This window comes from Amblyomma maculatum, chromosome 1 (genome assembly GCF_055883805.1).
Source record: "Amblyomma maculatum isolate TAMU_Amacu chromosome 1, ASM5588380v1, whole genome shotgun sequence".
NCBI classification, from domain to species: Eukaryota; Metazoa; Arthropoda; class Arachnida; order Ixodida; family Ixodidae; genus Amblyomma; species Amblyomma maculatum.
Window position 1 is genome coordinate 255,581,082 of NC_139344.1, and position 72,089 is coordinate 255,653,170.

General features: G+C 47.8%; 1 protein-coding gene across 1 annotated transcript; it reads left to right on the forward strand.

Annotated features, from left to right (window-relative positions):
* Positions 1-8,608: 8,608 nt before the first annotated feature.
* On the forward strand, positions 8,609-45,564 carry LOC146206271 (uncharacterized). Its single transcript, XM_084608686.1, has 9 exons — positions 8,609-8,836; positions 14,657-14,716; positions 16,025-16,119; positions 25,613-25,748; positions 32,044-32,233; positions 34,037-34,091; positions 38,172-38,266; positions 38,817-38,961; positions 45,424-45,564. Exons 2-9 carry the CDS (start codon positions 14,689-14,691, stop codon positions 45,562-45,564), a joined length of 885 nt encoding a protein of 294 aa, XP_084464812.1. The 5' UTR covers positions 8,609-8,836; positions 14,657-14,688.
* The last annotated feature ends 26,525 nt before the right edge of the window (positions 45,565-72,089 follow it).

The following is a 72,089-nucleotide window of genomic DNA, read 5'->3' on the forward strand; positions in this document are numbered from 1 at the left end:
TTGCGAAATGACGCCGGTGTTGTCGCAATGAAGAGTTATTTGAAATATCTCCCCTGCGTCTGTATTTTATTTTTCGTATGTTGTTTGATCCAGTCTTATGTATAGCCGTGATTAAAAAAGAAAAAAAAAACTTCAGCTGAAAGTCAGCGCTCGTCCTTGTGTTCTCCTTTTATCCCAGTCTAGTTTCGCGTTGTTTCTAAGCAATGTAGCTAGCTACTCACCAGCCAGGACCCCACATAGGCTGAAGTTGAGGGATCAAAGTGGTCTAGTTCCCAGTACCAACTGCACGGTCGGCTTCTCAAAAGTATAGTGCAGCATTCATATCGCACCTTAAGCAGTAAATTGCGAAAATTGCGATGGTTCAGGCGAGTATTTTTCTTCACATTTTGTAAGGTTCTGATCTCCTGGGAAGCCAAAACAATGCATGCAGCTTAATTACTTTCGATAAAGACTACATATAGTTTATCTCCTAGGAAAAATAGCGCGATATAGTTTGAAGTTTATTTTCATTTCAAGAAGAGATGAGGGACCCGAGACAAAAAGTGAACGTTAATTCACTTGACGGCGCTCGGGCCCCAATACATGGCAACAGCGAGGGGTTAGTAATTAAAATATCGGTGCATCCAAAATTCAGATTGTGGTTTCAAACAAGAGTTACAAACATCTTCCTTTTCCACATAATTCAGTCTGCGGAAAAGCTTAATATAACTGCACAACATGAAATATCGACAGGGCCAGTGAATACCATCAAAATGAATGCAGCGTGAAATCCAGAAAATACAAAAGAATGAAAGAAAACAGCAAAGCATATTTACATCTGTTACATAAAAAATAAATGTATTGTTCTCTTATTAACCTTTTCAATCTCAACTTTATTTTGGAGAAGATAATTTAAGAGAGAGGGCAGAAGATATGCCAGCATTTGCTGGCCAAATGTTGTTCTCGCAAAAGGCACAATCCAAGTATCTGTAGAACGTGAAGGGTATGTTCGTGTAAGTGTTCTTAAATTGGCGAAGGAAAGTACTGTAGATTCAGAGGTAGCAATGTGCTGTTTGTAGCGAACTGCTAAGTTGTATGAATAGAGATGGGCCACTGGCATTATTCTAAAATTCTTGAAAAGCGGCATGGTATAGTCTGCTGCAGCTAAATGGCGGACCGCCTTTTTCTGAAGTAGATATAATCGATTTAAATTTGTTTGTGTAGTTTTACCCCATACAAGGAAACAGTAGTTTAGTTGAGACAAGAACAATGAATTGTATATATGAAGCTTAATTTTGGCCGGTAGAACGAGTCTTATGTATAGCTGTGATTCAAACCAAAAAAAAAAAAACTTGAGCTGAAAGTCGGCGCTCGTCCTTGTGTTCTCCTTTCATCCCAGTCTAGTTTCGCGTTGTTTCTAAGCAATGTAGCTAGCTACTCACCAGCCAGGACCACACATGGGCTGAAGTTGAGGGATCAAAGTGGTCTAGTTACCAGAACCAAGCCGCACGGTCGGCTTCTCAAAAGTAAAGTGCAACATTCATATCGCACCTTAAGCAGTAAAGTTCGATGGTTCAGGCGAGTATTTTTCTTCACATTTTGTGAAGTTCTGATCTCCTGGGAAGCCAAAACAATGCATCCAGCTTAATTACTTTTGATAAAGACTACGTTGAATCCCGCCACAACGAATACCGCCACAACGAAATTTCCGCGACAACGAATAATTTTTTATTCCCCGCGAGTATCCTATAAGAATTAATGGCCTAAATTTCTCTGCACAACGAACCATTTTTGCAGAGCGTTTCCGCTTCAACGAAATTTTCGCGTTCAAAATCGAAACCGAAACTAGTTTTATTGGCGAGAAGTCCAAGTCAAATCCAAAGCCACATTAAGCATGAAATCACGTGATTGCAGTTCCGCCATTTTGGCTTTGTGTCGTGGTCGCGTTGTTCACTCGCTGCCTTTCTCTTCGACAACGACGAGTTTTCATCCGCAGGACACGATGGCAACGCAAGTGAAAAAACGCAAAACTCTTTCCCTTGAGCAAAAAGCTCAAATAATCGCCCAAGCAGAAAGCGGAAGGAAGAAAGCGGCAATTGCTGAAGACTTCGGAATTCCTGCAAGTTCGCTGTCAACGATTCTAGGCAATAAGGACAGCGTGAGAATGGCACTTGCTTCAGGCACATCCTCGAAGCACAAAAAGGTGACGCGGCCCCTCCATGAAGAGTTGGACAAAGCAGTGCATGCGTGGTTTGTGGAAGCACGAGCCAGCAACGTCCCCCTGTCCGGAAGCATCGTCCAGCAGAAAGCCTTGAACTATGCATGCCTACTTGGCATTGATGATTTTAAAGCCAGCATTGGCTGGCTAAACCGTTTCAAGGCCCGCCATAACATCGTTGGAAAAGTGTTGTGCGGCGAGTCAATGTCAGCAGACGTGGACGGAGCAGCTGCTTGGAAGGCGAGTAACATGGCCGGAATTTTAAGCAACTTCGCGCCTGCAGACATTTACAACGCCGACGAGACCGGGCTATTCTACGAGATGTTGCCGGCTAGGACGCTCGACTTCAAGGGGCAGCGCTGTCACGGCGGCAAACACAGCAAAAAACGCATCACAGTGCTGCTTTGCACAAACATGGATGGCTCGGACAAGCGTCCGCCGTTAGTCATAGGCAAAAGTGCCAAGCCGCGCTGTTTTAAGGGAACTCGTAGCCTACCTGTGCAGTACAAGGCGAACAACAAGTCATGGATGACCCGCGCTATTTTCACCGAGTGGATGATGGCATTCGACCGCGACATGAAGCGGCAGGGCCGTAAAGTTTGCTTGCTTTTGGACAATTGTTCAGCGCATCACTCCGACGAAGTCAAGCTCACTAACACGGAGCTGAGGTTTTTCCCTCCCAATTGCACGTCTGTCTTACAGCCTCTCGATCAGGGCGTGATTCTTAGCCTGAAGCGCGCTTACCGCGGGAGGTTAATTCAGCGGCTGCTTTTTAACACTGAAACCGGCCGAGACACGAAGGTGGACTTGTACGTGGCACTGCAGATTATGTCTGCTGCCTGGAGCACACTGGGGCGCTCAGTAATTGTGAACTGTTTCAGGCATGCCGGATTTGCCGAAGGTCGACCCGTACACTCTGCTGGCCTAACACCAGGCGTTACAGACGACGACGAAGAGGCGTCACCGGCTCCGGGGATCGCGGCCGCCTGGAAAACGCTGGGAGAAATAGGAACCGTGCCGCCTAATCTCGAGCTCGACGAATACATCGGCGCTGACGCTTGTGTTGTTGTTCACGAAGATGTGAGTGATGAGCAGATCATAAAAGCTGCCCGGAATGATAAGGACTCTTCCGATGAAGAAGACGACGACGTACAGGAAGCGCCGGCTGCGGCAACCGCCGTACAGGTGATGGACGCTTTTGATGTCATCAGGAATTTCGTTGCTGTCCGAGACGACGATGTTGCAATGGGTTTGCTGACCGAGTGCGAAAATCGCGTGACGGCGTTGCTCGCCGTGAAGCGTAAGCAAACCAAGCTTACAGATTTTTGGCATTAAACGCCTTTGCTGCTGCTTGGGCAATTCTTTCTGCGTTTCACGTCAAATTTTTGCGATAACGAAGTTCCGCGAGAACGAATTTTTTTTCGTGCACCGTGAATTTCGTTATAGCGGGATTCAACGTACATATAGTTTATCACCTAGGAAAAATAGCGCGATATAGTTTTTCCCATGCGCGAAGGTTTATGTGCACCAAGAGTTCCCGTCTCCATGCTGGTCATGCTGGTCACCAGGCGAAGAAAAGCCAGGGACGGCGGGAGGGATAAGGGTGTGAGAGAAAGAAGATGGGTGAAGAGTGAAAAAAATGTTTTCATTGCTATTTATTTCTGAGCCTGGAACTGGTGATCCTGTGGCCTGAAAAAGAAAATAAAAAGCGGCAGCAGCAGGAAAAGAAAAAAAAAAACTACAATGCGGGGTGGATGATGAGTCAGCACTTAAAACAAGTTCGATACTGACACGCCTTTCTGCCAAGGGGACAGGTGTTGCCTGTCCCTTTCAAGACACATGCAAAACTACAGATCGCCAGACAAGATGCGCTGGCGCGTGGCACTGTCTCGCTACACGCTGCCAAAGCTGCTCGGCAGTTCATTGCTTTTATGTTTTGCCGTCGCGACGCGGCACTTTGCTCGAACAAGCGGCGATGCTCTCCGCGGCAAGCAGCAGACCCTAGACGACGGCGCTATCGAAAGGCCAAAGGCTTGAAAGAACGAGTGCGCAGAGCAGCGCTGTGCCCACCCACATGCCGACCACCAAGTAGGGGGAAGGAATGTCGCCGCTTCCCGCGAAGGCACTCTTTGGCGAAGGTAGTGATGAAGCCTGCGAAGATGCTACCGTCCTTTGGCCAAACACCCGTGATTGGACACGACTGCGAGCAGGAGGAACTGGATAGTATTGATCACACAGGAACGGCCATGTTGGAGCCCGTCCGACGAGTAAGAGAATCGTGAACTACTCGACCAGTTCTTTTTTTTTTTTTTGACAGAGCCTTAATAAATTCGTGCTTTATCCTAAGGGCGAAACCGCGCAACAAAACATCTTTCATTTCTTCAGGATAAGTGTCAGCGCTCGTGTTGTGCATTTCGTACTGTCCTTGTTTTATAACGCTCCGGTTTTTAATCTTCCATTACCTCAGAAAGTTACCTCTCATAGACCAGCATAAAACGTATCGGCAGTGGTGTTATCTCAAACGCTCTACCTTCGGATGACCTCCGGATCAGTGTAGAAGAAGCCTACCACAAAGCATTTCTTAATGACAAGAACGCATTAGAGTGACTCACACTACTCCGCGGGAAAACCATCCAGAATGGTTTTGATCATTGATCTATCGAAATTAGCGAATTTACATATTGTGCCTTTCCAGAATACACAAACGTGTCTGGCACTTCATCACTCTTCAGAGCATCGCTGTAAATCAACTGCGAGTGTGAGCCGATGGGAGCGTTTTAGCTGAGCCAGACAGCAGCACGCTTCGCACGGAGGTAGTGAGAGAGAGAGAGAGAGATCTTCATTGAAAAAATGGAAACATTTAGCCCACGTTTATATATATGCTGACTTGCGGCTTCCTCTATACCGTGTTTCTATGACCCATGCTTTTCTTTCATCGCCCGTGATGCTGCGGGACGAAACATGAACGTTAATAGTTTCTTAAAGGTATGAGAGACCACCACGGGGACTGCACACAAGGGTAGGGGCACTTCTTCTTTGAGTACCACATCAGCCATACTCTCCCTATGGAAAGGATTCCGATAGAATAATTATAGGAGAGAGGCGCAGGAAATATCAAAGTCTGTAATAAATAAAATTATAGATAAACACAACTTCATATGAGCATGGAGTTTTAAACAAAAGCATCAGACTGGTACAGGAAAGCAATTGCAGAGATTTACCATGCGTAAATCTAGTAAAACTTAAGTAAGCGCGAGATTGGCGCAGTTTATCTAGGTAAGTGCAAGACGAAAATTGTCGACGATTACGTTACTTCTTAATGCGAAATCTCAGCGCAGCTCATCAGCTGTTTCAGCTTCTCGTTAAATTGAGGCATAGAATTCAAGCAACACGTGTAGATACAATTAGAGACAACTATTTATTTTTCACACTTATTCCATACCAACTAGTTCCTCTTCCGCGAGTGGCTGATACTGGGCCTTTCCTTTTCTGTAAACACTTAACTGCCTCTAATTCAGTTTCGATGGAGACGAAGCGAGAGGCATCAGTGTGCTGTGCGGTGTCAGTGCACGTTGAAGATCCCCAGGTGGCCGAAATTACTACGAAGCCCTCGACTACGGCACCCCTTTCACTCCCATTTTCCTCCCTTCCTTTACGTCGCGGTTAAGGTGTTCACAGAACCAGTGTGACAGACATTGCGCCTTTCCTTTTCTGTGAACCAGTTGCTCTATATAATTACCTAATTAAACCATATCAACCATTTTGTCACTTGCACACCTTTCCTTGACGCTCTATCCGATCGTATACTATTGCTTTTCCGATAGACCAAATAGTTCCTCTTTTGCAGCGCCGACCAAGTCATGTCCATGCGAAGTCCACCTCGGCTGCGAAGCCAGTTACGAGGGACAACGGCGACGCCGAGAAACGCACGAACGAGCGCCAAAGAGCGGCGCTCTAAAATTATGTTACCGATAACTTCCCCTCATCCCTGCCGGAGAGAAGCTTGTGAGGAGGAGAGTGATATATGTTGCCTAAGTTGCCGTGAGCTATCGACATAGATAACAAGCCCATCTTGTAACCGTGCACGCTGTACGAATGTGATTGCGTGGCCTATAGGCACAACGTGTCTAATTCTGGATCAAAGGTCCCTGGAAGCCCCAGTTGACAGCGCCTGCCACTTCAGCCATGAACCTTTCTCAGGGAAGTCGACGATGCAGGGATCGAATGGTGAGCCGCTGATACCTCGTAAGGTTTTGCGTTCGCACCTAAAATGATTAACTGCAATGCCCTACGAATGAATGAGCTCGAGCGTTGACTCAATGCCGTTACCACTGCTTCACCGCATAAGTGAAATTCGCGCGCTGTACAGGAGAACAGAACAGGACACAGCGTGAGGGCTCACGTTGTGTCCTATTCTGTGCGCGAATTTCACTCATGCTGAACAAGAACCAACTAGCCCAGCTTCCAGCTTTCCTCCTGTCAGAATCTGGCAATAGGAGCGCGGCTAGCCGATCGGTTTGTGACAGATTTGATACAGTTTTTGTGATGTTATTGGAGCGTAATTCGGTGCCAGGTATGCAAATGCGGAAATACGCTCTATCTGAGCCTGTGGATGAGTGAAATGATAAAACGGCAGTGAAGCTTCTGCTTTCCCAATACGCGTAGCAGGTGAGTGTAATTCGCACTGTGGCTCTTTCGCAACCTTAGTGCGCAATCTCTGCTTCCGCGATGAAATTACCTAGAGTAGTATGCCATTTCGATCCTTTGACGGTCGCTAGTTTTGTATGTTTGTATGCATTCTGCAATATGCCTGCGGTGATGCATCACTCCGCGCGTCGCATCTCTTCCGCTCAGCTGAAAGCTTTCTTTGTTTAACTCTTAGGCAGGAGACGTGGATAGCGCAATTAATATTTAATGCAGAATATTACAGGATTCACAGCCCCATGGATCTCCCAATCTCCCAACTACCCAAACAAAACGACGGCATCAATATTCTGGCGGACCGTAAAGGGAAAAACGGTTGCGTTCTTCCGTCGTTCTGAGCGTGGTAACCTTTTTTTTTTTTACCTTTTATTGATCCTCTGAGAAGATGACAAAAAAAAATGTTAACTAACGAGAGAGGGAGCCCGGTCTAGCAAAGCTTTGCCGGGCTTAAGCTAATTGAAGACAAAAGAAAAGGAGCTAGATGCTAAAAAAAAAAAAATCTATTTCGAGAAAAAAAAAGCAGTGACGTAAAAAAAATATAAACATACAATAGCATAAAAATGCAAAGGCAAACAAAGAACACAACTCCCTATTTGCAACGAACAGTGCTATGACATACAAAAAGGAGGAGAGAAAATGAGTCGTGACACTATAACCGATTGACTCCGTGCACACCGCCAGGCGCGCCACGGTGGGCACTGCGTTTAGCGACACTGGTGGCCACTTCTGCGTCCAGAGTGGGGTAGTGCCCCATAGTATTACATGTATATAAAAGCTCTAAAAGCATTTTTCTTATTTCACACCGCAAATACGATATCGGCCTGCATGAAGAAAAGCCCAGTATACCCAAAATATACCCAGAGGGCTATGGAACGAAAAATGCTAGGGGTAACATTAAGAGATAGAAAGCGTGCAGAGTGGGTCAGAGGAATAACTCAAGTTACCGACATTCTAGTGGAAATTAAGAAGAAGAAATGGACATGGGCAGGACATGTAGGGCGAAGAGAGGATAACCGATGGTCGCTGAGGGTAACAAACTGGATTCCAAGGGAAGGAAAGCGTAGCAGGGGGCGGCAGAAAGTTAGGTGGGCGGATGAGATTAAGAAGTTCGCAGGGGTCAAGTGGATGCAGCTAGCACAGAACCGGGTTAAGTGGAGAAATATGGGAGAGGCCTTCGCCCTGCAGTGGGTATAATCAGGCTGATGATGATGATGATGATGACCCAAAATATATTGAAAACTTATGAAGCCTCATTTCGAAGGCGTCGTTTTCTTAAAACACTGCGATGCATGCGAATAGGAGTCGCCCAGCTGGCACCGGGTAGGAGCGCAATGCACAGAGATGTTCAAAGAAAATTTTCTGAACTGTTCTGTCGGTTCATCGTGCACACATGTAGGCAGCCGTTCGTTCACAGTTCGCATGTGTTTTGAAGGTATGCAATGGCATTCAGAATCTATATTTTTATAAAGGAACGAAAAGTGTATGTGGCGCTCCACTGGTGCCTAGATGCTCAAAGTGAAAAGCAGCTCTCAAACAGCGTGAAAGGCGAAGACAAACGGCGCATTTTTGCGGAGGATGGCGCATACGATAGCTGGCCGATGCGGCGGCTCTCACCGTGCAGACGACGGCGTAGACGACACCCCGACCACTTCCGCCGACTGCGCGCGAACCTCAGCGGCCGGCCGCTTCCGCCCACTGTGCGCGAGCAGCCTCAGCGACAGGGTGTATTGCCTGCGTCGTCGCCTGCAACGGTGCGCAATTTGTTCTCGTTCGTCTGTCAAGCCGTTTGCGAGCTGCCTTTTGCGCAGAGCATCTAGGCTGCCCAATTTCAACGACCGTACCATTAACCAGTGGAGCGCAAGTAGCAGCGTATTGGACTCCTGGAGAAGCTCCTGCGATTCGGAGAAACACCAGCTCACAGAGCTCTTGTCAAGGGTAAGTCTGGCTCACAGCACACACTTATCGTGCGTTCTAAAACTACAGCTTCTAAATGTTGGGGCATATTTTGTCACCGTGTTCTTCAAAATATACACGGAACGGTGACCGAATGGCTGCCTATGCGGTGAATTACGAGAAAAACTGAATGTCCGGTCTCTTTGAGCTATACGCTTTCAGGCGGCGCCGGTGGCCAGCGGCGATCCCCACGAGCACGTATCTGGATGTTTTAAAACTACATCACCTTCGAAATGAGGTTTCATAATTGTGCAGCACGTCTTAGGGTGTAGTGGGATTTTTTTCACAAAGGGCCGTCATCGTACTTGCAGTGGACAATCATAAAAAAGGGTTCAAGCTTTCTGGGTACATGCATTCCTATGGGATGCGTTCCCGTGAACGGAGCCCATTGTAAGAAATATAACGCAACGCATTATTACCAAGCTCATAATCTCGTTCATACAGCGTGTTGCACAATTACCGGCGTGCTGTAGAAGGCTTCTCTCAGCTAAACCTCTGAATCCTCGCCGCTCAAATTTCGCACGGAAACGGCATTTTGTCGTTAGTATTTTTAATACCAAATTTGTTAGGAGTACTTGCCTGATTTGATCAGAAGAAGTCAAATGTTACCTTCGTATCCGCAGGCGGCGATGCAGGACGAGCCGCTGCGATTGCACCGGCATCGCCGCCGCCACATTAACATCCAATCCAACTTCTTCTTATCGAATCGGGCAAGCACTCCCAACAAATTTGGTATTAAAAAATACTAACGACAAAATGCCATTTCTCTGCAAAATTTGACCTGCGAGGATTCCGAGGTTGAGCTGGGAGGAGCATTCTACAGCGCACCGGTAATTGTGCAACGCTCTGAAGGAACGCCAGAACGAAATGCAAAAATTAATTGCTCTCTCCCATCATGACCACTTCGCAACTTGCCCTCTAAAGAGACACGGGTGTTACTAGTCATGTACGCTGCGCGCGCGCCAGCTACTGTGGAGAGGAGGAGTGGAGAAGGCATAGTCAAGGAAGCCTGCATACGAACGCCCTTCTGCTAGGGTGGTGCCCACTCAGATAGGAGTGGCGCGATCGCAGCCACATTGTCTCATCATCATCATCATCATCATCATCATCAGCCTGACTATACCCACTGCAGGGCGAAGGCCTCTCCCATATTTCTCCACTTAACCCGGTTCTGTGCTAGCTGCATCCACTTGACCCCTGCGAACTTCTTAATCTCATCCGCCCACCTAACTTTCTGCCGCCCCCTGCTGCGCTTTCCTTCCCTTGGAATCCAGTTTGTTACCCTAAGCGACCATCGGTTATCCTCTCTTCGCACTACATGTCCTGCCCATGTCCATTTCTTCTTCTTAATTTCCACTAGAATGTCGGTAACTTGAGTTATTTCTCTGACCCACTCTGCACGCTTCCTATCTCTTAATGTTACCCCTACCATTTTTCGTTCCATAGCCCTCTGGGTTGTCCTCAACTTAAGTAGAACTCTCTTGGTTAGCCTCCACGTTTCAGCGCCATAGGTGAGTACAGGTAAGATGCAACTGTTATATACTTTCCTCTTTAGCGATACCGGTAAGCTGCTAGACATAATCTGCGAGTGCCTGCCAAACATTGTCTCACAAAATGGAATATGATTTAAAAGAAAGTAAAGGCTCAGCATCTGTCGCACTTCTGAGTGCACACTGAACCACGCTGTAAGGGAAAGCATTAAGGCGGGAGTCTAAGAAAATAGATAAATAGGTGCCGTAGTGAAGGGTTGCTGAATCTTTAACGTTCACTGACATCGGAGCATCTTCAATGTTCACTGACATCGCACAGCATACGGGCGCCTTTCAGTTTCTTCATCGAAACGCGAACGCCTTCGTCTGGTTCGAACGCAGCTGTAGAGGATGTGATGTCAGTGCAGGTTAAAGATCCCCAGTTAGTCGAAATTGTCCCGGAGTCCTCAACTACGGCTCCTCTTCCTCTTTTTTTTTTCACTCCCTTCTTCCCTCGCTTCCTTACTGCGCAGTTCAGATGTCCACCCAGAAGTTTGAGAGGTACTGCGCTCTCCTTTCCTCTAGACCAATTTGCAATTTTACTACTGCGATGGGAATGGCACACGACGGCAGTACTAACTGCGCACACGGACGCACGTGTGTTGTCAATCTGATAATAAACATAGAAACCACGTTAGTTCACTACTTTCACAAGCGTAATATCGAAAACTGCGTTCTATGTTATATCAAAAGAGATATCGCTAGACATTTGACTCAGGAACGTTGAACCCTTTTAGCTTTTCCTTTCAGCCCTATATGCATCACTTCACTCACGATGCGGCTCTTAAAAAAAAAAAAGAAGACTACAATACTGTTTTTAACTGGAGCGTATTTGTGCGTAACGCTACTGCGCGAAAGTTTAGCCAACGCCTCCTACACTACTTAAGGCCTGCGCCCTGTCTGATGACGTCACCATCCGCCTGCGTACCGGTCTAGATACGCCGAACGTGCACTAGGATGCATCAAAATTCAAAAAGCGCCGTCTGAATGGCAGAGCTCCAGCGTCCCCCTAATTTTTCCTCTTTCTGCACGCTTTAAGTTCGTCGAGCCAGTCGGTTCTACATTCTGCTTTTCTCGCGCGCGCTCGGCATGCAGGCTTTGGCATGCGAAACAAGTGTTATGTGCCTATGTGTCCAAGGAACTACACGACACGGTTAAAGTGTTTTCATTCTCAAAGAATGAGGAGCTCTACAATAAGTGGCTTTGTGTGATTCCTCGAAAGGATTTAGCGCACATTGCCAAGAACAAGGAACGAATTAATTTTCTCTACTGGTGCCAAAAATGCACTGTGTGTAAGGAAGACATAACAAAAAAAAAATTATCTCTCCTACGATATTACTTAGTAGTGCGTTGATAATATTGCCGCGAACTATTTAAACATTTATTTGTTCTTATTCGACAGCCGCTGGCATGCGGCCTTATCTTTGTGATTCTAGCGCGCTTATCGATTCTGTATTCCGTATTGTTCATCCTCGTTGTCGCGAGACGACGCTTTATCTTTTTCTTTGTCGCGAATGATGCTTAGGGACGTATCTCGAAGATTCCAGCCGCTCGTTTTCTACAATGTTCCAAGTCATACTAGCACCGTATGCGGCTTTATCTAGATCTTTCCTCGCCGCCTTTAAATTCAGTGCTGTCAAGTGTAACGGGCATTCTTTGTTCGACGACCACCGAGCCGGATTGTTGCCATCGCCGCCGCCGAATCGCTTAGTTCTTTTGTGGGCGCAAGTCAGCCAAATAAAGTGTTTCTTCAGTACATTCACAGACTCTTCATTTGTGTCATCGACCTTGTCATCTCCAATATACATAGTGTGTGCGTAGCACTTTTGCTATTGTAATGCAGGAGCGCGCTTAACACTTCAATGTATCCTGTCTCGAGTATACTTCATCGTACACCAATCCTCGGACCGAAAGGTGCCCAAAGTCCCACTAAAAGCGCCGTGTCCATGCCTCAAATCAGTATCATACCAATTCCCTGGCTGCACCTCGGGTCTCTCGAAGCAATTTGCCCTGCCAGCGGCGAACTCCCCAGATGAGAAAAAAAAAATGCGTCGGGAGGCACGTCTTGCTCGTGCTATATACCTATATAAGCTTCTGCAGTCAGCTATCAAGATGAACAAATGCAGTGTAAATTTTCATAAACTGCATGAAATCATGGAATAATGGATGATGAAATGATAGAGCAGCTAAAATTGAAATGTGTTCCAGTTCAATGCACTGTTATTATTTACCCAGACTGTACCGTGTCTTTGAAAATTGTAAATGAAATCGTGCCGGTTTTACAGCCCTCTGATTGTTTTCTCAGAACTTCGTGTCACTGCGTGTTTCACGGCAACTCAGTGAAACGTTTAGGAGATTCGGTTGTGCCAAGTCGAGATCAGGGCTATCAATGTCCTTCTTGACATATTAAAAAGGTTGCGGTAAATTCGAGATGACAAAGGTCCATCTGATGGCTTTACTGACCTGATAGTAAACATCTGACAGACCGAGCAAGCCGTCTGCGAAAACAGAAAGGACGCTATTAAGTTTTTGAGCGAACAAGAGGGAACGCAACAACACGACTGATGTTGCAAATATCGACACAAAAAGAGCGCATATTGAAGACATTGACTTCAAAATAAAGTTATTTATCACCGTCACTGTTATTTATGTAGTGTCCAATTGCGCTACGCTTGTCTGAATGTGAATTATTTCATGTCACAAAATGTATGGGGCAGCGCATTAGCGGAATCAAAGCGTGTTTCCTCACAAACAGCGCTTACAACAAGCAGCAGTCTATAACTAAAAATTACGAGGGACTTTAGCGACTGAAGTAGTGAAAGGTGAAAGCCTGAGTGCCGCATTCTGCTACGCAACTGGCACTAATTAGTAATTAATAATTTATTAGTTCTTTAGCAGGCAAATAATAAATAATAATTCCTTAGTTAACAACGAATTGCTTAATAGTACTGATTTTAATTAGTAATCAATTAGTAATTGACCATTGATTGGCATTTCGCCATATAAAGCACGCATGCGCGCATACTGTGGTGGTGCTCTGCGATTGTCGAGACCTCTATGACGTCATCTCGTCTCGGCCAATCAGAGCCGCCGCAAAAGTGGGACACATTTTGTCCACGACAGCATGAGCCATTAAAGGCTTTCGCCTTAATAATTATTCCTTGGAAGATTTCATCAAGAGACTGGCAAGCTTTCGACACAGCATGCAGAAGACTTGCTCAGTAGAAGCGTTCGAAGCAGCGCGGCGGCCTTGGCCGGCCAGTGATGACGTGGCTGACGTCATAACACATGAGGCGCAGGCCTTATGTTTAGGAGGCGTTGGTTTAAAGCATGCAAGCTGCCTCATAGCGAATATGGTTTATAGCTTACGGCGCTAACGTTAAGCAACTATCTGTAAGGGACGCAGTAGTAGTGGGTTCGAAAAAAGTCGACCATCTGTGGTTCTTTAACATGCACTCACATCGCGCAGTACACGGGCGCCTTGAGTTCCACCTCCGTCGAAATGCGGCAGCTGCGGTCGCGTTTGAGCCGGAGTCCGCCGGCACAGAAGCGACCGTCCTAATCTCTGAACCACAGAGATGGAGCTGCACAGTGAGGAGAGACGGTAATTGTCACAATGCATGTTTCTCTTGCCCGCATCTGCAAAACCAAGCAAAGTTTAGTTTTGCAGACGACAACCTCGTTCCACTTCTCTTCGCCGAGCAAAGGAAAGCTGGGCGTCGTGTTCAAAGGCACGCGAAGCAAACAATTTAAAACGACCGCGGGCAAGAGAGAGAGGTAGAAGACGCACACACTGCATTAGTACCGCTGAACCCGCAGCCGATATAAGAAGTCTTGAGACGCGAGTTCCACCGCAGTAGACGTGCGTTCCAGGACAGCAGCTGGACACGCTGACAATTCTTAAAAAGGAGCGGAGACTCACCGCAGCAGACTGCAGCACGGATGCAGGTAGCGCGCCGGTTGTCGGCCTTACTCCTTGTCTGTAAGTGTTCCTCTATCGTCTCCTCAGTCCCTGCTGCTATTAATTAATGATAGTTTATGAACGGTTAAATTTCCGTTTGCTCTCTATGCGTCTCGGTTTTCTCAGACAACGTTTACCATCTGCAAGCTTATTAATCCTTTTGTGGTCACATCCAAGACTGTACTCACTGCTTCGTGTATTTCCATTTTATCATTACATCGCATCTGGAGTTGGAACTCATTGGCCCGTCCCAGGTTCGTTTCCTGTTTGCGCCCCCACTTGCGATTGGGATATTAATGCTCAATTTTGCAGCTTCGCCGAGCGGGCCGACCTGTCTGAACGAGATGCCCAGAAATGTGAACCCAGAATACGGTAAGTGGCGCCCAATGATATTTTGCTATCTTATATAGGTTGTCCTCTCTGGGCCAAGAAGTTCACGGGGCTTTGCACCTTAACCGAACAGTGCCAGGCATTTTATCTGGGATCGGCCATCTGGTACTCTTTGTTCGCATAGTGTTTTCATAGGCTTGTCGCTAAGGCCCAGTTCCTCAGGCGTCGGCCTATATTTATTCAATTGGTGGGCTAAGTTCCTTTCGAACATATCAGTCACATTCTATAGACTGCGTAAAGAAATGGTCTGGTGTGGAATGTCGCGTACATAGCCACTGTTCTTTCAGAAAATTCTATACACATTGCTTACCAGGCGTCGCAACTAACGCTAGCTAAAGACTAAAAATGCCCCGAGGCGCATAAGTGGCAGCAAGTGGATGTGACGGGCGAAAGCTGTGAAATGGGCACTGAAGGCAGCATTGAAAGTAATTCCTGTAACGTGGCCGCGTTCACCGCGGAAAACTGCGGCCGCGCTGGTTCCCGGGAGTTATACGCAAGCAAGAACTGCCTCCCTAGTGGGCGGACGGCGTGTCGCGTACGTCGTCTCACATGTGGCGTCTCATTGCTTTGCTTCTGAAGCTAGCGATTTAACTGCGAAATCGTTAGAAGCCTCATCGGTGCGAAACAGCCTCCGTCTCTATTGCGTAATATTCGTTGAATTAGAGGGCTGTGTCCTCATTAAATCACATCATATGACCGAGATGTCAGATGCGCTGGCCGATAGCAAGCTGTAGTTGACAGTTGGAAGGAGCGTTGGTCACGTGGCATCGCTGAGCTTAGTGCGGGTTCGGCGGCAGTTGGCAGCGGCGCTGGCTCTAGTAATCTTCCTTGGTGGTGCGCGGACCATGTCTAGAAAGCTCCGCGTATCAGATTGCAATGGGGCAAGCATCGACGCCGTCCATGCCTGTGCCATAGTGAAAAATATCCGAAAGCAGAGAGGTTGACCACGAATGTCCCTGAAGGTTGAGAATAGGCGACCGCACAGGGCTGAGCTTGTGTAGCGAGGAATGCACCAGGCTCTCCCCTGATAATTGAAATTAAGAGGCGGGGGGGGGAAGGGTGTGTTAAGGTTAGAAAAGGGCAGTCATGAATGCCAAAAAAAAAAAAAGCTTCTTTACAATTTTTATACAGAGGTGCCTTCAAGGAAATAAAAAGAGTGCATACCACTCCCTTTCCCCTTCACCCCCTCTGACTTGGGTGTGCATGCAAGGTAATTCACTGGTCGCCTAAACGAACTCGTGATCGTCTGTAGTAAGAAGTTTTTCACAAGGAAACATGGCACCCTCGCAGGCTCTAGGGCAGGACCGAAACGAAAAGACCGCAAGAAAAGATACTGCAGACGAGGATGCCCCCAGGCTAGAGTGTGCGAGGACACTGTGGAAGAGGTGAGCGGCTGCAACGCTGGAATAGTCGCCACAGAACACAATTTGAAGTCGGCCGAAGTGGCTCCGCGAGGAGCTTCCGCCACTGGCTAGTAATTTTTTTTTAATCGTTTACAGAGCTGCATTACGAAAGGTGCATCAGCGCGGTCTGTGTAGGTGGGTTTTCAGCTAGGCAGACGCCATGTACTACATGTACGGGATTGGGCTTGATTGTTAAATCATTAACTGGAGCCACCTATCAACTTCCCTACTTATATTTTAGGGTGCAATGTTAAATTTTAAAATTAAAGAGTGTCAACATCAAAGGTGAGACCAGTGCTTAAATTTCTTAATATATCGTACTTCAAAATGCGCATTTGAAAGCTCGTTAAATTGGCTACACAGCTCTTTATACTTTTATACTGACATTTTTATTCCTATTACAACGCCGCTAAAATCAAGTTAACTTCGTCAACATTGCATGAGATACACAAACGGAGTCTGTATGTGTTGAGTAAAAAGTGAAATAGACTGCATTGTATGAATCTTCGGTGCGTGAAAGCCAACTCACCGAGCTTTCAAAAGTGTCTTGTTGATGTTCAATAATTAGGGCCACATTGTCTGAAATTTCAAAACGGGAGCATCTTTGATGTTGACGGTCTTATATCTCGCAATATTCGCCCTTAAAATCATAAATGAAAACGTTTACGTAATATTATTTAATTAATCAAATCAAGCACTGTTACGTACATGACCTCCATCCTACTTTAATATCCACCTGCATAGAGTGCAAAGACTCAACTCTCGTATCAGTTTTTAAAACAGAAGCTTGTAAACATTCAAAAAGAAATCTTCCCCGTACTGCTTAACGCGGAGGCACCAACTACTAAAGCACGGCTCTAAGAAAGCATCCTCAGTAGCCGTATGGCTGCGCTTAGGTGGATGCCAGTGAGTAATCACTCGCTGATTACAAACGCCCACATATTCCAATGCTGCAACCCTAACATTGCCAAGAATACTGGACGCCTTGACGGTCGTCGATGCTAAACCTAGTGGTCGCTTGAAAATATGCGTTTTACGCGATAGCTTTGAAGGCCTTGTGTCACGGAAATCACGGCATTATCGTCATCGCAGCGAATGCTTTGTTCGCTCACGAATAACCCGAAGAACCCTGGAAAATAGTCGGAACACTATAAAGAAAGTCATAATGAATACAAAATTGGTGAGAAGGCTCATGTAACATAGACATTCAAGAATAGAAAAAATAAATTGAAGCCTATTATAGCGAGTATTGAAGGGGGGGGGGGGGGGGGCGTCCCGATACCCTCTAGCTGCGGGAGGAACACGCTATGGTGTATGTATATATATATATATATATTGCCGCATAGAAGACGACGCAAAAGATGACGACTATGGGAACACAAGCGCGAGCTGAAAGAAGAAGGAGGAAGCTTGATCGCAAGACTCGTTCTAGGCCACTAATCAAACCGTCTTATATTTCGACCCTCCTTGGCGTTCTGTCGAGACGTGACACTGGTGGAGGTGCTGGGTATTCATAAGACTCCTTCCGGCAGTCCACAGCGGATCCCAGACATCGACACTCCTGTCCATCGCACTAGCCGCCGTCTTCTAGGCCTAGCCCCGGAGTACAGCCATCTGCCGAACGACTCTTCAAACGCCCAAATTCGTCAGGTCCCCCAAGCCATGGCACATACCAACCTTACGCCGGTGACTCTTCAGAACCCCAAGGTACTAGAGTGCTTTCGCGGGGACGCGTTTGAAGATGTCGAGGACTGGCTTGACCAGTTTGAGCGAGTGGCCAAAATCAACCAATGGAGCGCAGACCAGAAGCTGTCCAATGTTTATTTTGCCCTTCAGGATAATGCTAGAACGTGGTTTGAAAACCACGAGACCAGCTTATCCACATGGAATGACTTCCGCCGCCAGCTGGTAGATACTTTTGCGAGAACGGATCGACGAGACAATGCGCTGCGCCTGCTTGAAGTGTGCATCCAGAAGCCGAATGAGAGCGTGGCTATGTTTGCGGAAGACATGGCTCGCCTTTTTCGCCGTGCCGACCCTGATATGAGTGAACCAAAGAAGCTACGGCATCTCATGCATGGCGTCAAAGAACAGGTGTTTGCCGGCTTGGTACGCAACCCCCCTAAAACCGTGAGTGAGTTCGTTAAGGACGCTACGGCTATCGAACGAGCCCTCCAAGACCGGCCGCCAGTACAACCGACCGGTCACCTGTGCCCCGACGACTGCAGCGGCGCTGACTGAAACATATACAACCACTCTTCGAGACATCATTACAGGCATTGTCCTTGAGGAGCTGCAGCAAATTACGACTACGAAGGCTCAGTCGTCAGGGGCCCTCATGGAAACAGTGAGGAATGAAATTCGGTACGCCCTATCACCGTCTACACCATGCAACGAGTCTCATCCAGTCGACAACGCGGCACCCCTTTCCGAACCATACCACGCTCCAAAACCGATCAGCTGCACGGCCAACATTCCTGCACCTTACCTCGAGCCGCAGCCCGAGAGCTATGCTGCGGTCCTTCGTCGCCCACCTCCAGACCACGCCCCACCGAGCTCACCGAACCGTCAGGAGATTCGGTTCTTCCAGGGACCTCAGTGGGCTCCTCCCAGGTGCTCTCAACTGCGCCGAACTGACAGGTGGCGCAGTTATGACAGCCGACCACTTTGTTTCTACTGCGAACAACCTGGCCATGTGTATCGGTACTGCCGCCACCGCGAAGAGGGGCAGTCCTTTCCGCTTGCTTCTGCTCGCCGCCGCTTCGGCACTGATTCTGCCCAAATCGATGACGACCCTCCGGTCAGCAGGGAAACCGAATCCCCGGGCTTCCGCCGCCGCTCCTCCCCATCGCCACAGCGTTATTCGCCGACGCGTCTCAACACTACTGACGTTAGCGGACGGCGGTCCCCTAGCCCTCACCGGGGAAACTAAGAGCTGCAACCTCGCGAGGGGAGGTTGCAACCAGGCTAAAAGTGTCGAAACCTTCACCACCGTCGCAATTGCCGACAACCCGTGCTTCTGACGCCGCCGCTAACATTGACATTTCCGCACTACCGCCGAAAATGCCGTACCAGATGATCAGCCATGACGACGAAGCTTACAGCGCCGACCTTGCCGCGCTTCCGCCGCAAATTCCAAAGGGACGATCAACCCAGATAATTTTGTTAGCGCTGACCTCGCCGTTTTCATTGATGGGCTGGCGGTACATGCTCTGGTGGATACCGGGGCAGATTTTTCAATTATTAGCCAGAAACTGACCGACACGCTGCGCAAAGTAAAAACTGAATGGACTGGGCCAGTAATAAGAAGTGCTGGGGGTCAGCTACTGGCACCGACAGGGAAATGCACTGCCCGGATAGGAATAGGAAACGCGGTGTTTGTTGGCTGCTTCGTTATTCTCCCTGACTGCTGCAAAGACCTTATCTTGGGCATGGAGTTTCTGCGTCTTCATGGGGCTGTAATCAGCATCCGTGACAGCATCGTTGCCTTCACCAATAACCATGAAGACCTTGGTTATGCGCAAGTACCACTATTGCCCTTACGCGTCGCCAATGAGACGGTGACATTACCTCCGCGATCATGCTCTCTTGTTGAAGTGAAATGCGACGTGGCGCATACAGGCGATGGCGTCGCCGAACGCGCGGTTACCCTGGTACTCAGCCGAGGTGTTTCTATAGCTCGAGGGCTGGTCAACTTGACCAATGGGCATACCGAACTGCTGCTGACAAACTTCAGCGACGAGCGTCAGCAAATTCCGAAAGGCACAACTGTGGCCTTTTTCGACACCCTCCCAAATGCGCAGCACTGCTGCTTACTGCAACAGAGGGGATCAGTGTGCAAGACACCCGTAACCATCGTTGATGTGAGCCCAAATTTGTCTTCTTCAGAGCGGGACCGCCTTTTAGATCTCATAGATCAATTTCGAGACTGTTTTGCTTCAGAATCGCGGATCGGCCAAACGCCTTTGACAAAACATCGGATTATCACGGATGACTCGATTCGTCCGATTCGACAAAATCCTTACCGTGTGGCTCCGAACGAACGTGAAGCCATTCAGCGCCAGGTGGCCGAAATGCTTAGAGACGACGTTATCCAGCCGTCACAGAGTCCCTGGGCTTCCCCCGTGGTACTTGTTAAAAAGAAAGACGGCAGCTTACGATTTTGCATAGACTATCGCAAGCTCAACCAAGTGACCAAAAAAGACGTGTACCCTCTCCCTCGCATCGACGACTCCTTGGATCGCCTACGAAATGCACGTTACTTCTCGTCGATGGACTTGAAAAGTGGATATTGGCAAATCGAAGTGGATGAGAGGGATTGGGAGAAGACAGCATTCATCACTCCCAACGGATTGTATGAGTTTAAAGTCCTTCCGTTCGGTTTATGCTCGGCGCCAGCAACATTTCAGAGACTGATGGACACTGTGCTTTCGGGACTTAAGTGGCAAACATGCTTGGTGTATCTTGACGACGTGATCGTGTTTTCGGCTACATTTGAAGAGCATCTACTCCGTTTGCTAGCTGTGTTTCAGGCCATACGATCTGCGGGCCTCGCACTAAAACCCGAGAAGTGCCACTTCGGTTACGAGGAGCTGCAGTTCTTAGGCCACGTCGTCAGCCAAGAAGGTGTTCGGCCGGATCCTGAAAAGCTCTCCGCAGTCGCCAAGTTCCCAACACCTACGGACAAAAAGACATTGCGGCGCTTCTTGGGTCTTTGCGCCTATTACGGTCGCTTAATTGCTGGCTTCTCACGAATAGCCTGGCCATTAACTTCACTGACGCGTGACAACGCTGTCTTTCGCTGGGGTGAAGAACAGCAACAAGCTTTCAATGAGCTGAGGAGGCGTCTACAGACACCACCTGTCTTGGCGCACTTTGATGACGACGCCCCTACCCTGCTTCATACGGATGCCAGCAACGTGGGCTTAGGTGCTGTGTTGGTGCAGCGCCAGGATGGTGTGGAAAAGGTAATTGCTTACGCCAGCAGGACCCTATCTAAAGCAGAAGCGAACTACTCGGCAACCGAAAAAGAATGCCTTGCAGTCGTATGGGCGGTTATGAAATTCCGTAGCAGTCTGGGCATGTTGGTTATTCATAATGGAAAAATACAGCGCAGAGAAGGACGAGGACAAAATGAAGACACAGCGCTCGTGTGTCCTATGTGTCTTCATTTTGTCCTCGTCCTTCTCTCCGCTGTATTTTTCCATTATGAAATTCCGCCCTTATTTGTACGCTCGCCCCTTTCAAGTCGTCAGCGACCATCACTCTCTCTGTTGGCTGACGAACTTAAAGGACCCTTCAGGGAGACTCGCGCGTTGGAGCCTTCGATTACAAGAATTTGACATGGCTGTTATTTACAAATCTGAAAAGAAGCACACAGATGCAGATTGCCTTTCGCGAGCGCCGGTCGAACCTTCCACTATGACCGATGAAGACACTGCGTTTTTAGGTGTCATAGATGACGCAACGCTTTCCCAACAGCAGCGAGAGGATCAGGGATTGCTCCCTCTTATTGATTTCTTGGAGAAGCGAACTGCGGCTGTTCCGAAAATTTTCGCCCGAGTAATCCCTTCATTCTTTATTCGCAACAACGTACTTTACAAGAAGAACTTCCGTCCTGGGGGAAACAGTCATCTGCTCGTCGTCCCATCGGTTCTCCGCACTGAAGTTTTGCAAGCGTGCCACGACGAGCCAACCGCCGGTCACCTAGGCTACACCCGCACGTTGGCTAGAGTACAGCACGGATACTACTGGCCAAAACTGCCGGCGACAGTGAAACGCTATGTACGTACGTGCATCGACTGCCAGCGCCATAAATCCCCCCCTGTAAAACCAGCTGGCCTACTCCACCCTCTTCAAGTGCCAGCGACACCTTTTAAGCAAATTGGCATGGACCTCCACCATTTCCGACGTCTACAGCCGGGAATAAATGGATAATCGTCGCCACTGATTATCTGACCCGCTACGCGGAGACCAAGGCTCTGCCAAAGGGTACCGCCGCCGAAGCAGCTAGGTTCTTCGTTGAGAACATTGTCCTGAGGCATGGCGCTCCCACTTATTATAACTGACCCAGGAACTACATTTACGGCCGAACTTTTGGAAATCGTTCTTCGTCTCAGTGGTACCAGTCACCGTAAAACTACTGCCTATCACCCTCAAACCAATGGGTTGACGGAACACCTCAATAAGACCCTCGCAGGCATGCTTTGCATGTACGTCGACGTGAACCACAAGAATTGGGACGAAATACTTCCCTACGTCACGTTCGCCTACAATACGGCCCGCCAAGACACCACTCGCATGACAGCATTCAGCCTCCTTCACGGGCGACCAGTAACAACTATGCTGGATGCAATGTTGCTCCCGAATGCCGACACCGATGATCTCGATCAGGACGCCGAGGAATTCGCTCAGCGTGCAGAGGAAGCTCGCCAAATAGCGCGTGTGCGGATCAAAAATCAGCAGGAGCATGATGCACGACGCTACAATCAGAGACACCGACATGAAATGTACGAACCTGGCGACAAAGTCTGGGTCTGGACGCCTATTCGCCGGCGTGGACTCTCCGAAAAACTATTGCGGCGATACTTTCGACCCTATGTTGTTCAGCGACGTTTAACCGACGTCACTTATGAGGTGATGCCAGACGGGGTGTCGACATCAAAGCGACGCCAGCGCCAAGCTGACGTCGTCCACGTCGTGCGTATGAAGCCATACCACTTAGTCTGACCTTAACCTCCTACTTCCTTTTGTTCTCATCGGGACGATGCTTCCTAAGGAGGGGGACAAATGCCGCATAGAAGACGACGCAAAAGATGACGACTATGGGAACACAAGCGCGAGCTGAAAGAAGAAGGAGGAAGCTTGATCGCAAGACTCGTTCTAGGCCACTAATCAAACCGTCTTATATTTCGACCCTCCTTGGCGTTCTGTCGAGACGTGACAATATATATATATATATATATATATATATATATATATATATATATATATATATATATATATATATATATATATATATGTGTGTGTGTGTGTGTGTGTGTGTGTGTGTGTGTGTGTGTGTGTGTGTGTGTGTGTGTGTGTGTGTGTGTGTGTGTGTGTGTGTGTGTGTGTGTGTGTGTGTGTGTGTGTGTGTGTGTGTGTGTGTGTGTGTGTGTGCGTGTGTGTGTGTGTGTGTGTGTGTGTGTGTGTGTGTGTGTGTGTGTGTGTGTGTGTGTGTGTGTGTGTGTGTGTGTGTGTGTGTGTGTGTGTGTGTGTGTGTGTGTGTGTGTGTGTGTGTGTGTGTGTGTGTGTGTGTGTGTGTGTGTGTGTGTGTGTGTGTGCGTGAGTGTGTGTGTGTGCATACACATCGGCCACCACTATTCTTTCTTTCAAAAAAAAAAAATTTACCAAGAAACACGATGTTCATTACACTAAAAAAAATAAATAAAGGGTCTCTTAAATGTCTCCCAAGAGGAGAATGGCGAAAGCCTACCCTTCCTCTCCTATCATTTGTTTCTCATCGTTTTCCTGTTATCGGCGTTCGTTGCAGACCTACATATAATTTTAATTGGTTTGCAGGGAAAAAAAGGCACAATATCTGTCACACTTTCTCCAGAAAGTGTGTTTGGACGGTACACCATCGCTCCTGTAGCATGGCATTCCTTGGCGCGCGTTCAAGTGTGGGATTGCAGATGACAGGATTGCTTGACAAGGAGAACACATCTCGCGGAATCTGGAGCGCAGATGACAGATCTTTGGCACAGATCTCTCGTACAGGATTTCATTCCATGAGCCTTACTATGCTATATTTACATAACTGATGAAAAGGGTTTTAACATGCCTGAGCCATTGTACCATCCTGGCCTAGGAAACGGCCCGACGTCTTTTCGTGACCTCTCGTAAGCCACGAAGTTTCGTTGGTTCATGTATGTTAGAAAGGGATAGATAGTAAATGAGCTGTGGCCTTTGAGTGGCGTGCCTTAAAGAGATATAGTGATGCTAACTGCAAACTATGAGTATGCGAGCATGCTAGCTAACAATTTTGCATTGCGTACAAGGCAGCGTTACACTCGAAAGCAAATGGCGTTGCGAATAAAAAGAGAAAAATAAGGACTGCACAGGCCAAGCTAGTCGCTGTCTGAGTCAGTGGCATGATATGCGGGTTGTAGCAAATGACAATTAAGCGGGAAAGGCGACAAGGTTCATTATTGCAACCGCGTTCCTCCCAAGTATTTTTTTTTCTCCACAAAAGTAGTCGTACAAATAAGAACCCATGTTGGGCGGGATATACGTTCTAAATAACCTCCAGCATATATCGCAGACAGCCGCTTCTTGATACTTAGAAGGAACACAGATATCACAAAAGCATTATGAAGGAAACTGAGTGGAGCGCCCCAACCACTGAACCATCACAAGGTGGGGAGGGGGGTAGACTTAGAATAGATTACAGAAAAATAACTTTATAGCCGAGCGGCATGGCATGTGAAAGCAATAGCAGAGTCCTGCAAACGTATCATTCACTTCGAGAGAGTGTACGCATTCCACGCAAGAACTCCAGTTAAACTTATCGGTTGCATCTCTGGCATTTCCTTGAAGCGCCCCAGATGTGCCAGTGCCGGACACTGCGTTGTTCCTGACGGCGTCATACTCGCGCGACAGATAGTGACTTCGCGACATGCCGTCCCTACACTCTCCATCTTTCCACGTTCCCTTCACATCCTGTGTTCTCTCTTAGCAGATGCTACCTGTAAGCTCTTTCTCTCCTCTCCTTCCATCCCTCTCTCTAGGTCTTAACCCATAAGGAAAGTTCTAACGTCGGCCTTAAGCTGCGTATACCGCAGTTTTATAACTCAAATTTCCCAATCGCATTGCAGTGCCCAACTTAGGAGAGATTTACGATAATAGAAGAGACATCTGGGCGAGTTGGTATGGGGACATAATGAATAAACAGCGCTACAGACTAGGGCGAAGATCAAGAAGCAAATAAGGTGACAGCGCCCATCCTGTTTGCTTCTTGATCATCGTCCTAGTCTGTAGCGCTGTTTATTCATTATGTCAAGAGAGATAAATAGTAAAGAAAGGAACGGCAAAGGGGTTAACCCGGCAATTCCCGGTTGCCTACCGTACAGTTCAGGAGGGGGCCGACTGTAGGTAACCAGCATCAGGGATCAGTGAAACGTTCCTATCGTACAGTAGAGCCCAGCCTGAATTGCAACGTTCCGACTAATACCCGTCCTCCCGCTTTATGCAAAATGTGTGCACTGTAAAGCACTCCAAATGTGACCCGGTCATTCCTTTCCGGGTGGTTAGGGCGGAAAACTTCCCCCGAGCTATCTATTCCCATTTGTAGAGGAAGATCAATTGCAGACTTCGCTCGATAGTTCCAAGTGATATTGAGCGATACTGCTGACCGGCTGCTTGGGCTATTTCCGTCAAGCGTTCTACGCCAGAGCTTCAGCAGAGCTCATTGGAAATCAAGCAGTTCGCATTGCAGGACGTCGAAAAGTTGGAGGCGAGCGCCAAAGCCTACGTGTCCAGGATCCAGTTCGATGTGAACACTTCTCAACTGTCTACAGGAACCGAGTACGTCAGCGCTGCACCCCAGACTGGGACTGCGGGAACGCTCAGCGGTGAGTTCTGCTTATTTTATCTATCTACGAGCAGTTGCTGTTAGTGAGCACCACCTGGGTCATTGTGGTTTTTCTCTCTTTTCCCACAGACATAACATAGAGTTCGGTTGTAAGAGCTGGGTGAAGTTGTCGATATTTCATGTGCTATAGACGCGGTGACCTCGACTTTCTTGCGGGCTAGAAAAAAAAAAGGTGGTTCTAAGCATGGTTTAGAGCCCTCGGAGCACCACAAAAGAAAGTGCTATCATATTTATATTATAAGAAGGGGGTGGGGTTAATTACAGGGTCTTATGGTCCGAGCGCTCAGTGCGATGTGACCAACCCAACAGACACCATCGGCTTCTGCCTCCTCGTTCTTCACTAGCCCCACAGAACTGCCAGTGCATCATTTTCGTCACTGCAATCACCCCCGGGAGAAGAGGGAGCCATCCTGGAGACTCTAGGGGTAGCCAATACGGCCGAGTCGTAAAAGGACTTCTGGCGTTGAACGTGAACAATCTCACTCCGGTGGAGGTACAGATCGGAGAAGATGTGTCAGGCTCGACGACGTAGTTTGCTGTCGACTTCTGCTCAATAACTCGGCACGGGCATTGGTACTTGGCCAACAGTTTGTGGGAAAAGTGCGGGCATGCTGCAGGAACACACAACCAATCAAGCCAGCCGGGTTGAAACGGGCTGACCTGGTCGAAAGTGTGAACGCGAGCTTGTTGACGAATTTGGTTCTCCGTCCTGAGTGATCGCCCAAGCGGCGGTAATCTTTACTCTGGAGCATGCTTCGCGGACTGAGAAACGGCGCAGTACATTCGGAATGGCGAAAACCTTGTAGTGGTCGTCGTGGCGGTATGCTAAGCGAAAATAACGAAGGGAAGGACAGCACCCCAGTTGGCACACACACACACACACACACACACACACACACACACACACACATATATATATATATATATATATATATATATATATATATATATATATATATATATATAGATATATAAACATTCAAAACATTATATGAAACATTCAAAACGGCGTCTTTTATTGCCTTTCTGCACAGCACGGCACACAAAGAAAGAAAGTAACACTGATGTGATCGGTGTTGGGAGCCAAGACTTCTTTGCAGCGTGACCAGGAGGGCGAGACATCGGACGGGGAGCGGCAGGGAGAATAGGCGAAGCAAAGACGTTTATGTACGCTTTTTACATAGTGAAGTATGTAGAGATCAAGAAGAGAGTTGAGAGCTCACTCAGCTCATTCAGCTTATTCATCGTGTATACAACTCCACTGCTTAAATACGGTTTCTTTTCCCCACCTAGGGAGCTAGGGAAATAGAGTTCATTTCGGGCGGTCCAATCAGGGAGACACTTGCGAGCATTCCAGGTGCTGCTCACTGCCGACGATGGACGAAGGTACTTGAGCCTCCTCGCATAGCTTCATGTGGCAAGGGTGAACTTCCTTGGTAGCGATGGCGATCTTGAGCTGACAAACGCCGTCCAGGATTCCGAGACTTCCGTCCCTGGTAAAGGTTACTTCCAGTCTTAATTCTTGAAACGTCACGAACACCCCCATTCGGCGAAAAGCTGCAAGCTTTATTGTACGCCAACAATAGGGAAAATTTCTTTGTGGTCACACGGGCGAACGCCAGGCGGGTAATTACACATGAACGGGTGACTTCCCGGAATGTTTGGCGACCCGACAAGGTGATTGGCCGCTGCAGAAGGTGTTGACGATGTGACCGCAGCAAGTGGTGGCGATGTTGCCACCGACATGGTGCCTTCGGTGCTGCTGCTCACTAGCCTAGCTTGGTTGCTGTTATCAGCCACTGGATCCTCGAATACTCAGAAAAGGAATGTGGCGGCAAAAGCGGCTTCTAGGCGCCCTGTCCCCGAACAGGGACGCTAAAATTCGGAAGTATATACAAGGCTGAACACGGTCGTAACAAAGATGATGGTCATTATTTCACAGTTAAGGGCCCTTCAACCGATAAATAAATGTTGATATTTTTGTCAGCGTAGATCCTTAACAGTCCAAAATCACAAAAACAAGAAGCAATTACGGTTAGCTACGTATAATGTTGCCGTATCCATGTTTGTCACGCTTTTCAGGCAGATCTTTTGCTATGCGTAAAGTGGTGCCAGCTGTCCATTTTACCATTTTATTCGTCCTCTCGAATTGATAAAAAAAAAACAAAAAAAAAACGGAGAGGGAGCCCGGACCAGCAAAAGCTTTGCCAGGCTTCAAACGAATTAAATATAATTAAAAGAGAGCAGATGCTTGAGATAAAAAGAAAAAACTTTTTTAAAAAGCGAAAGAAGGTATTAAAAAAAAACACAAAGAAACGAGGTCCATGTCGCAAGGTGGCCCACGCTGGCTTGAGAAGAATAAAAGGAAAAACCCGGAAGGTACCATCCAGACCTGCAAATTAAACAAAACAGGAACCAGAACTAGAAAAGAAGGGAACAGCAGCAAAACAAGAGTCATATAAAATGACAAATAACATACGAAGAGAGAGGCAGATGTACAAAACCCAAAGCATAAAAAAAAAAGGGAGACTGAGGTAGAATAGTAAACAGGACAGTCCCCAACGAGTGCCCTGAGCCCCAATAAAGTGGTTCAGGGCACGCGTGTTTCGAAACATTCAAAACAGCTTTGCATTTTAGCACAGCAGGCCGCAAAAAGTTCTCGTCGCCATACAGGGACACGGCGCCCATCACGCGTTGTGCTTGTTATCATTTTGCGCATCTGGGATATCTTGAGGTGTAGAGGAAGAGAAGACAAGATGGCTTCCGAGGACGGAGGGGTTGAAGTGATCATGGATATAGGAGAACGGGATAGAACATCTGCATCTGCATGTTGACTGCCAGACCGGTAGACAACGCGGATGTCAAATCCTTGGAGGCGCAATGACCTGCTAGAAAGGTTGCCAGAGGGATCCTTCATTGATACCAAGCACAACGCGTGATGGTCCGTGACAACGGCGAATGGTCGGCTGTATAAAAACGAACTTTATGAAGTGCCCAAACGATGGCCACTTTTTTTTTTTCACTGACAGTGTAGTGGGCGTCCAATTTAGTGAGAGTTGGCTACCGGACGCGACGACGTATTTATCACCCCTGCCTTACGTTGAGCGAGCCGTGCGCCGAGTCTCACACTACTGGCATCTGTGTGCACCACAGTGGGAGAGTTGCGGTCATAATGGCATATTCTGAGAGGGCAGAAGAGCTCGAATGGTGGTGAAGGCGTTGTCGCAATTCAAAGACCACCCAGAAAGAGCTGAGTCATTGTTGAGACTCGGGTCACGGGCGCAACGATAGACGCGAAATTCCGGACGATAAGGACAGAGGCCAACAGATCTGCGAAGTTCATTCATAGTTGTCGGCTTAGAGAAGTGAGCGACATCACGTAATTTGGCTGGGTCAGGAAGCACGCCATCTTTGGATATCACATGACACAAAATAGTCAACTGGTGTGCGGCGAAGCGACAACAATTAAACTGCAGGCCAGCATCGAAGAGGCATTTCAAAACGGTCTCGAGTCAAGTCAGATGCGTCGCGAAGTCGGAGGACAAGACGAAAATATCATCAAGGCAGCAAAGTCGTCTTCGATGTCAAGTCACACATTACCGTCTCCATCATGCGCTCAAAGTCACCGGGCGTTGTACAATCCGAATGGCATGACGTTGAATTCAAGTCAGCCTCCTGCAGTCACAAAGGCTGTTTTCGAGTGGTCAGAGTCGGCCATTGAAAACTGCCAGTAACGGGAGCGCAAGTCCAACGATGAAACGAATTCCGCGCCGTAAAAGCAGTCAAGGGCATTGTCAATGCTAGGAAGCGGGTAAACGCATTTATGACTATCGTGGTTAGTTTACGGTAAACGACAAATAAATTACGCTAGCCGTCCTTTTTGACCAAGACAACGGGTGAAGCCCAGGGTGTAGTATTCTACCAAATGACATGGCATATCGTAGACCTGCTCCTTACACGACGCTCGAAGGAGGAAACATAATAAGGGTGCTGCCGCAGTGCGGCATGAGTGACAGCCACATTGCCGCCCAAGAAGCATGCTGAACGTCGAAGGGACGAAAATGGTTCAGCAGTGTAAGAAGCGGGGTCTCTTGAGTAGGCTTCAGGCTGTCTTCATATAGTTGTGCAAATACGGATGAAGTGACAGAACCTGAAGCATAGGAAGGCGGGCTGAGGACATTCAGTTTCAGGGTCAGATCACCGGACGTAGAGGAAATGCGATTGTAAGAGGTAAGTCGGCTGGGTCGGCGTGTCTAAGGCAGGTACGAGCAAGCATGGTTCAAAGAGAGGAAAACGGGTTATAAAGAGTCATTTTGGTTACAGATTGGTCCACAATGAGAACAGCAAATGGCAGGTTAAGGAAACTGGGAATTAAAAAACGTCGGGTGTAGTGAGCAAGGCAGAATCGGGTACAGAGTTGTAGGACAGTGTGACAACGACGCAAGTGTTGGGGCACGTCAGTGTCTTTGATGACGCATAGTTTTCCTTATACACGCGCCACAGCGTCCACGCGCATGTTAGGCAAAGCAGAAAATTCCACCTCTGCGCAGTCGGAAACGGTGTTGTGCCGAGATTGGAAGTCCTAGCGGTGGAAATGGCGTACTTCAGGCACGGCGGTTGTCTCCAGTACGCCACTAGCTGACGGCTGGGGACAATGGCCCGACAGGTGGCACGCAGATGTCCGGTAGGCTAGTGAGCAGAAGGGAAAACTGCTACATACGTGAGTGGCGCAGTCACTGTGCTTTGGCTTGGCTTGTAAACGCGGCGAACAGCTTCGGCAACTTGATCCCGGATGACATGGCGTACTGCGTTGATGACGACTCCTGGGATTAGGGAACCAATGAAGCTGTCGTTAAACGTCCTCACGCACAAATTCTTCAATGTGATGAAGTAGAGTGGAATCAATGCGAGTAGATAAACTTGACAGGGGCTCATCTGGTCGTCTAGCAACGATGCGTTGTCGTCGTAGCTGGTGTAATCGCACAGAGCGATTATATCGGTGACAGTTCGGGCATCTTCAGGCAAAAGCATTTGAAATGCGCACTCATCGATTTCTTTGAGGATATATGCCTAATTTTATCGGTATCAGGCATCGATGCTTTGACACAGTGACAAAGGTCACATATGTCCTCGGCATAACTTGTAAATGTCTCTCCATGGTGCTGCGCATGCTCACGCAAGCGGCGCTCGGCTCGAAGCTTCCGTTCCTCTTGGCGACCGAGCCCGTCCGTAAAGCGTGTCTTGAAGACGGTCCAGTTAGAAAATAACGTTGGTCACTTTAAGCACGTCGTTCTATTTGTTATGAGTACTCACGCGCTCGTAGGATGCAATCCAGTCTTCGACATATTGATCATCGGTGCCGCTGTAGAGGGGGGGGGGATCACGTTGGTGTATGGGCCCAGTAGAGATGATGGAAAGCACCGGAGACACTGACAGTTGGTCGTGCGAGATCACAGCAGAGGTCACTGGCACTGGTAACTTCCAGGTGAGAAGTTCTCGGGGACGGTTGCGGTGTACTTTGCAGAGTCTGGCTGGGTTCAGGTACCCCGCAACCGCCTTCAATTGTAAGACAGGGTTTATTTACAAAGACTGATGGTCCGAGCTCAAAGCGCACGGTGTCCAAACCAACACACACACTCTCGGTTTCTGCCTCATCGTTTTTCATTAGTCTTACACAGCTGCGACTACTGTGCCGGAGTTCCCGGGTTCGAACCCGACCTCGGCGGCTGCGTTTCGATGGAGGCGAAACGAAGTGGCGTCCGTGTGCTGTGCGATGTCAGCGCATGTTAAAGATCCCCAGGTGGTCGAAATTACTCCGTAGCCCTCCACTACGGCTCCTCTTTCTCTCTTTCCACTTTCATTCCCACCTTCCTCCCTTCCCTTACGGCGCGGTTCGGGTGTCCACAGAGCAAGTGTGACAGTTACTGCGCCTTTCCCTTCCTGTGAACCAATTTAACTTATTTAACAGAGCTGCCACTGCGTCATTTTTGTCACTTGAATTTATTTATTTATTTTTCAAACGGTCCTATAGGTATGGGTTGTACATGAGGGGCGGGCAGCCACTGGACATATTGGTGGGTCAGCGGCAGGTTTGTGCATGCACGTTCATAGGAGCCCTTCAGAAAACGCTATGCTATTAAGGGCGCACAGCCTTGATGTTCAAGATGTTAGCAAGCGCTGGCATGTAATTGCTGTCGTTCGGGCGCATTAATTACAAAGCGTCAATGACTGATCTTACTATTACGACTCGCTGTGCGGCTGGATCACCCCTGCAGGATCCGGGTCGCGACCCAACGCCTTTGTCCGACGGCAGGTGAACAGCCCTGGCGACACGCGCACCGCATTTCTTCCTCCGGGCTTGATTTTATGGAAACCGCTGGACAAGCTGGCAGACCAAGTAGCGGATGCTATTCGCGAGAGCCCTCAAAAGATGCTTCGCCTGGTGCACATCTGTGAGGCCCTGCAGTGAGTCTCTGACCTTTCTCTTTCTTAGCACGCGGGGTTGCGGAGCTGTCGCGCCTGTGATCGCGAAGATCCTGTATTGCCACCGATACTCGATTACCAAAGTGTCTTCCGCCGCGCGAGTGCAATCGTTACCGCATTTGAAAGATAATGGTAAATTTTCGTTTGCTCCCAAGGACCAGCCAAAATTTTTAAAATAAATTTACTTCTCGATTATTTGAAGTTGCGATGACGGTTGTTCAGCCACACAGGGATAAGTTATTGCTACGTAAATATAATCTAAAAATTCATAACTTTATTCCCTCTTGGCGTCAGGCATCCAGGGTCCAGCCTCAGGTATTGTCTTTCGCTCTCAGGGATCCGCTTTCAAAACCTGTCTTTACAGCATTCACATTTCAATGCGAAAACATTTGAGAGCGACCATGCCTGTATTTGTACACAGAGCGCGAGCTATCCACTGCACGAGGCGTTCCGCGACCGAGCCACACCCCGCAGCCGGCGTTGTGATCCAAAGAACACGCACGGGTCCCTACGTAACCCTGACGTCAAGTGTCCGAAAAGACTTCGTGAACCAGTTCGCGCACGCTACACGAGCGAGTAGGATACGCGCTGTGGTTGCTCAGTAACAATGCTGACTCCCGCCCCCCTTTTCCCTTAGGCCGCGGGATCGAATCCACGCCGCATTTTGGTGGGAAGGCGGAGTGATTATACACCCGTGTGGATGTCATAGCGCCCTAAAGAACCCTCTTTAGTCTAAACTAATCTCAAGCCTTCCATAACGGCATTCTTCGAACTTTGTCGCTTCTGGATGCTAAGGCTGCTCCTATGCCACCTGCTAATGAGGAGAGGTGAAAGGATGGCGCAGTAGTGACATTAAGACACAATTGTTAGGTATACCAGAGAGCGCTTCTCGTGAGCTTTCGCTTACTTTAGCGGTTCATGCAGCATGATACAACCATTGCACAAGTTGATCAGTCTTTCCTGGATTGTAATACCTTTTCAGTTAATGTAGATGAAGTTATGTGATGTTAGGAAGATAGTGAGAGACCGGAAAGCGTGGCGTGATATGGTCCATAGGGTCAGGAAGAGTCGGACACGACTGAACGACTGAACCGAACTGAACCTATTTTTCATTGCACCGTGGTAATCTGCGATGCGGTTGCCTTCAATTTGTACCCCGTGTTCCTTCGGCATCGACTTCAGTTTGAGGATTAGAAAAAGAAAATAATTAGAATTGCGACCTCTGGAAACTTTGAAGGAACTTGCGCATGTCAGGCCAAATTGCATTTTTTTTTTTAGTCCGCTAGCATTTAGAACCGCAATCGTCGATTTCGCCAATTGCTGTCGACCAAAAACACGAGTGTGTCTCTGGCACATGCTATAGTTGGTATGCAAATGACATTGACGACCACTGATTGGCCGATGGATTGTGGTAGCGTATGAATGCGTGATGATGAGTATGCGTGGGATAATGAAAGCACGAATTAAGGGATTAGTGAAGTTAAGCGTGTAGCAAGGTGCATGAATGCGAAAGAGAATCCGCAAGTGAAGCCGCCGATGTGAGCTTTAAATAGCCTTAAAGCAGGAGCCTAGTGTCCCTGACTATTATATTTTTTTTAGGCTCTGACCGCGCTGCGAACGTCGACGCGAATAATTGAACACATCCTATAAACAATATGCATTTGTCAAGATTGTCAAGAGCATCGAATCACTAAAGTCCGTCACTGAAGCTCCTTCGAATTCCTGCTCCTTATTTGATGTCAATGAGTTTCTTCTCTCTCTCTTCCATGACCCTCCAATGCTCAGGAACAAATATGGATACTATCGACACATGGGCAAAGAAGCTAAGTCCAAGTGGAAGGTAAGTGTAGTTCAGATCAAGAGAATGAGGACGAATAATCGCAAGGGACCTGATTGAACAAAACGAATGTTCGACAGCACGTCTAAAACCACTCAACCACTCAGAAATGGACAGATTGAACACTTATATCTTGGGTATCAGCGAGCTCAAAGGAACCGGAATGGGAGAATTTAATTCCAGCGACAATTATGTCTTTTATTGTGGACACGAATCCAGGAGAAGGAATGGAGTCGCTGTCATAGTAAACAGAAGAATGGGCAAAGCAGTGCTCGGTTACAACTTGAAAAACAACCGAATGATTTCACTTCGGATCCAAGGTCACCCTTTCAACATAGCAGTTATTCAAGTCTATGCACCAACCACTACTGCTGAAGAAGCTTATGTTATAAGTTTTTATGCTGACCTGCAATGCCTTCTAGACCGCACTTCATCATCAGACGTCCTTTTTCTCATAGGAGACTGGAAAGCTAAGGTAAGGAGTGAAGAAATATCCGGAATTACAGGGAGGTCCGGTCTTGGTGACCCAAATGAAGCTGTGCAGAGGCTAGTAGAGTTTTGTCAAGAAAATAATCTGACCATAGTGAATACACATTTTTAACAGCACAAAAATCTCCTGTACACATGGACTTCGCCGGACGGTCTGTACAGGAATCACATTGATTATATTATTTGCCGACAGAGGTGGAGAAGCGCTATCCAAGCAGTAAAAACAAGGCCTGGGCCGATTGTGGCACCGATCATCAGCTTCTTGTTGCAAAATTTAGGCTTCGATTGAAGAAAGCGCAGAAAACTAGAAAGCCATTCAGGTATGATCTTTATCAAATTCCATCAGAATATGCCGTGGAAATGAGGAATCGATTTCAAGAATTAGATCTAGAAGAGATGTGGATTGATGTTCGTAATACAAGAAGTTGCTACTAAGGTAGTTCCAAAGGAAAATAAATGCAAGGAAGCAATGCCGAAAGTTGGGCAAGTTGGTTAACGTTCATGATGGAAAATAGCGCGAAAAATGAAAATAGCGCTTGCCCGTGTCTTCCTTCCGTCCTTCGTGTGCTTTTTCGCGCTATTTTCCATCAAGGAAGCAAACTGATTGTCTGAAGAGGCTTTGCAATCAGCTGAGGTAAGGAGGATGGCAAAAGTTATGGGTGAAAGAGAAAGATACAAGGTTCTAAATGCTGATTTTCAGAGAATAGCAAGGAGAGATGAGAATGCCTTCCGGAACATACAGTGCCAAGCAGTTGAGACCAACAACCAATTTAGAAACACAAGAGATCTGTATAAAACAATCAAAGATATGAAAGGAAGTTTCTGCACTAAGATGGGCGTAATAAAGGACAAACAAGGCATGGACCTCACTGAAGCCTCAGAGATAAAGAAGAGGTGGCAAGAATACACAGAATAGATAGATAAATTTACTGAAAGGAAAAGGCAGAGAGGTTGGCCGAAGTAATTCAAATCTGGCCTGGTACTCTACACTGGGGAAGGAGAAGGAGAGTAGAAAGAAGATCATGATGGGATACGATGTTGGAGAAGGCATATTAAATACATATACAGGCACCGTAGGTTGCTTTACAAGCGCGAATCGAGTCCGCTGGCGCACAAAAAACGGCAAAGAGCACGCACTGCCTGGACACTCTTCCCCTTGTCCTGCCAAGTTCCCAGCAGCAGTTCCTCCGACAAAGGGCCCTTGTCCAAACGCTTCAAGGAAGTGGCTATAGCACACTTCTTTCGCACGCATACGCTGGGCACGCCAATAATAAATGGTCCACAGTATCTGGGATGCCACAAGTTGAACATTCCGGCGAGTCCACCTGTCCAAATAAATGCAAGTACTTGCGCGTGAAAGCCACGTTTAAACGAAGTCTATGCAGCAAGCATGCTTGATGACGCGGAATATCACGCGGAACATAAAATTTCAATGTTCGATCGAGCCTTCTAGACAAATGTGTCGGGTGTCTGGCTGGGCCCAGTAAGCTGCTGTAGCATTATTCATACAACAATCTGCTCTTGAAAAAGGCACAGCTGTTTGGAGGCCATTGATGAGTGAGCTTTTCGCTTCAAGAATTGTACAAGAAGAACCCGAATGTGCAAACCCAACATAAGAAGGTTGTGAAGGTTGTGATCATTGATCTCGAGCCGGGCATCCTGAAGAGTGAAGTTGAGGGGGCTTTGGTCAGCCTTGCTAAGAACAAAGCTGGCGGAATGGATGGCATTCCAGCTGAGTTGCTTCAAACCCTTAACGATGACGCTGTTAACGTTCTGTATACATCGTCAGCAAATTTGGACGACCCTGCAGTGGCCACAGGATTGGAGGAGGTCAGTTTACGTCCCCTTCAAAAGAAAGGCAGTGCCATAGATTGTTCCAACTACCGCACGATCGCGCTTATTTCGCATGCTAGCAAGGTGATGTTGAAATTCCTCCAAGGTAGGCTGCAGCAGTATGTGGATCCGGAGCTTCCGGGCGTGAAATCTGGGTTCGCAATGGCAGAGGAACTAGAGACCGGATTGCCAACCTTCGCTGGATCATAAAAAAAGCAAGAGAGTTCCAGAAACCCATTTACTTCTGCTTTATTGATTATGCGAAAGCATTTGACTGCGTAGATCACAGCAGATTGTGGCAAGCTCTCCAAGAGATGGGAGTTCCGATTCACCTCATCTGTCTCCACAAGGAACCTGTATAAAAGACAAGAGGCCAACAGTCAGAACTGAGCATGGTCTTACTGATTTGTTCCCGATTGAGAAAGGAGTGAGACAAGGCTGCATACTGTCGGCCTACCTATATGATGAGTGCATCATGAGGAAAGCCGGTCTGGATGAGTCTTCAGCTAGAGTGAAGATTGCTAGGCAACGGATCAAACACCTTAGATATGCGGATGATACCACTTTAATGGCAGAAAGTAAAGTGGAATTTAAGAGACTTCTGACGCGCGTGAAAGAAGAGAGTGAGAGGTTTGGGCGTAAACTGAACATTAAATAGACTAAGATCATGGCATCTTGCCTTATCAAGTCCTGGAACATACAGGGACAAGAAGTGGAAGCCGTGACAGATTTTCTCTTCTTGGGCTCCAAGATTACCACGGAAGGTGACTGCAGCCATGAAATTGGGAGACGCCTGCTTCTGGGAAAGAGAGTCATGGTTAGCCATGACCGCCTAGTAAAGAGCAGAGACATCATACTTCCAACGACGATCGGTATAGCTCGTGCTCTGGTCTTTCTAGTTGTGATGTATGGATGCAAGAATTGGACTGTGAAGAAGGCTGACCGCCGAAGAATTGACGCTTTTGAATTGTGGTGCTCTTGAGAGTTTCTTGGACTGCCGCAGATGATCAAATCAGTCGATATTGTCGACCATAAACCCTGACTGCTCATTGGAGGATCAAATTCTAAAGTTACAGCTCAGCTACTCTGGTCATCTGATGAGAGGAGAGGATATTCGCTGGAGAAAACTTTGATGCTGGGAAAGATTGAGGGTCACAGGAGAACGGGTAGGAAACGAACGCGATGGTTAGATGGCATTCTCGAGGCGCTGCAGTTGAAGCTATCTGAAGATTAGGAAGACAGTGGGAGACCGGAAAGCTTGGCGTGATATGGTCCATAGGGTCAGGAACTGTGGGACATGACTGAAAGACTGAACTGAACTGAACTGAACTTTACTGACTAAAACCACTGACTTGGTAACCTGCATCGGTTGAGATAGTTCAGGAGGAAGAAAACGCGGCAAGGGGAAAAGTACAGAAGATGTACTTTGCAGCAGTTGTCCCTATATTGTACCCGGGATGTTTATTGATTCAACCGATTCCTTAACCTCCTCTTAATCGATGCCCTCTTCCTACGCCACCAAGCGTTATTATATGCACTGCGCGGCTAATTTGAACACATACAAGGGATGTTGATTACAAAGGCGCGAACCCTACAATTCGTTTGGCGGAGGAGGACGGGAGGGAGTTACAGGGTATGCAGATATTGATTATGCGCTTCTTTGGTATTCCTTTATATAACTCGCGCTTGAGAAAACAGCCGCCATCATTTGTTTTAATGTCCTTGTTACCCTTTACCGTGCACTACTGTGCACCTTCGCAGAGAAAAGTGCGGACCACCCTCAAGCAGAAGCGTTTCTTCAAGACACCGGCTCGCTATGGCAGGGACAACTTCTGGGGGTTCAGCTGCAACGAAAGGTATGCACCAGCCCGTGAGTGCGCCCACGCAGTCACTCTCTGAAGGGAACTAGATTGCGCTCCGTTCGCGGCTATCTGAAATGGAGAAGAGGAAGCTCACATGCGTATCGGGATTCAGATGATGAACGATATTTCGGAAGGGTATACCGAATAGGATTGCAGCAGAAGGGAGATGATATAGGCCATGTGGAGGGCCAGCTGCGCAGAGGAACTTAAGAACACTATTATTATTATTATTATTATTATTATTATTATTATTATTATTATTATTATTATTATTATTATTATTATTATTATTATTATTATTATTATTATTATTATTATTATTATTATTATTATTCCATGGCTTCTTACCTGCGTAGCCTTCGCTCTGTCTGACACCATTCGTTGCTGACGAGTATGGCCTGTGACGTCTATAGTCTGAATGACGATAAGCGGTACCTCGACGCCTCTGAAATCTCGATCGACTATAGACCTTTCGCATCTGTTTCGCGTTTTAACTCCCCTCCCTTTCTTTCTCGCTCTCCCTCTTTCTGGTACACAAATACAGACCGCGGAACATGGCCGGTGAAAAGCTGGACCAGAAACGAGAGGCTCAAATCTCTGGCCAGGTTACCTCGGTGAAGGAAACGTGCAAACCGAAGGCCCCAAGCTATGGCCTCTGTGCCGTTTCGGCAGTAATCGTTCAGGAACAGGTAATTATTATTATTATTATTATTATTATTATTATTATTATTATTATTATTATTATTATTATTATTATTATTATTATTATTATTATTATTATTATTATTATTATTATTATTATTATTATTATTATTATTATTATTATTATTATTATTATTATTATTATGCCGTGTTGACGGACCCCTTAAGCAAGTGCCACGCTGAACACTGTTCTTGCGCATTTCGCAGCGCAATGTCGGACAGGATGGCTAACTGCCCCAAGGTAAATTGCGCGCCTTCCTCACTAATACCAAGCATAGTTCTTTATTTTCCGATTAGAAGTTGCCGCTCTGACATTTGAAGCATTTGAGACAACGCGCTGGTCAGGAGGATATTTAACGCATTGAATGCAGCACGCGCGGTTGCACGTGATTTCCGTGTCCTAGCTGCTTCCCAGTTTTCGATATGCCAATGTCCCCTTCTCACGTGTCATCACATCCGCACTTATGCAGCTGCGCAAAGGCCTTTATACTCCTGATCTGTACCTGACTTTGAACATACGCACATGCTGGCGTAGCGCTGTCATGGGACAGCGTCCTTCATGCAGTTAGAGCCGGCATTCTTTGCCTCCAGAGGGAACCCTCATGAATACGGGCCTCAGTTCGCTCAGATAGCAGAATAGCAGCCATATGTTTAAAATCGTTGATGGTAGGCTCGATGAAAATATAAGCCTAGCATGGGAGTAAGCTTTACCTTTTTAAGGGCGGTAGCACAAAAACCGTCCTCCCTATTTCGCTAGTATTTTTCCGCTCCTCCTCAAGAACATGCATCTGGCAGGTGATAAATTTCTGGTGACGAGGCCGTGCACTGACTCGTTGGAAGCTTGTGTGAGGCCGCCAGCTGGCATGCCATGGCCGCAGTGGCAGAGGTTGCCAACTTGGGCAGGACTCTTTAAATGGTAATCGAACCCACCGGGGCACTTGGATCTTGAGTAAGACGCGCTTCTCCTATGCCACGTAGGCGCGTTCGTGCAGTTTGATTAAAGGGGAGCCTTATATCAATCTCGGGTGGTCTTTTGTAGATTGTGGTAACCGATGGCTGCATGCTAATGAGTGTAATCCGAAACCAAGGTGAAAACCGGCAGTAGAGCACGTAACTCGTATTTATCCTAAGCACGCAAAATCGTCTTTAATTTTTTTTTTTAACTGGTAAGGACAGTTGGTCTGATTGGAAACACAGTATGTAATTATAGCATAGCCGCAGGGCTAATATGGCCAATGGCGTAACGCGTTGCCATTTGTACTTTGTCAAGCGCTGTAGCTTGGGCTTCGGCTGGCGGACCAGAATCAGTTGTTTACTCAGTGCGCTGACTGTGGACTGGATTATAGCGTTATAAGCAGGTTATCCCACGGACGCCGGAACGAGTACCAGTTGCGACCAGCCGTCGCATTTCAATGGAGTGGTTTAGCTAAAACGCTTGCAGGCTGTGGGATGTAAACACTCGCTGAAGGGCACCAAGCGGTCGAAACTAATCCTGAGCGCTCCGCTTTACGGTGCCTCTATATTTCACGTGCTACTTTGGGACGTTTAACCCAGCATATTGTCACGATGTTGGCGACTAGGGCTAGGTTACCAGAGCCGGTGCAGGTGGAATTATAAGGTCCAAGCTTTAGGTACGTCCTTCTAGTCCGGAGCCGATTCACTTCGTCCTTTTTCTCCGAGCGCCACTTCAACGTCTTTCGCTGCGAGCGCCCCCTGGCATTCCTCCCTCCTTAAGCGTGACGCACAAGGCACACGTGCACACAGGTGGACAAAAGTAAACGAAAAAAAAAAGTTTGCAGATGCCGTCTTTCAGTTACCGCGTAAAATACGGCTTCATGCGTAGGACATGAACTGTCTCTGGACGAGGTAGCCGACGGCCTCTCTGCTCTGGGCCATCTGGGAGGACCTCATAGTTAACGTCGCTGAGGCGCCGCAAGACTTTATATGGTCCGAAGTAACGGCAAATCAGCTTTTCTGATAGGCCACGGCGTCGAACAGGAGTCCACACCCACACCTGGTCCCCGGTGTTGTAGGAAGCTTGTTTGTGGCGGAGGTTGTACCGGCGTGAATCCTTGTCCTGTTGCTGGGCGATGTGGACGCGTGCTAGTTGGCGTGCTTGCTCAGCATGTTGGGCAAAGTGTTCGGCGTCAGTAGAAAGCTCGGTATCTGTTTCGCAAGGGAGCATTGCGTCCAGCATCGTCCGAACCTCTCTGCCGTAAACTAGGCGAAACGGCGTGAAGCGTGTCGTCTCTTGGACTGCCGTATTGTACGCGAATGTCACATATGGTAGGATAGCATCCCAAGTCTTGTGCTGGGCGTCGACATACATCGCCAGCATGTCCGCAATGGTTTTATTAAGCCTTTCAGTCAGCCCATTGGTCTGCGGATGGTAAGCAGTAGCTTTTCGATGTGCCGTACCGCTGAGATGAAAAACTTCGGCCATCATTTGTGAAGTAAAGGCAGTCCCTCTGTCAGTAATAATACAGGTCGGAGCACTGTGCCGCAGCATGATCTGGTGTACAAAGAAATGGGCAACCTCCGATGCTGTACCACTAGGTAACGCTTTGGTCTCGGCATATCGAGTCAGGTAGTCTGTGGCGATGATTATCCAGCGGTTGCCCCCGGAGGATCGAGGGAAAGGACCGAGAAGTTCCATGCCGACTTGATCAAACGGTGCGCGTGGTGGTATTATGGGCACGAGAAGGCCTGCATGCTTTGATTGCGGAACCTTCCGACGCTGACATTGCCGACAGCTCTTAATATAGCGCTTAACGACAGTTGCAAGGTTAGGCCAGTAGAATGTTTTTCGTATTCTAGCAAGTGTGCGAGTATAGCCCAAGTGACCAGAAGTTGGTTCATTGTGGCACGCGGAAAGGATTTCCTCTCGCAGAGCTGCTGGTACCACGAGGAGGTAGGTTCTCGAATCGGATCTAGAGCTGTGCTTATAGAGTACACCACTTCTCAGGCAGAAAGTTGAGAGGCTCCGAGAAAAGCACTTAGGTATTGTGGCTGGCTGACCTTCTAAATAATTGATCAGGGCTCGTAACTCTGGATCAGCACGCTGCTGATGAGACATATCTGAAGCATCAACAGCTCCGAGAAAACTGCCTGAGTCACCCGTATGTGGTGAAGCGAGCTCGACGGGCGCACGAGAGAGCGCGTTAGCATCTTCATGTTTATGTCCGGACTTGTAGACTATAGTAAGGTCAAACTCCTGTAGGCGAAGGCTCCATCGCGCCAGGCGGCCGCATGGGTCACGCAGGTTGGCCAGCCAACACAAGGAATGGTGGTCAGTGACCACTTTAAATGGGCGACCATAAAGGTAGGGGCGAAATTTTGCAGCCGCCCAAATTATGGCGAGGCATTCCTTCTCAGTAGTTGAGTAGTTCATCTCGGCGCGGTATAAAGCACGGCTGGCATAGGCGACGACTCGTTCCACACCCTCTTGACGTTGCACGAGAACCGCCCCAAGGCCAATGTTACTGGCGTCAGTGTGGATTTGTTTCACCGTGCTCATCGAAATGGGCTAGAATAGGCGGCGATTGGAGACGGAGACGCAACTCGGTAAAAGCAGCTTCTTGCTCGTGACTCCAAACAAAAGGGGTGTCTCCCCGGGTGAGCCGAGTCGGCGGTTCAGCAAGATCAGCGAAGTTATCGATAAAACGGCGGTAATAACTGCACAAGCCGAGAAATCTGCGAACAGCTTTCTTGTCACGTGGAATCGGAAATTTCGCAACAGCAGTAAGCTTGTCAGGGTCGGGCTTCACGCCGGCAGCGCTTACGACATGACCGAGGAATTTAAGCTCTTGGTTGCCAAAGTGACATTTCTGTGGCTTAAGCGTCAAGTTAGCGGATCGAAGGGCTTCGAGTACTGACCGCAGGCGTTTAAGATGTTGTGAAAACGATTCTGCGAAGACCACCACGTCACCTAGGTAGACTAGGCAACACTGCCATTTAAGCCCGGCGAGGACAGTGTCCATCATCCGCTGAAATGTGGCCGGCGCGGAACAAAGTCCGAAAGGTAGAACTTTAAATTCGTAAAGTCCGTCGGGTGTGACAAAGGCCGTTTTTTCACGATCTCGCTCATCTACCTCAGCGCTCGCAGCGAAAGACGTTGAAGTGGCGCTCCCTGGCAATATCAATGCGGACTGGAGCTGAGTGGGCTTAATTGAAGCGTTGCACAGTCCTCCGGCGTCATCGATTTAAGAACACTGTCTGATTTTAACATAAGAATGCAAAAGGGCTCCTAACACGATTATGTCCCAGACTGGTCGACATCACCTCCAGGCTATGGTATGTGGTGTTTAACTTCCCTGAGCGTCTCAGACTATGGGAAATAGGGGAGGGGGGGGGGGGGGGGTAAACGTGCACTTACCACATAGAGTACACTGATGCATTTCGCCTTTCACCCCCCTGAAAAAGCGACCGATTTGGACCCGGGTACTCTGGCTTCTTCAAGCGCGGATGCATTTCGCAAAACAATAGCTTATGGTAATCACGGAGTCCCGGTTCCTGGTGACCTCAAAGCGCTACTTAAAAGAAACACTACTAAAAAAAAAAAAAAAGAATGTCATGAAGAGAGCAGTGTGACCAATGAAGACAACCAAAAAGCTACACCCTGCATTTCATTATACGCAATCAAAGCGTGGGGAGAAGCAAAGATAATAACTGCTTCCTTGTCACTCTATTCAGTCGACATTGAAGCAACGACACGCGCATCAGCAGCGTCATACCAGGGAAAGGCCTTGCGCAGCCTGGTCACGACATTGCGTACGCAAATATATTCAGTTATAAATTTCGAGGAGAATATCTCGCTATACGCGTGGGCTAAAACATTGCGGTGCTTTACGCATGGCTTGAACCGAATGATAAAGCGAAAGCTGTGAATCTCATAGCGACATAAAGGAAAGGTTAATAGCGCAAAAAGACACTCACAAATAGGCACAAATAGACACACAAGACCGGCGCTGTGTGTCTATGTGTGCTTATTTGTGAGTGTCTTTTTGCGCTATTAACCTTTCCTTTATGTAACTATGCACCAACGAGCCCAGCAATCAGTTTTAATGGACTCATAGCGACAGCCTCTGTAACACCGCTTTTTCAATCCGTGATTTTTTCATATTTCTTTTTTCTTTAACTTAGGTTTTAAAGAAACGAAGGCGCCTTATACTTCTGGGTGGACGCCACGGTATGGTTGTTACCTACACGTAACTAGGTCAATGTCTTGTTTTCATATTTTTTTCTTGTAAATTCGTTTATAAGAAAAGAAAAGCACAGTATCTGTCAGACTTCGGGGAAGGGAGGAACGTAGGAGTAAAAGCGGGGAGCGTTAAAAGAGGTCCCCTAGTGGAGGGCTACAGAGTAATTTTGGCCACCTGAGGACCTTTAACCTGCGCTGACATCGCACCAACACAGGGCTGTCTCTCCGCTTATGTGAGGATCTGAGAAAAGGAAGGTGCGGTATACTTTTGGGTGGACACAACGGAAACGTCGACACCCACACTTTATTAGATCAAGGTTACTTCAAGGCCAAATTTAGTGCCACGAAGAGGCCGTCTCTAAGCGTAGTGAAGTTTCGCTTCATTTGTAAATTGGTTTTAACAAAGTAATGACGCAATATCTGTTAAGGTCACTTGCAGGCCAAATAATCAGTCACGCTACGCGCTGCTCTACCTAGCGTAGTGAAGCTTTCGCTTGAAACGTTTTGCGAAATCGATATTTCTTGCAAAATGGAGGCCACTAAGCTTCCATGCATAGAAACAAGCAAACTGACAGCAGTGATCAGAAAGTTGAAAGCACTTCAGACGATTATGACATTGATGAGATGTTATCACTTTGTGCCCACTTTGTGTGAAAATAAAAAAAAAAAACTGAAAAGGCAGCTTTCGCATACTACGAATTCTTTATTTTTTTAGAAAACAGTGACAGCCGACAAAAATAAAAGCAAAGCTAACGGAAGAGAGAAGAAAAAGACAGTTTGCTGCGACGTTAATTCTTGTCATGTGCCAATTAGCCCGGCGGATTGCCCTTTCAGTGTGATTCTAGTTCCAAACATTATCTGTTCCGCATACTGGTCCCCATTCGATATGTTATTCGTGTGCTATTCCCGCGTCATCCCGTCCGTTGATGGCGAGTTTGTAACCCGTATTCATGCTTTGTCCCTAATCGCAGCTCGTTTGGCGCTAAAGCCGCGCACTGCACGTAACAGTCCTGAGTTGTTAATGTCTTTAGCACAGCGGAGACGTATTAGCATTACCGACGCACAACAGCTTATTAGACGCCTCCTGTGCACGCACAGAAACATGGGTAAATCCGAGCCGGTCCGCTACGCGTACGCATCCGGTGTCAGGTAAAGCGTTTTACGTCTACGCCAGTACGTCTCCGCTATACTAGAAGCTTGTGACATGTAGGTACCTCCGGTGTTGCTGGCTGCCGTTCGCTGCCTACAGGAAAAGGGACCACGCCTCAGCAATGAAACTGCATCGTTCGGCGCGGGCCTGCAGCCGCAGATGGCGCCGCCGTCGGGGCTCAGTGGCCCGGCAAATGAGGCACCAGTGAAGCTGGATAGAGACCAACAGACGCTGTCATAGCTGTGTCGCAGATGCAGCTTGCTGAGAATAAGATGCCACAGCAGTTTAACCCGATATTTTTTAGGACGGCCGCCTCCGAACTTGGAGCGGCGTGCCATTTCTTGTATTTGCTACTTTTTTTTTTTCGCACCACATTTTTGGGGGCACAGTGTTTGACCCTGTTTCTGGTGCTTAATTTTTATTCCTCGGTACAGGCTGTTCTATGTGAATTTATGTTTTATGTCTAAGGGTTAGAGGCGATTGTATTAAGAAATATTTGTTCATGAAGTTTAGTAACGTCTGCATTTGAGCCCGACTCGGGCTCACACTCCATATATGAATTGAATATAGTTGGTCTGACTTCCTAGCGCTGCGTATTTGTTGCGTTCCGTATTTCCTGTATTCCTCCTCCTCCTGTATTCCTGTAAAATCATCTTCCTTCAATAAGGACCGCGGGAAGTGCGTGACAATATGTATGCATGCGTTGTGTATACGGAATGCAAATAAATTTCATTTTATTAAAAAACCACGGCTTAAAACTACAGTTTCACACAGAACATGTGATGCGGGCTCTCTGCTTCCACAGATGGAACATCAGTTCAAGACATTTTCCAAGTTCCAACCTCCTTTCCGTTTCTTTCCTTTCCCCATTTCTGTCTTCGTAGCAACAAACAGTATACCTGAATACCTAGTAAACAAAATGGAATTCCTTCTGGCCTACGAGAAAACACGCAATTAGATAAAATAGCAAATAATGGGGCAATAAAGCCTAGATTACGGTGCAGGGCGAAAAGCATCGCCTCAAAAAACGCATATTGATTGCGAAAACAAAAATTCCATCTTTTTCTATGAAGTGCATATGGGACATTCATGACGAGAGCTATTTTAGTGCGTTAGTGTTACACAGGCACCTCACTAAAGGAAGTCCGGCGTCGGAGTCAGTGTCAGCGGGATGACTGAAAAGCCACCGGCACGCCTCAGGTAGGTAATAGTGGCCAGGGGACATGACCGGACCCAGATCGGTCTGCGGGCTGTGTGACGTCACGAGATCATATGCATGGCCGAGCTCCTTTGAGGTGGGAGGGTAAGATAGGTATCGAACCCTCCGAGACCCCTGGATCCCGAGCCAGTGCACGCTACTGCTAAGGCCACACAGGCATGCTCGATAGGAGGTTAGTTGAAGCAGGGCTTTATGTCGGGTGGTTTTTCACAACTGGGTAGCTTACGACTGCGTGCTAACGAGCATGTATCAGGTAATAAAGGCACCAATTAATGGGGGTTAGTGATTAAGCGAGTAATAAAGTGCACGTACGCTAACTAGAACCCCAAGGAGACGCTGCAGATGGGAGCCACTAACGCTATCGCCTTAGAGGCGGAGTTTAAGTTTCCCAAAAGGGTTTTCTGCTTCTCCTGCCTAGATATCACTCAGCGCTCGGGGGAATTGGAGGGCCACGTGTGAAGTGTTAAGTACGAGCTGCACCAGCTCACCAAATCGCCAATAGCTGCATCTGTCACGTCGAGGAAATGAAGAAAGTGTTGAAAGATATCAAGATGTTTTTCAAGAAATAAAGTCGCACTCCCTTGATAACTGCAATACCATGAGTGCGATTGTTCGGGACGCGGACATCACGTTGGCTGGTGTGAGCCGAACAGGTTGGCATGAGTCTGAATGACATGACCGATCATTTTAGTGTCGCCATTGAAAGGGCTGCTGGGACTGGGCGATATATAGGCCATAATATTTCGATGTTCTGGCGCTGGAACAACTAATTTTTAGGCGAATGAAAAAGGAGCGCTCCGGTCTAGTGAAGTTTGGGAGACGCATAAAGGGCGAATCTGCCGCGACCCTACAGTTATCACGGTAAGCGGATACAACCAGAAGGATACGGAGCCTATAAAATGTAATCATGTGGAGCAAGTACTCTGGAAGAGAGTAGAATTGGGCTTTTGAGCAGCTTTTGCGAGGGCGTTCACCACTTCGTGTTCTAGTATTCCGGAATGGGATAAGAACGAATATTAAATCCCACCTAGGATCTCTCGCAGAAAGAAAGCGACCGCTAAGTGGGGGTTGCATGTTTTTTTCAGCCGGATACTTATATGGAGAGCCTTAGAAACGCAAAGGATAGTGAATGAGACACATCTTTTCGCGTTGTAAGCTGAGAAGCAATTAGGTAGTGCTCTAATTTCCGCACACAGCTCATAAGGGACAGCGAAGACGATGGCAGACCAGTCATGCAACCTCGCCGGGGTACCAATAGACCACGGGAATGCGCTAATTGTAGAGGCTCGAGTTTTAGAATTCAATTCGATCTACTCTTAACCACATCAAGGCACTACCGATAAAGATTTGTAGAAGAGCCCTACTGCTCTAAATGGCCTTCCTTCTACGTCGGCATGAAACACTGCCAATTGCCCGTCGTTCCCAACATCTAACGGTACCCGAATAAACTTCTCCGTAATTGGACCGTTTGGTTGGTGGACCTAAAGGGGACCTACAGTGAGCAGTCACCCGGCTAGTCATTGATATATTCATAATAAGGGAGTAATTACTCATTGGCATCCACACAAGCGCAGCCATACGGCTACATTGAGATGTCAATGCTCCTCCTCTCAGTTCCTTGTCACAAGCTTGTTTGGTGGACACCATATGGTACAGAAGTTAATGAGCACTGTTTGTTTCTAAACTACCTTGATATCGTAAGGAAACTTTTTAAAAAGGATTCCAGAAAGCGCTTCATTGGTGAGACGGCTCAAGCAACCTATGTGCACGAATATATCCACTGATAATGTAAGAAAACAACATTTGTGGTGCAAACCATGGGCCGATTTTAAAGAGTTAAAAGGCAATCGATCATAGGGTAAACCACGTCCTAGCATTTGAAGGCAGATTTTTAATACGTGAGAATGTGAAAGCAGGTTGTGCCAGACAAGGGCGCCTCTATCTTCCATGCCTGGCATCAGCTCCGAAACGGCCGTTAAAGCCAATTTAATCAAGGCTACCAGCGCCCCTTGTGGGCGAAGTGCAAAGAGGTTAGAAGAGGGTGTTACTACGCGCCAGTGGGCGCGCGCTGCGGGTCTGCGCCTTTCTTTCCTCCATGGTCTGCCCGCACTTCAAGTTCACTTCAAGCCGAGCGCATACTTCATCGCCGCACGCCTATTTTGCACGATCGCCGCGAGCTGCCGCTTGGAGCCTTGACAAAACGTGCAACGGTCAGCACCCACTGACCTTGACCATGGTGCAAGATATATAGGTGGGGACACAGCGGGACGCACCAGTGTCAAATAAAGCACGGCCGGTGCCAAGGGAGGAGAAGCGCGCTCTCCCTCGAGTTCGGCCGTGGATAAAGTCCACTAGTTCGTCTAAGCCTTACGAGATGACAGTTCTCAGCAGCCTTCGTCTTCTCCTTCTTTGTGGCTGGACTTGAAATTGAAGGGGGAGTACATTGGCCGGTTGACTGCCGACGGAAGCGGCACCGCCACTGCCGACGTGCAGATAGTTGGAGAAGGGGGAGGGGATGAATGAGGAGAGAGAAAGGGTCGCTTGCGCTACGCAACCACAGTCAAGGTATCTAGCCCCTCAGCGCGTCTACAGAAGGTCGGCGAGGCCGGTTGCCGCCAGGAAGCCGAGGAGCAGCTGGAAGGGATTGTGCGAGATGGGCCCACGAGGAAAGAGAACCTCTTCTGAGGTGGAAGAGGGAAGGAAGAGGGAGCGATAGCCCAAGGAGAGGGTGGCACGCTGCAGCGCAAAAGATGGACACTCACAGAGAAGATGCTCCAGCGTTTCATCTGGCAGTCCGCACTGCAGACATGCCGGAGAGGGGGTGAGGCTGAACCGGTGAAGTATGGAGGCTGTCCGAGCGGAGCCGACTCGGAGTCGAAGGAGGAAGGAGTGGTGGGCGAAGGAAAGACCCTTGGTGGGGAGCGGACAGGGGCGATGGCCGCCCGCCACTCTAGAGGCCGCATGGTCTAGGAGGAGGTGGCGGCAGATGAGGTCTCTCGCCACGTCCAGAGGCCCCACCGCGGCGCTGATGGGGGTGGCAGGGTTGTGGGCAGCTTTGGCCACAGAGTCAGCTGTCTCGTTGCCAGCCACTCCAGTGTGGCCCGTAACCCAGCAGAGGCTCAAGGCAGTGCCCCCAAGCCCGATGGCGGTTAGCAGTGCCGCCATACTGCGCACCATGGGGGGGGGGGGGCGCCGTCTGGCTTCTGCAGGAGTTGGAGGGCGGAGCGGGAGTCCATGAGGATGACCGCCTTCCGGATCTCCGCAGCCAGTTGGAGGGCAGCCAGATCGGCGGTGGTGGAGGAGGCCACGAATGACAGCCTAGCCTGCCTGGAGATGCCGAGGGCCGGAACTGTACAGGCAGCCGCAGCCGACGGAAAGGGCCCAGGGAGGACCGAGCCGTCGGTGAAGACCTGGACCGCCCCAACGAGGTCCTCTTCCAGGAGGCAGGCGACCTCCTGCTGAAGGCACGCAGTAGCCATGGTCCGCATGGTCCCAGCCCCAGGCAGCGACAGCTGGACCAAGTACGGCCGGCCTAGGTCCGGTCGTGGTGGAAGAGGATGGTCCCCGTCGACGCCGCCCACCAGCTGCTCGAACTCACCCACCAGGTGGCCCATGCGGGAGGGAGGGCAACCCAGGAGGCGATGCAGGAGAGGACGGCCATCAGGGGCATTGTGGAGGCGCTCCAAATGGTGGAAGGCTATCCTCCTGGCCTGGAGCTCCATCGGCCACTCTGTGGCGTAGTGAGAGGCAATGCTTTTTCATGGAGAATACATGCTTTTTGAGGGCCATTTTCTCGTAAACTAGGGCCGATGTTGAGAGGAAAATATTTTTGTCACATTATTTTTGTCTAGGTCCAGTATTAGGCACAGGTTTGTGAATCTGTGGCATCGTGCATGCCTAAATAAAAGCGCAGAAGGCGACGAATTTTTCACGTTGAATTTGAACCTGCTTCACGATCGGACATTTCGGTTCGTTGACTTTGCTTCCTTGGTTCGCGCATCAGTGGCCCGCTCATCTGTTCGCCCTCTCCACGCGCACTCGTTTGATCCATCGTTTTCTCCTTACTTTATTCCTTCCTTATATTAGAGGTCCTCTAATTGGGTTCTGCTAGCTTCTACTGAACAACCTCCCCCTCTCAGTTCCTCTATACCATACTACTTTTTTTTTTCCTTGCTTCTTTTCTCATTTCTTGGTTTCTGTTATCCTCAGGGTACAGGGTACAGTAAAGAAGGGAATAGAATTTGACAACAATGGAAAAAGAACTGCAAGCATAATTTATGCAATACAAAACAACGGAGGTACAAAATTATGGTTAACAACTTTCTTGAATTTACATTAGAAATCGACGAGTTTTATGTGGTGCGCCAAAGCAGCCTACAAATCTGATGATGAACGCAAACAGATTACTCAGCGTTGTAAGGAACTTTTTTACATGATGGGATGATTGATGCTAGTTAAAAATGCGAGCAAGAAATTTCATTAATTACAGATTCTTAGAAATTATTATTGTGCACATATCACCGTATTACAATGGCACACTGAGACTTTTCGTGGTTACGACGATAAGAGATGAAGGGTGGTGGTTTTTGCGCGTACGGACCATGCACATGCCTAGTTCATTGAATCGTATTTTAGAACGTAATATTTTCATTACCTAACTAGTTCCTCAGTTTCCCGCCGTTGGCGTAAGCCAAGATGATGTGCGCCAACAGCTTATGTTAACGGAAGCGCCGGCGGCCGCAGCCCATTCGGCGAACTTTTCAGCGTGCCAACCCCTTCGTGATACCTGCATGTCTACAACCCGGACAAGATGTGTAAAGGGGGCATGGCGGGCGGAATTGGTTACGCGTTTCAGGGATTGTGCAGTCGTTCGTGTAGTCCGGGTTCGTGCAAAGGTGCAAATATTGATGGCTGCTGGGCTTGCGTGAGGCAAAATGCCTTAAATCACGACAGCATTTGTTCAGGTGTTTTCGTTCACGTACTTTTGTTCGCTTGCTTACCCCATTGGTCCACTCAGTCGTTTGCACGTTAGTGATTTGTGCGATATACAAGCGGTACGGGGCGCTGTGGCATTTCCTTCATTAAAAGGTTAAGAATATACCATGAATTTTATTTATATTTTTCTCCCATTCGCCCAATCATACTCGGGTTTCGCTTTCCCTGCCATATATTTACGCTATGCAAAGTGAGAAAACTGCGCTTAACCAGCGCATTACATTGAATAACCATGACTTAATGGCTGAATGATGTGCAGCTCATTCCACCATATTTCAGCATAAAGAGTAACTTAACCTTTTCTTCGCTTCGTTGGCCCCGCCGGGGTGGCGCAGTGGTTACGGCGCTCGACAACTGTGCCCAAGGACGCGGGATCGAATCCCGACCTCGGCGGCCGCTTTTCGATGGAGGCGAAAAACAACGCGCCCGTGTGCTGTGCGAAGTCAGTGCACGTTAAAGAACCCCAGGTGGTCGAAATTTCCGGAGTCCTCCAGTACGGCCTCTCGCATAGCCTGAGTCGCTTTGGGACGTTAAACCCCACATACCAAACCAAACCATCTTCGCTTCGTTGTTAGGATGTAAATTACGTCAATAGTATTGACAAGCCAATAAATTATTCTGGGCTTCGCTTCTGCTGTGATGCAATGTGCACGGCTTAAGAATAAAGTTGAAGTTGAAAGTTTATTTTTGAATCAAAAGAAAACTTACAAGAATATACAGCGATAGGTTCCATGGTACAAAACCGCAGGTGGGACCTCCCATGATAATAGATTTCGATAGGCAACATAAAGAATAATATTAATGTAAGAAACTTTATGAAGCAACACTGAAAATAAATAACAAAATACATAGTAAAGAGTACATTGCCGACATATTTAGATACAAAAGCAGAATACAGAAAAAAGTACGAAAACACTTATGAACTCCGCGAAACAAAAGATAAACAAAGAAATCACAAATTAAGAAAATTTTTAATTTCAACTTGAACATAGAAAGTGTATTTGCTTAATGTCGAAATTCAAAAAATTCTAAAATGATATGGACGAAAATTGAAGGCCTTGTTACCCGTAGTTAGTATTGACCTTAGGTAGTAGAAAATAATTACGTAGAGCGAACCGTGTAACGCTGTTGTTTTTGATCATGCCGGGAGAAAAAATACTAAATGGGAACTGATGGTGAAGAATCTTAAAGAATAGAATGCCGATATTATAAAGATATAGAGCCGAGAGGGGTAGAACATTTAAATTCATGAACAAAATGTGCGACGGTGACATTCGAGGGGAGGAGGTTATGATGCGTATGGGTTGCTTTTTCAGTTTTATTAATGGCCAAATATGAACATGATAGGCGTTACCCAAGGATGAAATGCCGTAGTTGAAGTGGCTGTGGACGAAAGCGTAGTAAAGTGATAGTAACGTGTGGATTGGGAAAAAGGATCGGGTTTTGATTAGTGCGCGTAACCCAAATGAAATTTTCTTGCAAGTTTCCGCTATATGATAATGGCATTTTAGGTGAGGGTCAATAACAACACCTAGAAACAAAATTCGGTCTTGCGACGCGATGGCAGTGGAATGGAAGTATAGCAGTGGTAAAGTGCTACGCTGATGCTTCTGGCGACGACGGAGAAGCTTTTCGGGCCACGCGAACGGCTCGCGCAGGAGGAACGCGGAGTGGAATATCAGCTAATTGCTATCGCAGCGGAGCCGTTGATGTACGCGCTCTTTTTTTCGGCGAAGATCTATCGCTACATCGGCGCTGACGCTGCAATCAGCGGCCTGGTTCAGAAGAGCGTGGCTGGTACTTTATCTGGAAACTTGCGTGCAGTGCCTCGATGTGTCCCCACCTAAATATTCTTACATCGTGACCACCGTGATCGTCACACTGGCGCCGATGACCCGGCATGGAAAACAGAGGAGGCTGCTTTCGTAAGGCCGCATAAAATGGCAACACCTTCAGCCGTTGTGGATAAAACGCCCGAATAAAGCCCTGATGAGGACGGGAGGGCTACACGGGGTTCCCTTCAAGCTATTTTTACATAATGACAACCAGTCGCCGTCGTCGTTGTGTGCTTCTGATGACATGGCACATACTGACGAGGAGTTTTACCGGGGTTTTGTTTGCAAATACCAGTCTTGTAGGCTTTTCGTTTTCTTCTAAGGTTGCTACGAGACTGATTTGAACTCGAAATCGTCCTATCAGCAGCTGTCTTTTGCTATGTATTGCCTCTGTGCATTATGATTCCGGGCTTTAAATAATATCTAAGGGTTGATGCGGTGCAGCGATTGACAGCAGATCCCGCAAGGCTAACAGCATCGATAGCTTGTAACCACCTCAATTGTAATGCAACCTCGCAAAGGAAAACTTTAAAAATTTAGGGGACACGTAAACACCGCCGTTATGAGTATGATGGGATAGCATTTCCCACTCATGACGTTGTTGTTGTTGTTTTTTCACTTTCTTAAGTTTGTATTGTTTTTCTTATTTTATTTATACACTGATACTTAGCATCACAAAACATTGGCTTTCCGTACTGATCAATTTGACACCTTTGAACGCATTTTTCGTGTTTTTAGTTACTTCAATTATTTCAATGACCGAATACACACTCTAATCTTAGTTAGCATGATCAGGCATTGGCATTTCATTCTGAGTATATTCACATCTATTTAACCCATTTTTTTTCAATTTCTTTCATTTATTTGATTCATCAATTTTTATACAATTACTTCATTAACTCGTCATCACCTATCACATCAATCAGCTATCAATCACAAGAAGCAAAAAATATAATGATACGATTTTTTTACTCAGCCTTCAATTATTTACGATACGCGATGCCGACTATTACCCCGACGTCTTTTCTACCGAATGAGCTGTATAAGCTATCGCTTGATACACGGGGAATGAATTCAAGGCTTCCAGAACGTTGACAGCCAGATGCAAGGCGGCAACGTCTGGGGCTGCCAGTCTTGTTGAAAAACAAATACGACAGGTTTTAGAAATATTGATTAGGAGTACAAGAGCACCACTTTGGCCAGTCATGTGATGGTATAACTGACATTTCATTGTAAAGGTGCTAGCCTCTGACCGAAGTAAAAGGCCATCTGAGCTGGTCTGAAGGGGTGTGTCACTGATTGAGACCTTGAAGACTGGTGGTTACAGCAAGTTGGAGAAGGAGGTAAGAAGAAATTGAGCGTGGTGGAGGGAGTTCGTCGAAAAGCACCTCGAAAGCTACCAGTGCTTAAAGTCTAGCTCCATCGGAGGGGGGTTTGTAATGGTTCGAGACAGGTGAAAAGGGAAATAAAGCGGGAAAGGGAGAAAGGGAGAAAACGGCTGGTTGCCTATTTTGCAAATCGTTTTATAAAAAGGGGAGAAATGATTTTTTTTCTCCATCCCTGGTTTTCGAAAACGTGTTAGCGGTTCTCATTAATACTCACTGTAAAACTGTCGAAACGGTAGAGAAGAAATCTTCCGATTACATCACTGACAAGAACAAAAAATGGTTGCCTCCTTTGTATTCATACGGTCCTCATACTTTCAAGTTTTCAAGCTCGGGGGACTCGGACGACTCTTAAATATTACTGGGCGGTCTCAGACCCACCGAGACCCGCTTGACTTTAAGCCCTGAAAGCCAGACTACATGCGCACGAGAGGACTGTCGTCGATCCTCTATATAGGAGAGAAAAGGGCGCTATATCCAGTGCTCGTTAGAGGTATTCAACCGCAATGAAAAAAAAAAAAATAGAGGGGGTGGGGGGGGGGGGAGGGGTTCACACCCGTTGTAGCAATATTGTGGGAGTGAATTGTGAACCATTCGGGAGGGCCAAGAAATTTGAGAGTAACTGTGTCGAGGAATCTCAAGAGGTATGAGTCGGACAGAATGATGTGAGACAAATGGTAAAACGTACAGCATACGCAATGTGGCCGCGGTCTCAAAAAATGGCCAGTCTTAGTGCTAATCACGATATGTCGTGCGTTAGTACGGTTAGCCCTGTTTTGCGTGGTTCATCTTGAATTCCCATGGTTTGACTTGATTTGAACTGCCTTCTCTCGGTCAACATATCGTACGGTGTACGCTGCCCGAACTGGCATATGAGCGACATGTATAGAAAGCCCCGCTTTAACGTGCCTGCATGGCCCGGGAGCAGCGTGTCGGACTCGTTGTTCCTGGGGTCCTGGTTGGCTGGATTCCAGTCTCAAATGTGCTGTCCAAGCTGGCAGCTGCTTCCAATTCAGCCATGGCATGTGTTATTGTTACATCACACAAACCGCCGACAGAGACACAAGCGTCGCTGCAGCACGAGCCTGAAGGCTTCAAACAAACAACAGAGTTGGACCGACAGCCTTAGTACAAACCTAAAGTCTGATTGCCCAGGATGGACTACAGCCGTTTCCAGCTGCCATACGCCTCATAAACGTCTTGCTAATGCGGTAGATCTAAAGGGTGTGGGGATACGCCTGAATCCCCTGCCCCACTGTAACAGCCGCGCGTAATTATCACGCGATGTTACGCGCACGCTGTTAGGGAGGATGGTTGGAGGCTATTCTTTTAATAATTAACGCTCCAAAGGGGCTAGACGCGGAAATTTCCTTAAAGCCACAGCGTTCCAGCCCTATGTCATAGCTGTGACCCCCAACACCCAACGCGAGAAGTCGCCACTGCGGTGGATTCGGGCCAGAGGGGACAAACACGAGTTTCGTACTCGTGTTTGTTTCATAATACGAAGAAAATTCCAGAGACTAAAGTATCTATTTTTGCTAAAAAACAACAAACTTGCTATGAGCCTGAACCTTACCTTACGCCCCTTACAACACGTCCAAAAAGACATCATCATGCACAATCTGTAACTCTGTATCAAGCCAAAATCAATGCATTTAACTATTCGTTTTTTCCTCGTACTGTTGAAGAATGGAACAAGCTGCCTTCTGATGTAATAATGTCCATTGAATCTCTTGATAAATTGCTGGCGTTTTAACCATAGTCGTGTTTCATATTGGTGTATATTTTCTTGTTAGTGTTGAACATGTCTTATTGTAATTTGCTTGTCACTTGTGTTTAGTATGTTACTTTTGATGAATTCATATTTTATTGCATTGTACTCTTTTTGCCCCTCCTGCTAGGGCCCAGTTAGGGCCTGCAGTATTTGGTAAATAAATAAAATACTCGTGTATCTGCCCGAGTAAATATACAACGGCAAAAACAACGCTCGAGAAACAACCGCCGTAACGAGCGAACATCCTGCTCGCGTTCCGGGGTGAAATAAAACAGCAAAGGGGCAAGCGTGTGCAAAACGGGAAGGGAAGGAGAGAGATGAGGGAATCTTCTTCTGTCCTCGCAGTGACTACGCCCTCACTGCCGGCAGCTCAGCTGTATGACCGGGCGACTCAGGAGGCGGCGGCGGTCTCCGCCTCGCTTCACGACAACCCCTCTTCGAACGAGATTTCAACGAAGAGCCGACTTTGGCGCCTTTACGGCCTCTGCTACCGGGCTCGGGGCCTCGGGGTAGACCAATTAGGACTCATTTCGGGTATGAATATGTGCAGTTACCAACAAGGAAGATCTTATGGTTATGGCCATGTTTAGGGCTGTTTCGACAGCCACAAGCGCTCTAGTTCGACGAAGCCGGAATTTGCGGCGGTGATGCGCGCCGTTGTTTGCGGTCTCGCGAAATAGCAAATCACACAATCGCCTCATACCCGAGCGTCGAGCACATGACCAAGAATACGAGTACAAACGCGAATTAGTACGCTTCACTCTCGCAGTGATCCTTGACATGTGTGCCCAACAACTGCGGGCGCAGTAAGTCGTGCACACACGCGCATGCGCTCTTGAATTTCTCCGCCCAAGGAAGTAGGCAGAAGCGCCGCGGGTTGGCTGAGGAGCTCTGCGACTTGACCCGTCGCAAGAAATCAGTCAGCGAGCGACTCCCTGTAACGGGTCGCTGGCGACTCGTTTGGGTCTCCCTTCGTACCCTTGCGTGGTAATTACGCGCGGCCGTTACAGTCAGACGGGGTATTCCTGATAAGTGTTCATTTTCATTTCATTTATTCATGTGCACAGTTCTTGTAAGTGTAGAGCCCAGGGGGTCTGCTTCTGAGCCACTTCGTGCGGCTTGTAATGCAATTCCACTGTTGCGAATCTCTTTATGGTAAGAATATTTTTTACCCTACCCTCTCCTATGGGAAGGACTTCCACTAAAGCTAAATCAGTGCCACTACGTGGATCAGAGGCAGACCCCCTGGGCTCTACACCTTTGGCAAAAACTGTAACTACATTGCACCCAGAGGGCATTACAGTAGGGGAGGTATATTACAGAAAGTGACATGTAAAACAAGGCACAGTCATCTGGGAAATCATTAAAAGAGCGACTTGAGTTTCCCCTTCAGATGGCCAGGTGAGGAAACACTTGATGATATCGATTTTCGTGTTAAATTGAAGATTCAGACTCGCAAAAATCACGTTACTTCATGGAACGATCAGAAAGATTAACCATTTATTTACACATAAATAAAATAAGAAGACACAAGCAGGAGAAAACTATTTACATGACTGACCGGTCGGCCCGATGAAATCAGCCCTGGCTTATTAACCCAAAGCGCTTACTTTTAAGCCATCTGTCTCCGCCCCTTGGTGGGGACAGCAACGAATAAGCAATCAGGCAACTTTTCTCACCAATCAAAGACTGGGGAAAGGATACTAACTAAACAAACACTTCGGAAAGGAGAGGTCCCAACAAAACATACGAACGGCACAGACGTCACCACTTTCCGAACCTCTGCTTTCCCTTGTTTTCCTTTCGCACACGTGAATGCGGGACGAACGTATGCCGCGTAAACAACAGCTGAAGTTCTTTATATATATATAAAAAAAACAGAAAAAGACAGAAAGCTGTCAGTGAGGGCTCAAACGCTACGTGAAAATTCCAATTTGACCACGCCCTTTTCCTGAGCACCTGCAGCTCAGTGACCTATCGCGCTTCATTGCGCACCGGTCAGCCACCGCACACCTGCTACCCCACAAAGGCTGTATGCACTTGCGGAGAGGGAAACACGCGCACGTAGCAATACGAGAATACATACAAAAGAAAGCGTCCACTGGTGGTGGTGGTAGTGGTTGATTTATTTATTTTTTAAAATAATCAAAAAGAAGGAAAAGAGTATTGCCGGCCGCGGCAACTGCTATCTAAAAAACTGAAGTACTTGAGCTGCGGCCGGCGGGAAGGAAAAGGGGATAGGGAGAGGATAGCGAGGGGAAGTAGAGAGGGGAGCGATAGGAAGAAAGGACAGGGGGAGCTTTTCAACACTCAACACTGCACGAAGGGAACGAGCGCTCTGCAGCGGCGAGTGCTGTCGGCAACAATATAGCTGCCATCCCGCCTCCATCGTGCGTCTGCGGTTCCACCAAATTGGGAGTCCCCATGACCAAGGACAGGTGCGCATCTCAATGTATCTACCTCGGTTCCTACGCTCTGAACGCGAAACCGAATGGCGCGAGAGTTCACCGAACTTCACAGAGCGGTAAGTCAACGTAGAAGTGAAACAACAAACTGAGACGAAGGTAAATAGGTAAGCAGACCCAGCACCGACAACTGGCCAGCAGCATACTAAGCTAAAGAATAAAAGCAGAAAAGCAGGAACACAAATGTGATGTGTAAATAGTCGAGGCAATCAGCCAGAACGGGAGGTTGTCAAGATATGAGTGAAGCAGTCGAGGGAACAGACTGTAAACACTCAACCCAAACAACTTGCCAGCAGCATACTAAAAAGCAGAAAAGCAGGAATACAATCTTTACACTGAGGTTAGGTGCTGCACCAGCAAAACTGGAAAAGTGCCGTCAGCCGCCGAGAAGACACATTCTGATAGTCTGTTCCATCGTCGTGGGAAAAAAAGGCGATTGGTACACAGTAGCGCGGCAGGGTATTACACGAATTATAGTCAACAGTGGTCTTTTCTAGCCGAGATAAACATAGGCGGTTTTAGATAAACATCGTGGTCAACTGAAACCTTTCTCCGCGCTATTTGCTTCAACCGTGTAAGCCTATAGATACGGAACAACGAATTTCGAGAGGGTGCTATAAAAGAGCTTTCTTCAACGCGATAACGCAATTCGTCACGAAACGTGTAACGTGCGGTCAAATTTTGAACAGCTTATATTTACTTGTAAGCGTAATGTAATTCGGATCAAAGACTGCGGCGGCATACTCCACGATGAAGCGGACATTAGTATAATAAAACATCCCGAGGAACAGCCTTGAAAGTGTACTTGATGAAATTAAGTGCAAGGTCAGCTTTCGAAGTTACATATTCTACGTGTTTATTCAATGCGAGGGTTGGGGGAAAAAAATGATGCGAAGGTATTTAACGGAATCAACCAAAATTAAATTTTCTGTATCCAAGTAATACATTGCCTCCACATTTGTGCGCTTTCTGCTGAACCGGATGTAATTATAATTTAAAAAATTAAGTTTCATGTTCCATTTGTAACACCATAACGTGATACGATTAATATATGTTTGGAGCTTAGCAGCATCGACCTGTGTGGATATATTTTTGTATATGACGCAATCGTCAGAGTACAATCGGATATGAGAGGCAGCGATAGCACTTATGTTAGTTATGTATATTAGAACTAGTAGTGGTTCCATGACTGAGCCTTGAGGTACCTCAGACGTTACAGGTTATAAGTAAGATTCAGAGCCGTTGATTAAAACTTTCAGAGAACGATCGGATAGATATTGTTCGATCCAGTTTGAATTGAGGGAGGTAGACCAAGGTAGGAAAGTTTAAAAAGGAGCAGAGAGTGCGGTACGGTATCGAAAGCTTTTTTTTTTTTAAGTATGATAAAACACAGTCGACTTGCGTGCCGGAATCAAATGTAGAAAATATGTCGTCAAAGAATTCCAAGAGTTGAGTGACACAGGAAAAGCCTGCCCTAAATCCATGTTGAGTATTAATAAATAAATTGTTGGCCTGCAAGGGACGGATTACGTTGCAGTAGATGATGCGTTCTAAGACTTTGTAACTCTCACAGGTAAGGGAAATTGGTCTATAATTTGAGACAAGGCAGCGACGACCTGCCTTGTGTACCGGAACTACTTTGGCCGGATAGCTCACTTGTTATCAATGACTTAATAAATATGACAACCAGGAACCTGGCACGCTTGCCTCACAGGTCTTTAAAACAGAACAAGAAATGAAATCCGGACCAGAAGCTTAGTTGGGCTTTAGATCAGTGAGCAGTTCCGTCACTCCTTCATGGACTGCGAAGAGCTGTTATGACCGTGCATGGTCCGCACTTGCGCGCTCTATTGTTCGCCTGTGGGCATGGATATGTGCTGTGGATATGTGCTGCTGGTGCAAGGGTTCTAAGTGAGCCTGTTTCCATGAATCCCTTTGTGTGAGCCTGCTTTGCTTTGTCGAGACCCTGCAAATGCCAAATTGGCCCTGTCAAGGGAACCTCAAGAAAAGTACATAGAAATGTCGCCCTGTGGGAAATAGCCTCAAGTGCTTTGTTCAACTGTTTAACCTTCCCGTCGAGAAGCGTTATTGGTCAAGTGAGGAATGCCTATTGTCCAAAGGAGACGACAGAGTGACACGTCAGCTGACATACAGGACAAGAAAGGAGCGTGACGAATACGGCCATTAGAGGAATTCCCGGGAATGCAGGAAAGATTTGCAATTGTCGGAAAGGGACAATGCTGGAAGCAGTATGTGGCGCGCACGTGCACTTGGGTTTCTGAGAAGGAAACCCACTTGCCGGAACCACCATATCGGATCTTTGCTGAAGAATAGAAATGTACCTCCTCGCCGTTCCCAAGCTCTACCCGCCAACAAGTGACCACGCCCAACGAAACAATACCGGACCAGTCAGTGCATCAGACCATCAGTGCAGTGATGTGTTCGATTGGATGCCGATATCTGAGGGACGTGCCCTGGAACTGGTTGGTCAGCATCTTCAGAGAGGGGCTGGACATAGGGGGTTTTAAAGACGTTGCAGAGCACGAAATGAGGCTCTGAGCCCTGGGTAAACGGCTCATCCAGACGCTTCTCGCTATGAACTCTTAACGCTTGCCATTTTGTTGATATACCCTTCTTGATCATGTAAATACGTTTTCTCAAAGTGCCATTAAACTTGCTTGTATATATTTTACCAACTTCGAAGATTCAATCCTTCATCAACCCGGAGTCTCTGCACGCTACCAAGTGAAGGCCGGATCGACTTAGCCCCAGCGTCACGACAACTGGTGACCAGCGGTGGGATCTGAATCTACAAGCCACAACATCTGGTGATGGGAGGTGGATCAGAATCACAAGCCACAACATCTGGTGATCGGAGGTGGCATCTGAAGCTACAAGCCACAACATCTGGTGATCGGAGGTGGCATCTCAAGCAACAAGCAGGAGCAACAATCGGCCAACAAGAGAGCAGCTCGGAACATCGATCGCATGTGTGGGTGAGTGCTTGGCTTTTCTTCTGATGTGGACCAGGTTCTAGAACAGGGTTAGCTTTTAGAACTCGTAAAGAGTGTTGAAACGCCTTTAGGTTTGGTAATTTGCACAGTTGTTTTGGAAGTAGCCGACACTCGGAGCGATCATGGACCTACAAAAGCTGCAGAAACCGGAACTGTTGCCATTGTGTGAGGAATTGGGAATTGATACAAGTGGTTTGGCACGAAAACCCTTGATTTTAAAGGCAATCACTGATTTGGGAACCGATGATGAGGAGCCCAGTGAAGCATGGAACCTCATCGGACAAAAAAAGGAGGAGCAACTCAGTCAGCAGAAAGAGCGGGAAAAAGAGGAAAAGAGGCGTGAGCGTGAACTTGAGAGGGAAAAAGAGGAAAAGAGGTGTGAAATTGAGAGAGAAGCAAAAAGGCTGGAGCAAGAAATTGAGCTCCGGAAATTAGAACTAGAGTTGAGCAAGAGGTCGGGCAATTGTCCCCAGCTAGCGGTACCTCTTCTCAACAAGGAGGCAGATTTCAAGATGTCAGAGTACATGCAGCCATATGTGATATCAGGGGATATCGGTCTGTATCTGGCTAACTTTGAGCGAACCTGCGAAAAACTGTCCTTCCAGCGAGACACTTGGTCTCAGAGATTATTGACGGTTCTGCCCTGCGAGGCAGCGGAGGTTCGCGCGGCTAAGCAAGGAGGACGCGGACATCTACGAGAAGGTCAAGGCTTGCCTTCTGAGAAAGTATAGGTTTAGCGCCAAGGCGTTCAGACAACGTTTTCGGAACGCTACTAAGTCCAGGGACGAGAGGCACCCTGAATTCCTGTACAATTTAAGAGTCAATTTGGGCGAGTGGCTAAAGAGCACTGATTCCTACAGTGATAGGGACGCTGTAGTCGAGCGAATTCTTTTCGAGCAGTTTTATAACTGCCTCCCAGAAAAAGAAAGAAATTGGTTACAGGACCGAGGCGACATTAAGTCGGCAACTGAAGCTGCCGAAATCATTGAGGAGTATGCTTCGCGCCGACAATTCAGCAACCCAGCAGTGGATAGGCCCCGCAATCCCAAGTTGAGTGTGAATGACCGTCAGGAAAGGCACTTTGCTAGAGTTGGAAACGAAGAAAGGAAGGCTTCTTCAGGCAAACTCCCTAGAAAGGACGGCAGTGAGAAAAGTGGGGAAGTGACCAACGCGCAGAACACAAAGAATAAGCTTGAGGCTAGGTAGCCGCTCACATGCTTTAGGTGTAATGAGCAGGGTCACATTGCGGTCAACTGCCGGAAAGAAAAGATTGCTTTCTCGTATGTCAGTGACTGCGATGAAAATATGCAGCTTTTGGAACCCTACCTGCATGACCTAGTAGTCAACGGGAAACCTTGCAAGGTACTGCGCGATTCGGCCGCAACGATGGATGTTGTCCATCCGGCGTATGTGTCGCCTTCCGACTATACAGGACAGTGTGCATGGATCCGCCAAGTAGTGGAGGAACAGAGTGTGTGCTGGCCAATCGCGAACGTAGTCATCGAGGGCCCTTTCGGCGATTTAACAACCGAGGCTGCCGTTTCAGGAAAGCTTCCTAAGTGCTATCCGTATTTGTTTTCCAACAAATCGGACATGCTACTGCGAAAGAGGGGCATCCTTTTTGGAGACAGAGTTGTGCAAGCATTAACACGTTCAAAGGCGCGAGAACTAGCTACACTGCTCATTCCAGAAAAATCCACAGCGGAGGAAACGGCAGTTAAAACAGTGGTCGATGCGGAAGATAGCGGGTCAGAAAACTTTGAGAGCGAGGCATCTCAGATAAGTCAACTTGAAAGTGAGCTTGATGAGACGCGGAATGAGGACGTTCTTGAGAGTAACCTCTTGCCGCCAGTGTCTAGTAATCTCACGAGACTTCTAAGTGGAACCCGAGAGGACTTAGCTATGGAGCAAGCCAATGATCCCAAGATGCAGGAGATATGGGAGCGCTACCGCGCCACTAAGACAGCAAAGAATATTTCTTTCTAGATGAGAAAAGGAGTGCTGTATCGCTTATTCAAGGATAAGCGCGGAGTAGAGCGGGACCAATTAGTCGTTCCCCAAAAGTACCGCGAAAACTTACTGCGACTTTCCCATGGGAGCTCGTGGTCATGTCACCTTGGAATAAGGAAAACAAAGCAGAAGCTGTTGCAAGAATACTATTGGCCTGGATGTTTTAAGGACACGGAAAATTTTGTACGGTCATGCGACACGTGCCAGCGGGTTGGAAAGGCGCAAGATAAGTGGAAAGCTCCGATGGTGTCAGTACCAATCATTACCGAGCCGTTTCACCGGTTAGTAATAGATGTAGTTGGGCCACTTCCTGTGACAGAGTCAGGGTACCGTTATATCCTCACTATGTTATGCCCAGCCACAAAGTTTCCAGAAGCTGTTCCGCTGCGCAAAGTGACGTCCGAGAGTGTAGTGGATTCGCTGCAGTCAGTGTTCGCACGAGTTGGATTCCCTTCCGAGGTCCAAAGTGATCAGGGTAGCGTTTTCACGAGTGTCCTCACCACCTCATTTCTCGAGCGATGCGGCATTAAGGTAGTGCACAGCTCGATCCACCACCCGCAGAGCAACAGCGTAGAAAGATGGCATTCTGTTCTCAAACGCATCCTGAGGGGACTGTGCTATGAAAACAAGCGCGAATGGGATACCTGCCTGCCTGCAGCACTTTTCGCTTTGCGGTCAGTGCCGCACGAATCCACTGGATTTAGCCCAGCCGAGTTGGTGTACGGAAGGTCACTGCGCTCACCTTTGCGAATGGTGCGCGAAGCCAGGGAGGGGCGCGGAGAAGACCCAACAGTAGTAGAATTCATTCTGAACCTCTTGAATCGCTTACATAACACTAAGGAACTCGTTGAGGCCAGCATGAAGTCAGCCCAGGTTCGTTACAAAGTGTACTATGATAAGTCAGTCCGTCAAAGGACGTTTCGTATCGGGGACCAGGTGATGTTGCTGAGAGGTTCAAGACAGAATAAGCTCGAAGTACAGTGGGAAGGACCTGCTGAAGTCGTTGCAAAGCTTTCTAACACTAACTACGCAGTGAAAATCCCCGGTAGGCGTAAAGAAGTGCGCCTTTATCATTGCAATCTTATGAAGCCTTATGTGCAGAGGGAAGCCGTGGTAAATCTAACGTTAAACCTTCCCGAGGAGATGGGGGACAACTTGATTTGCCTCAGCGAAAAGAAAGCAACGCTCAGGGGCTTCTCAAAAAGACGGAGCAGAGAGGAGAACTAAAGAAATCCCAGCTGTTCGATCTGGGCGACATAATAACAGAGTTTGAGGCCTGCTTCGTGGACAGGCCAGGCAGGGCTGATTTGACTGAGCACGATATTGGGCTGACTTCAGACGTGCCAGTGCGATCAAGGTGCTACCGATTTTCTCCAAGGCAAAGAGAAATTCTGGATAGGGAAGTAACTCGCATGCTGGAATTGGGAGTAATAAAACCCTCGGAAAGCGATTATTCTTCGCCTATGATCTTAGCAGAAGCTCCAGGTAAAGACCCTAGGCCTGTGGTAGACTACCGAAGGCTAAATTCTCTCACCAGGGATAAAGTGTATCCTATTCCGAATTTCGAGGAGAGAGTAGAACAGGTCAGTAGAGCGGCATATGTGACTACGCTGGACCTTACTCGAGGATACTGGCAAGTACCGCTCACAGAACGCGCCAGCAGATACGCGGCTTTCGTCACTCCGACGGGCAGCTACCAGCCAACAATGATGAGTTCCGGGCTCAAAAATGCTCCATTTTGTTTTTCCCGACTCATGGATAGGGTCTTAAAGGGGTGTGAAACATTCGCGGTGCCTTATTTAGATGACATTGCGGTTTCTTCCGACTCATGGGCGGACCATATGGTACATCTAAGAGCTGTACTGAGCCTTTTGCGTCAAGCTAGGCTAACCGTAAAGGCCGAGAAATGTTGCCTGGCAAGGGCGACCGTGGACTACTTGGGTCACAATGTAGGTCAAGGTTTCAGGTAACCCAGCTTGATTAAGATTTCTGCGGTAGCAGACTACCCGCGGCCGAGCACGAAGACGGAAATTCGGGCATTCCTGGGGCTGACGGGATACTACAATCACTACATTCCTAACTATTCAGCTTTGGCTAGCCCTCTGACCGACGCTCTCCGCAAGACAGAACCGACAAATGTAGTCTGGGACGAACAAAAGGAAGCCTCCTTCGTAAACCTGAAGGCTGTGCTGATTAGCCGTCCGGTATTGCGAGCTCCAGACTATGACCGAGAATTCACGGTCCAGTGTGATGCAAGTGATCGAGGGCTAGGAGCTGTTCTCTGCCAGAGAGATGACGACGGTAATGAGCACCCCGTGCTCTACCTGAGCAGAAAACTGAGTTCTAGAGAGAGGGCTTATTGCGCGTCAGAGAAAGAGTGCGCTTGCATTGTAGGGGCCATTCAAAAACTGCAGTGCTATCTTGGAGGGGCCAAATTCACCCTAGAGACGGAATTGTCCCCTGGCTTGGCTGCAAACTGCAACATCGAAGAACAGTCGCCTTCTGAGGTGGAGCTTGATTTTACAACAGTACAATTTTGAAATAAGATACAAAAAGGGGAAGTTAAATGGGAATGCGGACGCGCTTAGCCGCTGTTTCTAAGCGGTCCGAGGTGCTTCTCGCCATGTATCCAAGTTGATACTCAGGTTCTTTTTTTTTTTCGTGAGCTTGTATATGTGTGACTATGTAAAGCAGCATGTTTGGTTTTCTAGGCATACGTGGGTCCTAAACGTCTTGAGTGTGCTTTTCACGGACAACGATGGCAGTTTTTTTCTTCACCTGGTCTCTTCAGACGGGAGCCGAGTGCTTGCTTAGACATGTGGTTGAGTTTCAGAGACAGCTCAAGCAATTTGGCCTACGACAATCAAGACAACGCGACAAGCAACAGCGAGCTTCAAGCGTTAATGTGCAGGCCATTAAGTCGTCTCTTCATGCAGCAGCTGCGACTGCTGCCCTCCGTGACTCTTCTGGAGGGGGAGGAGGCTGTTATGACCGTGCATGGTCCGCACTTGCGCGCTCTATTGTTCGCCTGTGGGCATGGATATGTGCTGTGGATATGTGCTGTTGGTGCAAGGGCTCTAAGTGAGCCTGTTTCCATGAATCCCTTTGTGTGAGCCTGCTTTGCTTTGTCGAGACCCTGCAAATGCCAAATTGGCCCTGTTAAGGGAACCTCAAGAAAAGTACATAGAAATGTCACCCTGTGGGAAATAGCCGGAAGTGCTTTGTTCAACTGTTTAACCATCCCGTCAAGAAGCTTTATTGGTCAAATGAGGAATGCCTATTGTCCAAAGGAGACGACAGAGTGACACGTCCGCTGACATACAGGACAAGAAAGGAGCATGACGAATACGGCCATTAGAGGAATTCTCGGGAATGCAGGAAAGATTTGCAATTGTCGGAAAGGGACAATGCTGGGAGCAGTATGTGGCGCGCATGTGCACTTGGGTTTCTGAGAAAGAAATCCACTTGCCGGAACCACCATATCGGATCTTTGCTGAAGAATAGAAATGTACCTCCTCGCCGTTCCCAAGCTCTACCCGCCAACAAGTGACCACGACCAACGAAACAATACCGGACCAGTCAGTGCATCAGCCCATCAGTGCAGTGATGTGTTCGATTGGATGCCGATATCTGAGGGGCGTGCCCTGGAACTGGTTGGTCAGCATCTTCAGAGAGGGGCTGATAGGGGGTTTTAAGGATGTTGTAGAGCACGAAATGAGGCTCTGAGCCCTGGGTAAACGGCTCATCCAGACGCTTCACGCTATGAACTCTTAACGCTTGCCATTTTGTTGATAACCCTTCTTTATCATGTAAATACGTTTTCTCAAAGTGCCATTAAACTTGCTTGTATATATTTTACCAACTTCGAAGATTCAATCCTTCATCAACCCGGAGTCTCTGCACGCTACCAAGTGAAGGCCGGGTCGACTTAGCCCCAGCGTCACGACAGAGCCGAGACATTGAGGGTAGACTATGGTTCGGCGGATCTTGTTTGACTAAAGATATGGGAGTGGAAAAAGCGGATTGAAAATAACTCTTGGCGAAGTCGATGAGAGGCCCGACATAGCGAAGCTCTTGCCACCACTGGAGAGGCGAACTACTTAATTTTGAGGTGGGAGTCCTTGAGCTCGGAGCCCTGTAATAAAAGATATTTTGCAAGCCAAAGAGGTAAAGAAGGCCTCAATCAATGTTGAGCGCGTTCTTTAGACTCACACGCGGTGGCAAGACGCCTATAAATCTATATCGTGCATGTACCTAGACCAGAAAAGTAGAATTTGCTGGAATGGAACCTGGTAATTCTGCCATTGATCGGTTGACAAGAAAAGGAGCTCATTAGGCCTCTGTCGGACCCCTGCGACGACTGACTTTCGTGAGCTGAATGTGTGATCCACATGGATTGTTATGAAATCAACTTTGTGGAAGGCGTTTAGGAAATGACTTACTTGCCCGAAGTGTATTATGTGGAAGGTTATAGGGGGCAGAAGCTACTTCTAGAAGGTTAAGGATAGACACTCCCCATGAGCCCTGGTGGCTTTTAAGAAAGATGCACCAATGACGTCAACGACAATGCGATGCCTGAAGTATCTCGTTTTTGTTCGGTTAGGAAAGCCCTTGTACGGGATAAAAAGCGACACATATTCCTATAAAATCGAGCGACTGCGCCATCGCACGGACCTCAGTGGCACGGTCCTGCAAGGCGAAGGGCGACTATGGATTGTTCCCTTTGCGCACTGGAAAACTCAACGCTCCAAAAGTCTTGCCGCTGAAGCGCCCACTGTTCAGCACACCTGATTGAGAAGCTCACAGATAACGCGGCTTGGAGAAGGCGCCCTCACCGGTGCCAACATGACCAAGGCCCAGCTGGATGTGATTGGTCAATGGGTTAAAGAAAGTTATTCAGCAGCGAAAGAAGACCGTGTTTACCGGTTGAAAATTGGCTTTGAGAAGAGGAACAGTGCAGAAGCATTCCGCCGGGGGACACCCAACCACACCGGTAGGAAACAGATTAACAAGCGAGTGGAAGAATGACGGAAGAGGTGCCATAGTGAAAGCATTAGTTGAAACATTTACTTCAGAGGCAAAAAAAAAGCAAAGTCGGTAGTGCCTGTTTTCATCTTCCATCTACTATTGTACATTGGTGTGGGGCACCACCACGCAGAGGAACATTATATTGCTTCAGCGAAAGAATGCGTTGCGTTAAATCGTCAATTTACCTTACCTAAAGCTGTCTAAAGGACTGCTTTTCTCGATACCAGATGAGTGTTGAAGGAATTTATGACTTCCATCTTAATTACTCATTTTTCTTTACCAACAACATGCCTAAAACATTTTATGAATTCATATCGAACTTGACAGCGTACCATGGTGACCACCGTACTCGCAGCTGCGACATGTGGCTCATTCTTCACAGACGCACTGACTGCATGTTGCAGTCCCTAAAACACAGATCACTTTCAATAAAGTTGTAAAAGGTACAGACTTGACGACTGCTTCCCGAAGACAAGCGAATTATTTATACCTAATTGTTGACGGTCTTCATTCTCTAAGCTTATTTGAACAGTATTAAATTTGCATGATACTGACTTTCGTTTGTGAAACATACTTTCAACGATATATGTGATGTGTGTTTGTTGTGCTTGTGATCCTAACATGTACACTGAATAAAAAACGACTATTTTTGTCTCAGATATTCATTCGCAGAAATGCTTTGCATGTTGCTACTTTGTGCGCGCCTCAGGCCCCTTCAAGCTGTTTCTCAATCGGTTTATGACCTGCGCGCCCCCAACAATATGCTGGAAATAAACATCGATATCAATATCCCTATTTTCCAACCCCACTGGTCTTCGGTGACCGCTGATCCCGTAGGACCAGACACTGCTGCCTGTCCGAGTCTGAACTAGCGCACCGAGCCCACTGCACTTGCATAGGTTGTGAAATTGGTAGTAGCAGTGGATTGGTTCGGCATGCCCAAGCGATGCATGCGGTAGGTTGCCTAGTGCCACAATGAACGCCGTATTGGTTGTATCACGTGAAAAATAGCCTAAACTACACAGCGGTTTAGTTAAACAATAAGAGAACAGCGGCGGCTGCTTCGTAGTGACGCTCCTAAAATCTCGCTCCAGCGCGGCACTCCTGACATAAAACATGTATACGGCAGTTCCGAAAGTTGGTCTGCCTTCTATGCATATAGTCACCATGCGCAAAAAATGCGGCTGCGAGCCCTTCGTGGCCTGCGGCACCTCGTTCTTGCTACAATCCAGACTGGCTCTTGGCTTGGTTGCAAGCACAACGTCCTACGCCGAGCTTCAAGAGCGGAACGAGCTCCCTCCGCATCGCAGAGTTGCAACTCGACAGCGGCCGCGTCGCGCACTGCTTTTAAACGCGCTGTCAGCTCAGGCTTCGAGGTGGGAGGCTGCGGTCGCAATCCAGCCCTCTAGGGACCTTGGATCTCGAATTAGGACGCGCTGCTCCTAAGCCACACCGGCACGCTCGTATGGCATGGGTAAAGCGGGGCTTTATACAGTGCAATGCGGGGTAGTTTTTCATATAATGTGGCAGATTTTGTGAATGCTAATGAGTATGGGGATATTAGACAGGCCTAAATTAAAAAAAAAGTGATCTGTAAGGACATCCGCCAAACGGGAGCCCCAATCCTTAATGGTGGAGCTCACGTGTCTCCCCAATTTTGATTTGTTATCTCCCGGCCGCCCGCTTTTGAGCTGCAGCCGCTCGTTTATGCAAGGGTGACATAAAGACACAAAGCTAGAAACGAGATAGCGATGACAACAAACGTCCGGCGGCGCACGTGTCATCTATAACATCAAACACGACAGCCGGACGCAGTGCCGACAGCGAAGAGTGAAAGCGAAAACATTGAAATCTGGTGCGACTTTCTAGGATGAGGCAGCGCACCAGCACAAACACGAGGAAGGGGCAAGACACAGCACAGTGTCTTGTCTCTTCCTCCCTCGTGTTTGTGCTGGTGCACTGCCTGATCCTAGAGTGACACACCAACTCGCCCATCAGTCTGCGCTACTGCTGTGACAGTTTTTATTTTTTTCCCCCGTCCTGTCAAGGAAGAAGTGGGAGAAAATGAGGGGACACTAGTGTGCTGCAATTTTCTCCCTCCACTTCGTCCTGTTTTTATCTTATCGCCGCCTATCTCGGTTCTCTTATCTTGCAACCATAGCTGATGTGATGCGTGACCTTGGAAGGACTTCATTCACGTAAGACTCAGTGTGTGCTCCGCACGACGGCTCGAGGCCGTAAAGAAGACAGCTTTAATCAGCTAAATTTACGTGTAGCTCTAAAGAGGTGCACTATTTGTTCTGCTGTTGGACAGCGATGTCTCCCTGGGAGTAGGACTTGACATCCGGAGCTATAACCAGGAATCTTTCGGCCATCTTGGTGGGCATGCAACCTGTGGTCTCCGCGGCTCGTCAGTAGTTCTCGCAAATGGTCCGACGGCTCTCCAGGGGGTGCCAACACACAGTAGTAGTCCGTCACGTTTCTCGGCAGGTTTCCGAGCGTCATCCACTTGTCCAGCTTGGTGTCGTGGGCCAAGATGTTGTCGAAGTGGTAGTCCGGTCCCTCCGCTTGCCGGCCCCCGATGATGAAGATCACGCCGTCTGGGTAAGCACTGAGGGAATACCGCCTGTTAGATCCAGATACCAGACCAGACAAAATACCAGGCAGCGACGGGGTCTCCTAACGCGCAAACACCATCGAGCTATTCAACAGACACTGAGCTTCTAAAAAGCCAGGAGAGTTGCCAATAAAAAGAATAAAAAACAAAAAGCAAAAAAAAAAAAACCATGACGAGTGATCAGACATGGTGCGGATTTGTGACTGAGGAAAAGTGTACTCTGCATTATGGTCTGGGTTTGAGCCTCAGGTTCGAATTATGTAACCCAAGTCTACCTTCGCACGATAGAGGGGTCCATAGTAAAGTAGCCTTTGGCTGGTGGTTCTGGAGTAGACAGCATTGAACGGATGCGTATACAGTTGTCTATATATTGGGGCAAGCGGACGAGACAACAATGCGAAAGCAAGGGAAATGGTAACGTTG

Coding starts and splice junctions, on each gene's coding strand:
- LOC146206271 (XM_084608686.1), top strand. CDS start 14,689: ATGCCCAGAAATGTGAACCCAGAATACG. Junction 25,749..32,043: donor GACTGCGGGAACGCTCAGCG/GTGAGTTCTGCT, acceptor TCACCCCTGCAG/GATCCGGGTCGCGACCCAAC. Junction 38,962..45,423: donor CAGTAATCGTTCAGGAACAG/GTAATTATTATT, acceptor CGCTGCCTACAG/GAAAAGGGACCACGCCTCAG.